The sequence below is a fragment of the Rana temporaria genome, chromosome 7 (genome assembly GCF_905171775.1).
Source record: "Rana temporaria chromosome 7, aRanTem1.1, whole genome shotgun sequence".
Lineage (NCBI taxonomy): Eukaryota > Metazoa > Chordata > Amphibia > Anura > Ranidae > Rana > Rana temporaria.
The window spans coordinates 43933986-44006074 of NC_053495.1; positions in this window are offsets into that span (position 1 = coordinate 43933986).

The window sequence follows — 72089 nt, forward strand, 5'->3', positions numbered from 1 at the left end:
GATATACAAGCCTCCTGCATGTATCCTAAAGCCCTGTACACACGATCAGTCCATCTGATGAGATCGCACCTTCGGACCGTTCTCATCGGTTAACCGATGAAGCTGAATGATGGTCTGATGTGCCTACAGTTAAAAAAACGATCGAGTCCAACGCGGTGACGTAAAACACAACGACCTGCAGAGAAAAATTAAGTTCAATGCTTCCAAGCATGCGTCGACTTGATTCTGAGCATGCACGGGTTTTTAACCGATGCTTTTGCGTACTAACCATCGGTTTTGACCTATCGGTTAGTCCATCAGTTGATTTTTAAAGCAAGTTCTAAATTTGTGAACCGAAGGATAACTGACCGATGGGGCCCACACACGGTCTGTTTGGACAAATGAAACGGACCTTCAGTCCGTTTCCATCGGTTTTGACCGACCGTGTGTACGCGGCCTTACCTGTCAAATGTCTCCCTTCTGTCTGTCATGAGACCCGAAAAACTGCAGATTCTGTGGGTGGGTCTGTTGTCTGGAGCTCCCCTTGTCAACATGCATTTTCTCTTGTGTATTCCTTACACTAAATTCTGCTATGATCACTAACATCCAGTCAAAATCCAGAAAAGTAACCACATGACTTCAGAAAAAGAGTGGGGGTGGGAATTAAAAAATAATGCCTCTCTCCAGGCTAGTGCATGAGATATGTAAATAACCTGATGTTGCAACTGTGATCAAGTGACCTCAGACACTAAGGGCCAGATCCACATATAATTAGATCCGTGCAGCGTATCAGAGATACGCTACGCCACCGTACCTTACCTGGCGTAATTTAGAATCCTCAACGATTTTGCGCGGCGTAGTGTATTTCTGGCGGCGTAATTCAAATCGCCGATTAGGGGGCGGGTTTCATTTAAATAAAACGCGTCCCCGCGCCGAATAAATTGCGCATGCGTCGTCCCGAAATTTCCCGCCGTGCATTGCGCTAAATGACGTTGCTAGGACGTCATTTTTTTAACTTAGACGTGAGTTACGTCCATCCCGATTCACGGACGACTTACGCAAAAAATAAAAAAAATTCAAATTTCGACGCGGGAACGACGGCCATACTTAACATGGAAAGTCTATCTATACGCCGCAAAACACCAGCTTTAACTATACGCCGGAAAAAGCCGACTAGAGACGACGTAACAAAATGCGACGGCCGCGCGTACGTTCGTGGATCGTCGTAAATCGCTAATTTGCATGCCCGACGCGGAAAATGACGCGAACTCCACCCAGCGGACGTTGTATCTTGGTTTGAGGATTCAAACTAAAGATACGACGCGGGTAATTTGAAAATAGATACACCGGCGTACTCGCTTTGTGGATCTACCCCACACACTGCAATTCTGCCCAGCTCTCACTAGATACATCTAACCTAAATCAGATCACTTGTCTGTGTATATTCTGCTTTCTGTTCTGTGTTTTCACTGCAATATACATGCATTTCCTCGTCACACTGAACTGTGGATCACACCACATGATGAGAAACATCCAGTCAAAACACTGTAAATGCAGCCAATCCTGGGAGAGCTGGAAGGGAGAGGAGGGGAGGGGAGAGGGATGTGAATTGTAAACTATTTACACAGGATGTGCCTCTGTCTCAGGCTAGTGCATGAGATATGTAAATAACCTGTCATTCACAGCAAGGGGGCGGAAGGGACCAAGGTTTTTCTCTGTAAGTCCGTTTTATTTCACTGAATAATAAAAGAGGATTGCTCAGAGCTGGATTAACTCTGTGTGGAAAGACTGGGCACAGATGATAGGAAATCTTATACCCTACAATGTGACATAAAAAAAAAATCGGGTTTACATACACTGCAGAGGAACTGCAGTCTGCTCACATAATTTGTAATAAAAACATCTTTGCCATTCTGAAGCTTCCCTCCAACCACTTTGCATATTACTTTATATATACTGTGATTCTGTACCAAATATGCTGCAGAAATCTCCCTCCACTGAGTCTGGCTGCAGCCATTTTAACTGTGGGCAGCTGAAGCTGCTGCCTGTTCACTTCCTGGATTTACACAGACATACAGAAGCACATCTCGATCTCTGCATCTCTCATTGGCCCTCTTATGAATCATCCCCCCTTCTTTCCTGTCAATCTCTCACGAGCGTGAGAGAGAGCTGTGTATGATGTCATAAGCCTAGGCTTTTTACCAGACAAGAAACAGGAAGTGGGCCATATAAGGCATTAACTGGCAGAAAAAATAAATGTTTTACTATCACAAAATTAAAACAACAAGGGCAGAAGATTTAAAAGATGGAAAGATGAAGTTCCGCTTTAAACCTAAGCTAAAATGAAAATCAGCACAATGGACACACCTTACAGTCGGTAGGATGTGTCCCTTGTACTGATTTTCCCCCCACCCCCGAGAGATATCCATCTCTTCAGACGCTGGTCCTTTAAACGATAATGGTGGTCTGCGCAGCAGATTCACTGCGAGATCACCGTTATCGGCGGCGGCATCGGTGGAGGCGAACGGGTCCTGTCCCTGGCTTGTCAGGGATACGAGTGAGGGCAAGATGGCCCCCACCGTCTCCATAACATAGCAGGGCAGAAGCGGCGTCAAAACATCACTTTCGCCCATATGTCTTAAAGAGACAATTTATTTTTGTCGTTTTTTCAAATGACAAATTATTATTTTTTTTATTGCATTTTAGCCCAAATATGAGATCTGAGGTCTTTTTGACCCCAGATCTCATATTTAAGAGGACCTGTCATGCTTTTTCCTATTATAAGGGATGTTTACATTCCTTGTAATATGAATAAAAGTGATACCATTTTTTTTATTTTTTAAAACTTTACAAAAATAAATAAAATCAAGTAAAATAAATAAGATTTTTTTTTTTAAATGCCCCGTCCTGACGAGCTCGCACGCAGAAGTGAACGCATACATAAGTCCCGCCCACATATGAAACAGTGTTAAAACCACACATGTGAGGTATCGCCGCGATCGGTAGAGCGAGAGCAATAATTATAGCCCTAGAACTCCGCTGTAACTCAAAACATGCAACCTGTAGAATTTTTTAAATGTCACCTTTGCAGATTTTTAAGGGTAAAAGTTTGACGCCATTTCACGAGTGGACGCATTTTGAAGCGTGACAGGTTGGGTATCAATTTACTCGGCGTAACATTATCTTTTACAATATAAAAAGAAATTGGGCTAACTTTACTGTTGTCTTATTTTTTTATTCAAAAGGGTGTTTGTTTGTTTTTTCAAAAAAAGCGCACCTGTAAGACCACTGCGCAAATACGGTGTGACAAAAAGTATTGCAATGACTGCCATTTTATTCTCTAGGGTGCTAGACATTTTTTTTATAATGTTTGGGGGTTCTAAGTAATTTTCTTGCAAAAAAAAATAGGGAAAGATCCACAAACGAATTATGCTGGCGTATCTATTGATCGCGTAATTTCAGAGTTCCCCCGTCGTATCTTTTTTTTGTATACACAAAACAAGATACGACTGAATGAGGGAGCGATCCGACTGGCGTACGTCTTAGTACGCCGTTGGATCGTAGGTGCATATTTACGCTGGCCGCTAGGTGCCGTTTCCGTCGAATTCCGCGTCGAGTATGCAAATTAGCTAGATACGGCGATCCACGAAAGTACGTCCGGCCGGTGCATTTTTTTACGTCGTTTGCGTTCGGCTTTTTCCGGCGTATAGTTACCCCTGCTATATGAGGCGTATTCTATGTTAAGTATAGCCATCGTTCCCGCGTCGAATTTTGAAAATGTTACGTCGTTTGCGTAAGTCGTTCGCGAATAGGGCTTTGCGTAGAATGACGTCACCATCGTAAGCATTGGCTTGTTCTGGTTTAATTTCGAGCATGCGCACTGGGATACCCCCACGGACGACACATGTGCCGTTAAAAAAAACTTCATTTATGTCGGGTCACGACATATTAACATAAAACACGCCCCCATCACATCGATTTGAATTGCGCGCCCTTACGCCACCTAAGTTACACTACGCCGCCGTAACTTACGGCGGAAATTCTTTCAGGATACCAAAAAAAAATGTAAGTTACGGCGGCGTAGCGCATCATGGATACGCTACGCCGGACGGAAGAATGCGCCGCGCTACGAGGATCTGCCCCATAGTTTTTAACGTGTAAACACCAATTCTTAAAAACAGGCAAGGTCCTTAAGTGGTTAAGCTCTGGAGCAACTGCACTTGCAAAGTGGACAGTCTGTTAGTAAATCAACCCCAGTGTATCTACTGGTAGGATAAACAGGTAATAATGCTAATAAGAGACTGCAGCATATGTCATTTTGATTTTGCCAATAGTTTTATTTTTAATGGCTCCAATCCTGAAGCTCTTAGTTAGACCAAGGACATTTTATTCACTGTTAGAACACGGGCCTCAGTGAAACCTTTCTGATCCTTCAAATGAAATGAGAGCGCGCACCAAACAGATGGAATGCAGATCTGTGTTGTGTGTATCTGAGACATTTCATTACCTGGATGACAGCTGGTGTGTACGTGGAAGAGCGTAACACGCAATTAGAACATCATTTTAACAATCAGAATGCAGAGATGACAAGCGGTGTAAATCCAGAGGAGATAACTGGCTCTTGTTTTGCATCTCTCTACAAATTAATCATTTGCATTTCAATAGCATCATCCTCCGTTAATCACAGACCACTGTGTACAAAATACACACATCATATCTGATTGAATCCAAACATTCTGCACTTCCAATTAGAACTTGACTGATGGAAATGACACATTATCAAAACCCTGGCAAAGGAACTATTTAAATGGAAGCTTCATTGTTTCTTAGATTGATTTAAAAGTATTGTTTAAGGTTATAATAAAAAGACGAAAAAAGTTCGTTAAACTGTTTAGCCATTCTTAAAAGTTTTTATGAATTAGGGAACAATGCCTAGCTCATTTTAGTGATCCTGTATGACAAGGCCTGAAACTCCTGTATGCAAGTCAAGAAGACACAGTTAGATCAGGACATGGAACAACTCACTGGACTCCCCTGAAGAAGTCACGAGGTGCGTGACGTAACGCTGTAGGGAGATTGAGGCCACCGCAGACCGGAAGGAGCGGATGGAACAGTAAGAAAGTGCATACATGCTGCAGTTTTACCCTACAGGCTTGCTATTGCTTTATTCATTGTCAGGCCCCGTACACACGAACAGTTTCCTCGGCAGAATTCAGCTTCCGACCGAGTTTCTGGCTGAATTCTGCCGAGAAACCCGGCCGTGTGTACACTTTCGGCCGAGGAAGCCGACGAGGACCTCGGCGAGGAAATAGAGAACATGTTCTCTATTTCCTCGTTGTTCTATGGGAGCTCTCGTCCCGCCGAGCTCCTCGGCGGCTTCAGGGCTGAACTGGCCGAGGAACTCGATGTATTTGGCACGTCGAGTTCCTCGGCCGTGTGTACGAGGCCTAAGAGTCCATTTTTATGTGTGCATATTAAAGTTTTACATAAATTACTACACTTCTCCTTGCTTGTCCCTGGGCACGGGCGGTAGTCCCCCCCCCCCCCCCAAATTGCAAAAACCCTTGGGGGAATTTTCCTTATTGCTTTTGGGGTGTGCACCCTCTTCATGTGTGATTTCTCCATTTAGTTTAGATGGATTAGATATATTAGAGAATAGGCTTAAAATGTTGTTTGATGAAGGTATTTGGCTCCATCTATCTCCATCAAGAAAAGCATCCCCACAACATGATGTTGCCACCACTATGTTTCACAGTGGGGATGGTGTGTTCAGGGTGATGTGCAGTGTTAGTTTTCCACCATACATAGCTTTTCGGACAAAAAGTAGAATTTTTGTCTCATCTGACCAGAGCACCTTCTTCCACATGTTTGCTGTGTCCCCCACATGGCTTCTCGCAAACTGCAGGACTTCTTATGGCTTTCTTTCAACAATGGCTTTCTCCTTGCCACTCTTCCATGAAGGCCAGATGTGTGGCCTTTAATAGTTGTCCTATGTACAGATACTCCCACCTGAGCTGTGAATCGCTGATGCTCCTCCAGAGTTACCATGGGCCTCTTGGCTGCTTCTCTGATTAATGCTCCCCTTGCCCGGCCTGTCAGTTTAGGTGGACGGCCATGTCTTGGTAGGTTTGCAGTTGTGCCATACTCTTTTCATTTTCAGATGATGGATTGAACAGTGCTCCATTAGATATTTACAGCTTATTTTGGTTTCTATGCAGAAGTGAGCCTGATTTTGCACTTTCCAGCTTTAGTAAATAAACCCCATTGTGTACTTAAAATTGAGGTATGCCTGTATCATGTATCACAATACATATGTTTTTTAATTCTCTCTTCAATGCTTTTTTTTATATAACGTACTTTTTTAATAAATATTGTAACTTTTTCAAATATTCTTCATTGTTTACTGTGCCTATAAAGTCCGACCTTGGGTTACGCAGTTTGGTACCCCCTCTTTTCTTGACGTATATACCCTGCAACAGAGAATGTGTCTGGATTTGGGTACAGATAGAGCCATAGGCATCTGGCAGGTAAGCATAACAAAAAAAAAGTTGCCGCACTAAGCATTCAAAAAAGAAAAGAATAAACATATGTCCATAAAGTGAAACAGTTCATGCTGTTCTCCATGATAAAAAAGAAACAGGTGGTTGCAAATAAAATCTACTGATAAGTGTCCATTTTAGGTAAACAGATAAACGTAAGTACCGATCACCCAGGAGCATCTCCACCGTAAATCACATAGAATGCCTCTTTACCGGAAACCTAGGCTCCAAATTATAAGAGTCTAGACAAACGTAGTTTGTAAGCACAGCTGATCTGATCAGCTCCCGCTGTTATGCTGAAGGGGATAGTATCATGGCTGATGGTAAGGATCACGCCGTATAAAAGCCCAAAAGAAAGAGATAAAAACGCCCACATAGTGTAAAACTGTATAACAATTTAGTAGAAGACAATGATGCTAAAAACTCACAGAAATCCAAGTAAAATCCAGAATGTAATGATCACAAGTTCCCGGGAACCAGTCTACATGTAAACAAGTTTGGCGTGGGTGTTAACATTACAGACATAGACTCCGCCATAACTGTAATGCCGCGTACACACGATCATTTTTCAGCATGAAAGAAAACGTTGTTTTTCAGCATGTCTAAAAAACGACGTTTTCCCAACTTCATCATTAAAACGACGTTGCCTACACACCATCGTTTTAAAAAGAAGGATCTAGCAAAGCGCGGTGACGTACAACACGTACAACGGCACTTTAAAGGGGAAGTCCATTCGCCTGTGGGCTGCTTTAGTGGATTCCGTGTTAGTAAAAGACGATTCGCGTTTTTTTGTCTGTTACAGCGTGATGAATGTGCTTACTCCATTATGAACGGTAGTTTTACCAGAACGCGCGCTCCCGTCTCATAACTTGCTTCTGAGCATGCACGTTTTTTTTTTCGTCGTTTTAGCCCACACACGATCATTTTTTACAACCCGAAAAACGACATCGTTTAAAACAACGTTAAAAAATGCAGCATGTTCGAAAACCTGAAAAACGATGTGTAGCCCACACACGATCATTTTAAATTATGTTTTTTAAAAACAATGTTTTCTTCATGCTGAAAAATGATCGTGTGTACGCGGCATAACTGTTTAGACCAAACTTTTCTTTGCAGAACTTATCCTGGCTTAAATAAAGCCTTTTTTGTAAAGCTTCTACTGTCATGTTGAGTGGTTGGGTCAAGTTAAGTTCAGATCAACACTGGGAGTGGAAGAAGGACCTAATATCTCAGCAGCTACATAGGAGTCGGTGCTTCGTATGATGGAATCGACCTGGATCTTCTGCCATCTTTACAGAGTGACGACCGCATAATGAAGTATAAGCCAAGCCAGTATAATTGACCCAGTCACTGCTGGGTCCCTCTTGCTAACTCCCCCCCCCCCCCCCCCAGTTCTTATTATGAATTGTAATTTTGGAAAAGTGCATAGTCTTTTATTCAATAGCACAGGCAGTCCCCGGGTTACATACAAGATTCTGTAGGTTTGTTCTTAAAGGGGTTGTAAAGGAAAAAAAAAAATTCCCTAAAAAGCTTCCTTTACCTTAGTGCAGTCCTCCTTCACTTATCTCATCCTTCCATTTTTCTTTTAAATGTCCTTAGTTCTCCTGAGAACTCCTCACTTTCTGTCCTGACACTCCTGCTCGCCGCCCCCCCCCCCCTTAAGAGGCTTACGATGTGTAGTTACAGACAGAAAAACAGGAAGTGAGGATTTCTCAGACGAAATAAGGACATTTAAAAGCAAAATCTAAGAATGAGGTAAGTGAAGGAGGACTGCACTAAGGTAAAGGAAGCTATTTAGGGAAAACATTGTTTTCCTTTGCCTTTTTTGTATGTAAGTTGGAACAGGTACAGCTTTTAAGTGTAATGGAAAAAAGAATGTAGCGCTAATAATTGTATATAAATATGGAAGTGAACCACATCTAGTAAATAATCCAAACTAATTCTATGTATGTAAATGAAGTATCACCACGTGGCTGTGTGCAGTGGGACTTATCTGAATGGATTAACCATAAAATAAGTGAAAAAACACAAACTGTGATTGATAGCACAATAAATGGTGAATCAAAGCAAAAAGTGACTAAAGTCCAAATGAATGGAAAGTTATGAGGATTCCAACACAGGTGCAGCCTTCAGGATGAAACGACACCTTGTCAGAAGCACCACCACCAACAGCAGGAGAAGGCTTACCGGATGCCGATGACTAGGGAAGGCATATACCACCCAAGTCATCAAGAACTTATATAGTCGGTCAATGCGATCAGTGCAGCTGGTCCTGATTATCCAATCGGCTAATCGACAATAATGGTCCGGAACTTCAATACATACCAAACGATGTATATCATGTATTCTTGTGGGGGCAGAGGCCCAGTATCCACATGCCATCGAGATATAATAAAAGGAAACTCACATAGCGTGATACCGTTTACAGAGTGTTGTTTATTAAAAAAGTTGCATTTTTAATTAATTGTATTAATTATATTAATTTTATTTTATTTTTTTAATTATATTTATTATATTTAATTTAATAACTTACGATTAAAGATTAATATTTTTTGTAACTTTATGGATAACCCCCCATTTGGAAGTGACATTGATACTTGTGATATGACCATTCAACAGTGCTTTGCATTTGCACCTAGATAATGGGACCGATGTCAGTTCTGGCCCTGATACTATTTTCATTATAAATGTGGTATTTTACCCCCTCAGCCTTTGCCCTTTATTGTTTTGTTAATTTCTGCTGCGAGTGACTACTTCTGGTCATTTCGTTGCAGGGGTTTCGGCCGTCCCCATTAGAATCACTAGCGTCATGAATCGTCTGCAAGATTGACATTATCCGGCCTCGTTTTCATAACATTGAGAGTCATAGCCATCACAGACATAGCCGTTGGCCTCATGACGCGTGGGCGGAACTGACGTCATTCGGCCCCGTTCACAATGAGGCTTGGTTGTTTTCGGTACTTCCTGGTCTCTGCAGTAACGCTAGCAGTAGTTCTTTGATATATTTGCGGATTACACTGACTGATGGACATGTTCTTCTCTTTACAGAGGGAATCATATAACTTATTTTTTCTATATACAGGTGTATTTTTGACTTAGTTGGCCAGTTCTTTCTGCCGCTATCACTTCCGGTTTTCAAACCGGAAGTGATGCCATTTCATGTCCGGAGTCATGTTTATTCCAGTTTGGAGGTCATCTTATCTTTTAATAGTGATGTGGTAGTGGGGGTCCACACCCCAGATGACGCCTTCTTAGTTGAAACGCGTCGGGTGGACACATCCACAACATCGCTCTTGTACCTGTACTTTATGAAAAGCCTATGATGATCTTCTAAAGAGTTTTTATGCAACTTTTTTTAAAAACAACACTCTGTAAATGGTATCACGCTATGTGAGTTTCCTTTTATTATATCTCGATGGCATGTGGATACTAAGCCTCTGCCCCCACAAGAATATGTGAAACATCGTTTGGTATATATTGAAGTTTCGGACCATTATTGTCGATTATCCGATTGGATTCAGGACCAGCTGCACTGATCGAGTTGACCGACTATATAAGTTCTTGATGACTTGGGTGGTATATGCCTTCCCTAGTCATCGGCATCTGGTAAGCCTTCTCCTGCTATTGGTGGTGGTGCTTCTGACAAGTTGTTGTTTCATCCTGAAGGCTGGCATAGGGAAGGGTTAAAGTGATTGTAAAAGATCACCATTTAGTTAAAAATAGAAATGGAAGGCAAAACATTTGTGTATAGTTATAAAAAAATTATAAATACCTTTTTTCCCCCCCTATTTTTTATAAGTGATCACATTCCCTCTGCTCTCAGCTGCATAAAATCTGGGGGCGGATCATTGAAGGAGAGCAGGCTAAATTCCCAGCCTAGCTAGAGAACTGACCATAGTGTTCTCTTCTGCTTAATGTGGTCAGTTTTTATTAGTAAAGCAGATTGACTGGCGGGATCACCAGGGATTTCACACAAAGGATGTAATACAAAGAGAACAAGATACTTTTTCCTACAAGTACATGGTACAGCAGCCACATATCAGGAACGCTTTAACACCCCTGTAACATTTGTTTTGCTGTCTGCGCCCCTGTTCAGAAGTTTCAGTTCATCTCACTTTCTGTCCCTGTGAGAATTGGAGTTTGAAAATTTTGGGTTGTCCTGGAAACAAGGATTGGTGATAAAGCTTCAGTGGAGAAACTTGTTTCCCATGATAACTCTCAGGCCTCGTACACACGACCGAGTTTCTCGGCATAAAACAGCAAGAAACTTGCTGGGAGATTTTTTTTGTAGAGGAACAGTCGTGTGTACATTTTCGTCGAGGAAACTGTCGAGAAACTCGACGAACCAAAAAGAGAGCAAGTTCTTTATTTCCTCGACGGGAATTGAGAAACTTGCCTTGTCGAGTTCCTCGACAGCCTGATAAGGAACTCGACGAGGAAAACGATGTGTTTCGCCTGTCGAGTTCCTCGGTCTTGTGTACTAGGCTTCACAGGAGTGCATTTGCCTTCCTAGGGGTAGATTTCCTCTCACTTCCTGTTGTCTCCCTCAGTTTGTAAGTAGGAGTCGTTTGTAAGTCGGATGTATGTAACTCAGGGACTGCCTGTAATTGCCACATCTGATGTACTGTACTGATATGTCTACAGGTTTAGTATTAAACCAGTTAGGTTTTACCTCTTAAAACTCCTTGTTTTCCTTACACAATCCCCTCACTGTAGGGATCAAACCCATGAGTGCTTTCTCAGTTCAACTAAAAGGCCCCATACACACGAGAGGATTTATCCGCGAATACGGTCCAGCGGACCGTTTCCGCGGATAAATCCTCTCGAGGATTTCAGCGGATTTCCATGCGATGGAGTGTACTCACCATCGCATTGAAATCCGCGCCGAAATCCTCTGGCGATGACGTGTCGCGCCGTCGCCGCGATTATGACGCGGCGACGTGCGCGACGCTGTCATATAAGGAATTCCACGCATGCGTCGAATCATTACGACGCATGCGGGGGATCCCTTCGGACGGATGGATCCGGTGAGTCTATACAGACCAGCGGATCCATCCGTTGGGATGGATTCCAGCAGATAGATTTGTTTAGCATGTCAGCAAATATTTGATCTGCTGGAATCCATCCCAGGGGATAAATATCCGCGGAAACAGATCCGCTGGAGTGTACACACCATAGGATCTATCCGCTGAATCCCATTCGCTGGGATTTTTCAGCGGATGGATTCTATCGTGTGTATGGGGCCAAAGTGTCTGTTCAGTGAAAATAGGGTTGATCTTTTTAACCCACTGGACAGCTAATGTTTCTGCGTTGTAAGAACTTTCACTGCATGCTCCCAGCAGAAAAACCAGCTGTCGAAGACAGCTCTTCGTTTGGGTTAAAGATCAATATCCAATTGCCAAATACAGAAATGTTTGCCCTTCACGCAAGATCTACAGTAGCCGCAAACAGATTTCAGGTATTTGAACAGTTTCGTAATGTTGTACACATAATATTGCAGTCAAATACAATGGGACAGACATTTTCAACAGTAGTCCAGTGCATAAGAGCATGTGTATTCCCTCATAGCTTTGTAAGTATGTGCACAATATGGCGGTCCTTTAATGTTTTGACCCTATACAATTCTTTTACATTTCTATTATACTTATAGGGCCAGATTCACAAAGAGATACGATGGCGTATCTCCTGATACGCCGTCGTATCTCTGAGATCCGACGGTCGGATCTATGTGACTGATTCATAAGAATCAGTTACGCATAGATCTCCCTTAGATCCGACAGGTGTAAGTGACTTACACCGTCGGATCTTAGGCTGCAATCTCCCGCCGGCCGCTAGGTGTCGCTTCGTTTTTTTACGCGACGAATATGCAAATGAGGAAAACCGCCGATTCAGAAACGAACGCCCGCCCGTCGCTTTTTTTTCACGTCGTTTGCGTTCGGCTTTTTCCGGCGGATAGTTACCCCTGTAGCAGGGGTAACTGCGGCGTATCCTATGTTTAGTATGGCCGTCGTTCCCGCGCCGAGTTTTAAATTTTAAATTTTATTTTGCGTACGTCGATTCAGAATTTGGCCCGATGCTAGTTACGCTCACGCCGAAACCACCGACGTCCTAGCGATGTCATTGTGAGCAATGCACGCCGGGAAAATTAGCCGGCGGCGCATGCGCATTTAAATCGGCGCGGGGACGCGCCTGATTTAAATACTACACTCCCCCTAGCCGCGGAATTTGAATTCCGCCGGGGGAGTTACGATCCGCCGGTGCAAGTTTCGAGGTAAGTGCTTTGTGAATACTGCACTAGCCTCGCAAAATTGCGCCGGCGGATCGTAAATCAGATAGATTACGCGGATCTAAAGATCCGCTAATCTATCTGAATCTGGCCCATATAGTTTTTACCTTATAGATATCAAGTTTGCATCCACCCCATAGGAAGTGAACAGGTGTTCATGAAATGCGTCGGGTCACTAGGATGTATTCTTGTACTTATTTTGGACCTTTATCATGGAAAATCGTATATTACTGCAATTATATGTGTACAACATTATGAATCTGTTCATATACCTGAAATCTGTTTGTGGCCATTGTAGATTTTATGGAACCAATAAATCTGTTGTTTTTTATTTTATCAATACCAGTGTAATGCCTCATTTAGAGTCCCAGGGGCAAACATTTATGTATATGTATGTTCAATAGGGTTGGAGGTGCACCACTGGGTACACTTGGAACTTTATTTGTTCCAAATATCCAATTGCTAATCCTTCCAGCCCCCTGAGCATTAAGAACGATTTAAAGGGATGCCGGGGTGGGCGGTAATGAGTTAAGGTGTAGAAACTGTTTACTTTCTAGGTAAATTATAGCAAATAAAGTGGACCTGTATTCAGTTTGAATAACCAGTCATGTTAGAGGGAAATTAATGTTGGCACTTAACTAGTTGAACACAACTTTATCTTATTTACTAAGTTAAATGAACATTCACTTAAATAAGTTAATAGTCTCTATTCCTTTAGTAAATCAACCCCATTATATGATTTCATGTGTATCTACTCTTATCCTTGCACAGATCAATACCATACTATATATCACATTATATAAAGCTTTCTCTTTTTTGGGTTAGCCTAAACCCTTAGTGAATTATTACCCCATGTAAGTCCATAAAGAGATGATAAGTCACTCTTATCTAAATAAATTACACAAGGCCCACAAAAAGGTCTAATTAGTAAGAAGTTATTACTAAAATCTTATAGCAATAAAGTATAAATTACAAGGCTGGGAATTAATAACCAAATGTGATAATAGGTGAGATCGCAGCCAGTAAATTTAGCATTGCTTTAAACAGTCTTACAAAATAAAACATAATATTTTGAATAGGCCAAAAAGGAATAAGAAGAACGCTAATGAAGTACTTTCAATTAAATCAGATATTATTTCACTGAAATAATATTGTAGCGTAGGAATGAATTAAGTAGTTTTAATTTCAGTCTTTTCTGCACACAGGACGCTCACTTATAATAACAGCTCATAATGAAAACTCTGTGGGGCAGATCCACAAAGATCTGCCTATCTTTAGGCAGGCGTAGCGTATCTAAGATACACTACGCCGCTGTAACTTACTTTTTCTTCTTGTGAATCCTCAAAGAATCCGCACGGTAAGTTACGGCAGCGTAGTGTATCTATTGCGGCGTAAGGGCGCACAATTTCAAATGGGAGTGATGGGGGCGTGTTCTATTCAAATACGTTGTGACCCGACGTAAACAAAGTTTTTTTTAACTGCGCATGCGCCGTCCCTGGGGGTATCCCAGTGCGCATGCTCGAAATTAAACCGGAACCCGACAATGCTTACGACGGTGATGTCATTCTACGCAAATTCCTATTCGCGAACGACTTACGCAAACGACGTAAAAAATTCAAAATTGTACGCGGGAAGGACGGCCATACTTAACATTGAGTACGCCTCAGTATAGCAGCTTTAACTATACGCCAGAATAAGCCGAACGCAAACGACGGAAAAAAAAGCGATGGGCCAGCATACGTTCGTGGATCGCGGTAAATAGCTAATTTGCATACTCGACGCGGATTACGACGGGAACGCCACCTATCGGCTGCCGAAAAATTGCATCTTAGATCCGACGGCGTACGAAGACGTACGCCTGTCGGATCGATCACAGATGCCGTTGTTTCTTGTTTTGAGGATTCAAAACAAAGATACGATGCGGGAAATTTAAAATTACGCCGGCGTATCGGTAGATACGCCGGCGTAATCCTTTTGTGGATCTGCCCCTATGTATCTAAGATTGTACCCCACCCATCTTCACTGGACAATAGCTGCAAGGAAACATCAAATCTGTTAAAGCCTAATGCCTTGTACACACGATCGGAATTTCCGATGAAAAAAGTCAGACGGAATTTTTTCATCAGATATTCTGACTGTGGGCCCCATCTGGCTTTTTTTCAGTCGGAGTTTAGAAATAGAACATGTTTTATTTTTTTCCGATCGTCTGTGTGGAACTCCAACGGAGAAAAAAACATGCATGCTCAGAATCAAGTATATCGGCGTGAAGGGGTCCTTAAGTGGTTAAAGATTACGTTTAAAGGGGTTGTAAAGGAAAAAAAAATCTCTAAATAGCTTCCTTTACCTTAGTGCATTCCTCTTTTCATTTCCTCATTGTTAGTTTTTGCTCTGAAGTTGCTCTATTTCCTCTCTGTTCTATTCACTTCCTGGTTGTTTGTAACTCACCACAGTCAAGGGAGATTTCATGCTGTGGTCAGTGACATGCTCGCCCCCTCCTGGGAACTACATTTGTGTGGCAGGACGCTCTGTATGTCTTACAGCTGGCTTCTGAAACGTGTATGGCTGTGAGGGTGGGTTTAGAAGGCTTGAATATTCATTGTTGGGCGGAATAGTGGGCGGTTTATTCAAAAAGTGCCTGAGAGCTCTCGTGCCCATTTTTGTAAACTGCGCATGCGCGATGCGCAATGCATACTGGGAAGTGTAGTTCTTACAGTACGGCGACGTCGTTCACATGAACGAGCGGCGAAAAGCAGGAAGTGAATCGCAGAACAGAAACTAGAAACCCATAGGTAATATATATTAATGAATTTAATCGTTTTTTTGCAGACAGACATTTTAGTTATATATCTTGTACTGCCCCCTTTGGCAAAAATCACAGCTTGTAAACGCTTTTTGTGGCCAGCCAAGAGTCTTTCAATTCTTGTTTGAGGTATCTTTGCCCATTCTTCCTTACAAAAGTCTTCCAGTTCTTTGAGATCTCTGGGCTGTCTGTCACGCACTGCTCTTTTAAGGTCTATCCATAGATTTTCAATTATGTTGAGGTCAGGAGATTGTGAAGGCCATGGCACAGTAGGGGGAACCGGCACTGCACGCAGTGATTAGGGTGTGACCAGGCACACCCCCTGCGCACGCCTATGTGGGCGCTTCATTAAAAAGGTGGGTTATACATGGGCAGGGCAAAGAGGGTGGGGTCAGGAGTGGAGCCAAGGAGGGGGGCGGCAAAATGAAGTTTCGTCTATTGTGTCAAAAATCATTGCACCAGCCCTGGGAGGATGTCCACGGATCCTGTCTGGTATCACAGAGGAAGGTGACCTGCGGCCAGGGCCTTGTGAGTACAGACTCCCTAAAGGGATCCCTGAGACAGTGGGGGTTATTTACGAAAGGCAAATCCACTTTGCACTACAAGTGCACTGCAAGTGGTTAAATGTTAATACAAAAGTTACACAATATACCTTTCTATCCATTTACTAATTCTAGCAGCATAAGGATTAAAAATAGGTAATGTTAATTTAGAGAGTTTATTTCTGCTTTTAGAAAAGCTGGGAAATGTAATGAGCCAAACATTCAAGCAGGAGATAAGATTTCTGGGGGCGTTCTGCACAGAATACTTCCAAGATGTCATATTGCAAGAAAGACTCATTTAAATTTCACAATAAAAAAAAAAAAAACACATGAGATTACTAAATGACTGGTGTAGCAGTCACACGTTTACATTTTTACTAAAGACGGTGTTTTCCTTTGAAGCATAACTTCAGCTGTCAGTTTCTTTAAAGCTGAACTCCAGGATAAAAAAATATTGTCCAAATACTAGAGACATTTTTATTCTTAACTGAATCTTGGTGTGCTTTGTTTATTTCTTCCAAATCTGTGCAGTAAACAAGCACGAGACATTGCCTTTGTGTGGGAGCTTCCTGTTGTAAAGACTGGTCACTGTTGCCCTCTCTCCTGTGTGCAGAGTGATTGGTCTTGTATCCACCCCCTCCTGTCGTTTTCTGAAGGCAGCCTGTAGTGGGTGGGGTCTGCTGGGTCCCTCCCACAGCTCTGCTCTCTGCAGAGGCTATCCTAACAGTGGGCCGCATTCAAGAAGCAATTGCGCCTGTGTAACCATAGGTTACACAGCGCAATTGCTTACTTGCCCCGGCGTAACGAGTGCTCCTGATTCAGGAACCTCGTTACGCCGACTGCAGCCTAAGATCTGCGCGGCATAAGGCTCTTATGCCCGCATATCTTAGGCTGCATTCTTGCGGTGGACGCTAGGTGGCGTTCACTTTGTGCTCAGTGTATAGTATACAAATTGCATACTAACACCGATTCACAACGTTGCGCGAGCCCTGCGTACGCAATTTACGTCGTTTAGGTACGGCGGTTTTCGCGCAAGGCTGCCCCTGCTATTAGCAGGGGCAGCTCATGTTACGTATACCCGTCATTCCCGCTTCGCGAAATTCGAATTTTACGTAAATGAATCGTGAATGGAGCTGGACGCCATTCACGTTCACTTTGAAGCAAATGACGTCCTTGCGACGTCATTTGCCGCAATGCACGTCTGGAAAGTTTCCCGACTGAGCATGCGCGCTACGATCGGCGCGGGAACGCGCCTAATTTAAATGATTCCCGCCCCCTACGGGATCATTTAAATTGCGTGCTCTAGCGCCGGGCGCCCACGCAATTCACGGAGCTTCTGCTCCGTGAATCAAGGGCAGCAGAGCAAATTTGCAGGGGTGCAGGGCAAAAACGTTGCCCTGCGCCTCCGTAAATAATGGGCAATTCTACCTGAATCCGGCCCAATGAGTTTACTGCTACGTTTGTAGGGAAATAACTGTGTTGCAAAAGCATTTGGTACACACAAATTGGATTTATATCCCTTGTGGCTTTTAAACCTCGGTTTAAGAGTAACTTGGTTTGCGAGCAAGTTTTTTAAAAAAAATTCTGACTCGGTTTGTGAGTGTTGACTCACAAGACTTAATTTGGCCTGAGATACGGGGGCGCAGGAGCCGAGAAAAGCCGAACATTGGCCTGCAGTACCTCATTTGGCCTGCGGTACGGGGGTGCAGGAAAAGAGCTCTCTGGCACCCCCGCTAACCTCTGGCCGCATTTGGTATTGCATCCCATTAGAGTCAATGCGGAACAAATTATTTTCGTTTCCATTGACTTCAATGGGAAAACTCGCTTTCATATGCGAGTACTTTGGTTTATGAGCATACTCCTGGAACGGATTATGCTCATAATCCGAGGTTCAACTGTACAGATTGTTCCCCCTTCTATTTTCTCTCTCCCTCTTTTAACCATTTTTGTAGTTTTCTTTGTAACCCTCTTTTGGGAGTGGGGCCAAAGGAAGATTCACGTTCTTCTATTCGCAAATCTTAAAGCATCAACCCTAGAGATGTGTGATTGAAGACAGAGATGTGTATTTTGGGGAATCTGTTGACATTTTCCATTGGTTAAAGCGGAGGTCTGCCAACATTTTTTATTTATAAGCCAGCAGCTACAAATACTGCAGCTGCTGACTTTTAAAATAAGGACACTTACCTGTCCAGGGTGCCCGCGATGTCAGCACCCGAGGCCGAAGCGTGCCTCGGTCCTCGGATGCTGCTGCCGCCATCTTCGCTAAGGGAAACAGGAAATGAAGCCTTGCAGCTTATCTTCCCGGTTCCCTACTGCGCATGCGCGAGTCGCGCTGCTCAATCGAAATGGTCCCTCCTGTCTTCTATCTTCCGGAAGACAGCAGGGAGGGACAGGAAGTGGCGTAGATTATCTGCAAATTCTGTGAATATCTATGCCCGGACGTGGGTGCAAATACCTGTATTATATTATTATACAGGTATCTGGAGGGTTAGGGTTCCGAAAAGCAGCGGTTCATTTTTTGTGGGAACCTCCGCTTTAATTATTGTTTGTCCCTAGAAGCCACAGTGACATTAGGCAAATGGTTTATATCTCAGGGGAAACTTACTCCATCTACTTCTTTGTCATGGAATGTTAAAGGGTTTGTAAAGGATTTTTTTTTTTATCTTAATAGCTTCCTTTACCTTAATGCAGTGCTGTGTTCATGTCCTCATTGTTTGTTTTTGCTCTCAAGTTGCTTTAATTCTTCTCTAATCTCCACACTTCCTGGTTGTCTGTTTCCTGATGACCACAGTACTGGGAGCTTTCTCTCTGTGGTCACTTACTTCAAGGAGGTGTGATTACTGTGTGTCTAGTTTCTAGTTTCGTTTTCCAAACCATCACTGCTCTATGGCTCTGTATGCTTTGTAAGGCAGAGAGGCAGGAAACAACATGCAAAAACGAAACTAGAAACTGCAGGCACATTATATGATTGTTTTTTTATCTATTTTTAATTGTTTTTAAAAGGAATCAGTTAACTATTATGTCTCTATACCCTGTAAACAGTCATTTCAGCAAAAACAATTTTTTATTTACAACCCCTTTAACCCTAATTTCATGTATCTGTACTCTGTTCTTTTACAGTTTATGGTAACACAAGGAAAAATGCAATAAAACTTTATGGAATAAAATAAATGCAGATTGCACTGCTCTTCTCTACTGTTTGACTGCCCCCTGCAGATACTCTGTTCTGACCAGGGCCAGGGCAAGGGGTGGGCAGGAAGGAAAGTTGCCCATGGCACTGTGGTATCATTTAAGGTATGGGAGGACAAGGAGATTGGGGGGGGTTGTGTTAGAAGGGGGAATTTGGAAGGCTGCAGGGGGCAAGTATTTTCCTAGGAGAGGACATTTGTGGGAGGTGCTAAGAGTTTTGATTTAGGGGGATTTGTGTCGGGAGGGGAAGAAGATCTGTGCTAGGAGGGGGGATTTGAGGCAATTTGTGCTGGGGGGGGCAGATTTAAAGTGGGGGGTTGGGGGTGGGAAGATGTGTACTAGCAGGAGAATTTTTTTTGGGGGGGGGGGGTTTTGGGGGATCTCAACAGGGTGCAGTTTTGTACTGGGAGCAGGGTGGAATGTATGATTAGGGGGTAAGCATGCAGAATAGTGATCAGTGTTTTTGTTGGAGATTTTTGCTGACACACAATGCTCATACATCTTGGGGGGGGGGAGGTGCAGTTTGGCATGTTCGCACTGGGTTTCAAATGACCTTGTCCCAGCACTGGTTCCCACATCTTGCTGCTGGTTCTCTTCTAGGTTGAATGACAGCCAACATCATTCAACTCACTTTGAGTGAGACAAGGCTGTCAAGGACACAGTGGGCACAGTGTCATGCCAGGAGAACTGCAGAGAATGCTGCTATCACTAATTGAGTTCAGTTCTTTGTAGCTTTTAGGACTGCCAGCTCTGATGTAGAAAAAGGAGGACCCCAGGCCATAAGAGAGCTGAAAAAAGGCATACTGTATATGTATATATATATATATATATATATATATATACACACACATATATGTATATATATATATATAAGTGTGGAGAAGGGGCTTGAGGGATAATCTAGAGGCATGTATAAACAATGTAGATTAACCACTTAAGACCCGGACCAAAATGCTGGTAAACGACCCGGCCAGTTTTTGAGATTCGGCACTGACAATTTGCTTTAACTGACAATTGCGCGGTCGTGCGACGTGGCTCCCAAACAAAATTGGCATCCTTTTTTTCCCACAAATAGAGCTTTATTTTGGTGGTATTTGATCACCTCTGCGGTTTTTTATTTTTTGCGCTATAAACAAAAATAGAGCGACAATTTTGAAAAAAATTCAATATTTTTTCCTATTTGCTATAATAAATATCACCCAAAAATATATAAAAAAAAAAAAATGTCCTCTGTTTAGGCCGATACGTATTCTTCTACCTATTTTTGGTAAAAAAAATCGCAATAAGCGTTTATCGATTGGTTTGCGCAAAATTTATAGTGTTTACAAAATAGGGGATAGTTTTATTGCATTTTTATTAATAATTTTTGTTTTACTACTAATGGCGGCGATCAGCGATTTTTTTCGTGACCGCGACATTATGGCCGACACATCAGACAATTTTGACACATTTTTGGGACAATTGTCATTTTCACAGCAAAAAATGCTATAAAAATGCATTGTTTACTGTGAAAATGACAATTGCCGTTTGGAAGTTAACCACTAGGGGGGCGCTGAAGGGGTTAAGTGTGACCTCATATGTGTTTCTAACTGTAGGGGGGTGGGGCTGGGCGTGTGACGTCATTGATCGTGCTTCCCTATATTAGGGAACACACGATCAATGACAGCGCCACAGTGAAGAACGGGGAAGCTGTGTTTACACACAGCTCTTCTCGTTCTTCATCTCCGGGGAACGATCGCGGGACACCGGCGGCGATCGGGTACCGCGGTCACGGAGCTTCGGACCGGGTCGCGGGCGCGCGCCTGCGACCCACGGCTGGGCACTTAAAGAGGACGTACAGGTACGTGCTTGTGCCCAGCCATGCCATTCTGCCGACGTATATGTGCAGGAGGCGGTCCTTAAGTGGTTAAACCTATCATTAATATTAAATTAATATAAAAAAAATTATATATATATATATATAATATATAAATATATTAATACATTCTTTATAGTCAAAAACACTTCTCTACGCTCTCCCCTCCCTCTCCTCATTTACCCTCTTTTTTTTTTTTCTTTGAGGAGGATTCGGAGAAACCACCATATAGGTAGTATCGAGCCACCTTTTAAGTGTCAAGGCATGTTAAGGCTTCATTTCCATGGACGTTTTTACAGCCACTTTCTTTAGCCTTTTTTACAGCTTAAAAACGCCTGTCCATGTTTTTTTTTTTTTTTTTTGAGCTGGAGCTCAAAAACGCAGCGGTAGCGTTTTTGCGCGTTTTTTAACGTCTGGCGTTTTTACAGCTCTACTCTGGAGCTTCAGAACGCACTGGTCCTGTTTTTTTTTTGCAGCTTAAAAACGGCTCAGCCATCTACAGCTCAAAAACGTCATGGTGGGCATGAGGCCATAGACTAACATGGAAAGCTGTTTTTTTTTTTTTTTTCGTTTACAAACGTTTTTATTGATGGATAAGGTCATAGTATAAGCATTTACCAGTGGTAAAAAATGAACAAGTGAGAGAGTCATTTACATTAAAACGCTCAGAAAAGTGGCTGTAAAAACGTCCATGGAAATTAAGCCTTAGGCCCTGTACACACGATCAGACATGTCCGATGAAAACGGTCCGCGGATCGTTTTCATCGGACATGTCTGCTGGGAGCTTTTGGTCTGATGTGTGTACACACCATCAGACCAAAATCCCCGCAGACAGAGAACGCGGTGACGTAGAAGACACCGACGTTCTCTAACACGGAAGTTCAATGCTTCCACGCAATTCGACGCATGCGCGGGATTTCGGGACGCTGGTTATACGTCATAACCAGCGGACATGTCCGATGAGTCGTACTAACCATCGGACATGTCCGACGGACATGGTTCCAGCGGACAAGTTTCTTAGCATGCTAAGAAACTTTTGTCCGCTGGAAACATGTCCGCTAGGCCGTACACACGGTCGGACATGTCCGCGGAAACTGGTCCGCGGACCAGTTTCAGTGGACGTTCCATCGTGTGTACGAGGCCTTAATGTTATATGTAAAGAAAAATGTAATAAAGAAGAGATTAAGCAAAAAATAAATATCAAAATCTAGAATCATAAATGATCAATTGATAAAACAGCGCTATTATTGGATAAGTGTCCAACCTCAAATAAAAAAATAAATGATGACGTAGCAAAGAGAGTCCTAAAGTGTTAAGTGCTTCTAGGGTTAAAAGGTAGCACACCTTACACCAGCTCCCAGTCTTCACCAACAGTGGCACTCACCCCCTCTGGGGTTCAAACTCACCAGAAGGATGAATAAAAAAATCCTTGAAATTAAATTTCCTTTCATTCAGAACTCCGTCATCACCTCAGAAAGCAGCAGGGGTTAATTTCCAAAGATGGTTCATATGAAACACAAAAACACCAAAAATAGTGTAATAGTTTTAATAAATTTAATTACTACAACGACATAACCAGGAAGTATCTGAGTTAGGAGTGCGTTCCACCGTTCTTAGACCTGTATCCAGGAAGGATTTCTACAGCGCTGTGCAGGCAACACTAGCGCGGCTTCCGGGTATTGGAGAACAGAGGTGATTACACTCTTACCTTATATGTTCATTACCAAGTGATTTAAATGTACGCAGATCAGAAGCGAGGAGTTTTGTACACAGGGTTCATTTAGTAAAGCGGATGACCCTGGCGACAACCAGGGCTTCCCTCTATTTGAGGGAATTTCCTCTCACTTCTTGTTTTGGTTGTAGGATGGGAAGTTAAATCTTCCAAATAAAACATAGGTGACAAAAACAACTGACATATATGTATAACCCTCCCATACTCTATGCAAAAAAGAAGGGAAAAGTGTTGCCATTAGTTCTACTTTAACTTAATTTATCATGTGTATTTTAGCACATTTTTACATGTGTCGATATGCATTTGTGATTGTTTATAATTTCCATTTTTTATTTTAATCCTAATTTATTGATTTTTCAAGGAAAGAAGGTACAGTCCACAATACACTAATTATACAACATTGGGGTATGAGATTTAAGCTTCATAATATATGTCATAAATGTAAGATATAGGGCCAGATTCTCAAAAGAGATACGCCATCGTATCTCTGAGTTGCGCCGTCGTATCTATGCGCCTGATTCTTAGAATCAGTTATGCATTGATTTCCCTTAGATCCGACAGGCGCAAGTCTCTTACGCCATCGGATCGTAACTGCATATTTACGCTGGCCGCTAGGGGCGTGTACGCTGATTTACGCGTCGAAATATGTAAATCAGCTAGATACGGGAATTCACGAACGTACGCCCGGCCGACGCAGTACAGTTACGCCGTTTGCGTTACGCTTTTTCCGGCGTAAAGTTACCCCTGCTTAAGTATGGCCGTCGCTCCCGCGCCGAAATTTGAAAATTGTACGTCGTTTGCGTAACTCGTCCGTGAATGGGGCTGGACGTAATTTACGTTCACGCTGAAACCAATAGGTCCTTGCGGCGTATTAGGAGCAATGCACACTGGGAGATTTACACGGACGGCGCATGCGCCATTCGTGAAAAACGTCAATCACGTCGGGTCACAGAACATTAACATAAAACACGCCCCCCTGTCCCACATTTGAATTAGGCGGGCTTACGCCGGCCAAATTAACGCTACGCCGCCGCAACTTACGGAGCAAGTGCTTTGAGAATACAGCACTTGCCCGTCTAAGTTGCGGAGGCGTAACGAAAATCGGATAAGTTACGCCTGCGCAAAGATACGCGGATGTACGAGAATCTGGCCCATAGTATATTACAGATGTATATTTTGTCATTTTAAGAAAAGCAAATATATTATCAAAACCAGATACTTGTAGGGGTAGATTATAGTCAAGAAAAATGAAATAAAACATCCATTACCCCATCTATAATAATTCTCAATAAATGTTTTAATAGCATGAGGTTTTGTATACAGTGCCTTGAATAAGTATTTATACCCCCTTGAAATGTTCCACATTTTGTCATGTTACAACCAAAAACATAAATGTATTTTATAGGGAATATAGGCCAACACAAAGTGACACATAAATGTGAAGTGGAACGAAAATGATAAGTGGAATCTGTTTTACAAGTAAATATCTGAAAAGTATGGCATGCATTTGTATTCAACCCCCTTTATTCTGACCCCCCTAACTAAAAACGAGTTAAACCTATTTACCTGATTAGTAGATAGAGTCCACCTGTGTGTAATTTAATCTCAGTATAAATACAGCTGTTCTGTGAAGCCTTCAGAGGTTTGTTAAAGAACCTTAGTGAACAAACAGCATCATGAAGGCCAAGGAACATACCAGACAGGTCAGGGATAAAGTTGTGGAGACATTTTACCTCCCTGACGGTTTTCCCGACAAATAAAACAGTGGTTGAGCACAGCATACATCAGTGGGCAGAGGAGCTACACACAAGAGAACCTGTCACTTTACCTTGAATGGTCAAAGGGACCGATTCTCTTTAACGTCTATTTATGTGCATAGTCCAGGGACAGGGAAATGGGCACGTGAACTGGACAACGGAGCAATAAAAGAAGGTGGCATGGTCTGATGAATCACATTTTCTTTTACATCAGGTGGATGACTGGGTACGTGTGCGTTGCTTACCTAGGAAAGAAATGGCACCAGGATACAGTATGGCAAGAAGGCAAGCAGGCAGAAGCAGTGTAATGCTTTGGGCAATGTTCTGCTGCGAAACCTTGGGTCCTGCCGTTCTTGTGGACGTTACTTGACACATACTAACCAACTAAACATTGTTGGTGAACAAGTACACCTCTTCATGGAAATGATATTACTTGATGGTAGTCTCTTTCAGCAGTTTAATGCACCCTTCCACACTGCATCAATAGATCAAAAATTATTTGAGGAACATAACTGTAAATATGGCCTCTAAATTCCCCTGATCTTGATCCAATAGAGCGAGAAACAAGAAAAACGGTGATCAAAGAGTAACCATTGGGCCAAAACAGCCCTGACCCAACGAGGCATGGACACCACTAGACTTCTGAGGGTATGCCTTTGTATCTGGCACCAAGCTGTCCGTAACAGACCTTTTAAGTCCTGTAAGTTGTGAGGTGGGTCCTTCGTGGATTAGGCTTGCTTTTTTCAGCACACCTAAAGATGCTCTATTGGATCATGGAAAAATACAAAAGGAAAGCACTCACATTGCCACATCTGTAAATATTGAAGGGGAAACAAGAAAAACGGTGCTCAAAGAGTCACCATTTGGCCGGACTTTAGAGGCATGAAAAACAATGTGGAAGTTTAGAAAAATAACAATTTATTGAAAAAAGTACATGGTATAATCGAAAATGTTCAAAATTGATAAAAATCTTATAAAATTATACAATTTGTACAGTGAGCCCTTGTGCATCAACAGCTACACTATAAGACAGTGAGACTCGTTCTCTTTCTTTTTGTTACTTCGTTGAACTGAATCCTGAAGAAGCCTAACAGTGAAACGTGTTGATGCACAAGGGCTCACTGTACAAATTGTATCATTGTATATGATTTTTATAAATTTTGAACATTTTCAATTAGGATTTTTTCAATAAATTGTTATTTTTCGAAACATTCACATTGTTTTTCATGCCTCTAAAGTCCGGCCCAATGGTGACTCTTTGAGCACCGTTTTTCTTGTTTTCCCTTCAAAATTTACAGATGTGGCAATGCGAGTGCTTTCCTTTTGTATTTTTTCATGATCCAATATAGCATCTTTAGGTGTGCTGAAAAAAACAAGCCCAATCCACGTAGGACCCACCTCACAACTTAAAGGAATTAAAAGGTCTGTTACTGGCAGCTTGGTGCCAGATACAAAAGCATACCCTCAGAAGTCTAGTGGTGTCCATGCCTCTTTGGGTCAGGGCTGTTTTGGCAGCAAAAGGGGGGCCTACTCAATATAAGGTGGGTGGTCAAACAATGATGGTTGATCTTTGTATATAAATTAAAAGTTCAGCTTTAGGACAACTACAGGAGGAGATGAAAGTTCTCTTTAATCCTGACTACAGAATTGTTCTTGGTTGTCCCATGCAGCCAGGAGAAATTCCATTTTTAGATGAGTGTCTGCAGTGCAGTCATTTGTAATAGCATTAAATTAGAAAATGGATTGCATGTCAATGATAAACATTATATCAATTTTTAACAAAACATTAATTACAGTTTAATTGTGTATACATTTCAGCAAGCTCTGCACAATGCTGCAATCAGATGACGGAACAGCACTTTTGCCCGAGGCATACACCGAGGCGTTTCATCCTCTCAGTTTACTCAAGCTGGCATAAATATTTGTATAAGTGAGAAGTACACTGCAACTGACAAATATTGTCACTATGATCATTAATAATATTTCAGAGCAAAGGGGAGATGCCATTCATTTTGATGTAGGCAGCAAACAAATTAACATTACATTCTTTAATTAGAGGGAATCTTTCCCCCTAGGATATAATCAAACATCCTGCCTCACCTTCACAAACATGTACTTTTCCAATTATCTTTGTTAAAAATACCTTATAGCAGGAGCTGTCAATCTGTCATATGCTCATCTGAGTGCTATGCCTTGTGAGGAGCCAACAGCTATAATGGTTGGAGATGGAACATGTCTAGTAGGAAGGTGCTGGTGATAATTATCACTGGAAAGAAGAAAGTACATAGGGTATTGTGAATAAAATATGGACTATACTTTAGACTTCTTTCCTTGTCACTTTTGAACAGATTTAACCACTTAAGTATTGGAATCCTTGCCTTTTTGTTTTGTTAAAAAGAGGGAATGGAGGAGTATGGGATTATTGCGGTGCCAGAATAGAAGCCAAACAAAAGCGGATATACAAAAATAGAAACGTTTTATTGGTTACATAAAGATAAAAAAGTTTGGTTTGGATATAAGAACAGTGTACACATATTGTGGGAGCAATACATTAAGATACAAGCCAGTGGTCAAGTCTTCCCTACTAGTTTCGCCAATCCTTTGGCTTCATCAGGGGATTTATGACGTGACGATCATAATAAAATGCTCTAGAAAGACAAAAATAATTTATCAATTCATTCAATAATTACATAAGTGTAACATTGTTCACAATTATTAGTATACTTATAGTTTGGCTAGGAAATATGGCGGAGAAGATTGAAGCCCAGGTGCCAAAATACAGACCCCAAAAAGTCCAATAACCCCCGTAGAACCCCACATAGTGCAGGCAAGCACTATGAGCCCTGGATGGTAACATGATGGTAAACCTACCCACAGCTGCCCAGTGAACCAAGTAAGGAACCCAAGTCGCCTGAGAGCAAATACACATCCAGGAGCCCTCTGGTGGTTGCTATCTAGTAATGAAAAGATCAATATTAGGGAAAAGGAGGGGAAGGTATTTTTTCTAACAAAAAAAATATATATATGATTATCCATAACATAGCAAGGTAATTTAGTGAGGGCGTACCTAAAGGGACTTGCAGCTGAGTTTAAAAAATATATATATAGAAGAAAGACGAAACAGCAGGGACGCGGAGCAGACTGCTAATACAGAAGTATCTGTATAAAGATTAAATCAAACAGATGAATAAATTAGTAAAATTGAATAAGGGTAATAAAATTAAAAGAGAAGAAAAAACAAATAATTAAAAATAGCAAAAGAATAACAGAAAATGGCAGAAACTTACAGCTTGCACTCCGTTAAATTAAATAACTGAAGGATGCCTGGGATTAAATTTCAGGCTGGTAATCGCCCAGTTCTAGGAAGGTGAAAAAGTTTGGAAAGAAACAAGATAATGAGATTGCATTTAAATGAAATGAGAAGTAAAAAACGGCCAAAGAGAGTGTTAGTGCAAAGGCTTACCATCAGCAGCAGAGGTTGGTGAAACAGCGTCCCTGCAGAGTGACACTGTGAGCGAGGGGAGGAAGGACTTTAAAAAGCCCCTCAATCAGCTGTTAGATGACGTCCAGCTGTCACAGACGAGCCGCGGACTTCTACCAAGCATGCGCGAGGCGTGCCTACAAGCCCCATAATGCTGTGCGGCCGCGTCAGAGCGTCCTATTGAGGTGGATGCCCCGCTGACACGGAGCGCACAGCTGAGGCACAGCAGGCAACCACCCAAAGAGAGTGGGAGATCACACCTTTGAAAGGCAAATAAGAAATAAAGACAAAAAGACAAAAACGGTAGGAAAAAATAATTTACCAAGGTATAAAAAAACAACAAGGGGGAAAGAAAATAAACAATATGGCATGGGCAATGCGACAGCACCGCACTGAAAAATCAAGAGCGTGTCAGTCGCAGAATCCGTGCTAAAGTAAGCAATACTGCCAAATCAGGGAAAAAGGGGAACACTAGTTGGAACCAGATGGGGAGCAGTACCAGGGAGAGAAGGTGGGAATCCCACGGGGACCGGGGCACAGAGGGGCCAATGAGGCAACCAAGTTAAACCCCATCGAATACCCACTTAAGCGACAGGGTTAGAAACGGGCAATTAATATCCGCCAGATGTCCGAGCCAAAAAAGAACAGAAGGTGATTGATCATAAAAGGCATATACAAAAAAGCATAGAAAACACTAGATAAATTGTACTGTGAATCCAACAAAATAATGAATATTCATATATACATAATGAACGTCAAAATTGGATATACTGTAACCATCTACAACAGCGAATAAACCACCCCTTTATTCGCTGTTGTAGATGGTTACAGTATATCCAATTTTGCCGTTCATTATGTATATATGAATATATGCGGCCGCACAGCATTATGGGGCTTGTAGGCACGCCTCGCGCATGCGTGGTAGACGTCCGCGGCTCGTCTGTGACAGCTGGACGTCATCTAACAGCTGATTGAGGGGCTATTTAAAGCCCTTCCTCCCCTCGCTCACAGTGTCACTCTGCAGGGACGCTGTTTCACCAACCTCTGCTGCTGATGGTAAGCCTTTGCACTAACACTCTCTTTGGCCATTTTTTACTTCTCATTTCATTTAAATGCAATCTCATTATCTTGTTTCTTTCCAAACTTTTTCACCTTCCTAGAACTGGGCGATTACCAGCCTGAAATTTAATCCCAGGCATCCTTCAGTTATTTAATTTAACTGAGTGCAAGCTGTAAGTTTCTGCCATTTTCTTTTGCTATTTTTAATTACCGTATTTATTCGAGTATAACGCGCAAAATTTTATACCCAAAAAAAAGATCAAAGTTTGGGTGCGCGTTATACTCGAGGACTTTGTCCCCCCCGCCGCTACCGCCGCCGCACACGCCGCTGCTACCGCCGCCGCACACGCCACTGCTACCGCCGCCGCCACCGAAGCCACCAACGCCGCTACAACGTTAATCACGCGGCGCGGGGGAACATTAGACAGCTTTCGTTTGAATAGCTGTTTTTCCTGCCGCGCGTAGACACTCCCCCTTGGACGGATCTGTCCAATCGCGAACGAGGGGGAGTGTCTATGCGTGGCAGGGAAAACAGCTGTTCAAACGAACGCTGTCTGTAATGTTCCCGCGCGCCGCGTGATTAAAGGTAAGGGGGCATGGCTGGACATACGGGGGCACGGCTGGACATACAGGGGGCACGGCTGGACATACAGGGGGCACGGCTGGACATACAGGGGGCACGGCTGGACATACAGGGGGCACGGCTGGACATACGGGGGCATGGCTGGACATACAGGGGGCATGGCTGGACATACAGGGGGCATGGCTGGACATACAGGGGGCATGGCTGGACATACAGGGGGCATGGCTGGACATAAATGATTTTTGGCAATTACAATGATTTTATACCGATTTTTAATTGAAAATTAGGGGTGCGCGTTATACACGGGTGCGCGTTATACTCAAATAAATACGGTATTTGTTTTTTCTTCTCTTTTAATTTTATTACCCTTATTCAATTTTACTAATTTATTCATCTGTCTGATTTAATCTTTATACAGATACTTCTGTATTAGCAGTCTGCTCAGCGTCCCTGCTGTTTCGTCTTTCTTCTATATATATTTTTTTTAAACTCAGCTGCAAGTCTCTTCAGGTACGCTCTCACTAAATTACCTTGTTATGTTATGGATAATCATATATATACTTTTTTTGTTAGAAAAAATACCTTCCCCTCCTTTTCCCTAATATTGATCTTTTCATTACTAGATAGCAACCACCAGAGGGCTCCTGGATGTGTATTTGCTCTCAGGTTACTTGGGTTCCCTACTTGGTTCACTGGGCAGCTGTGGGTAGGTTTACCATCATGTTACCCTCCAGGGCTCATAGTGCTTGCCTGCACTATGTGGGGTTCTACGGGGGTTATTGGACTTTTTGGGGTCTGTATTTTGGCACCTGGGCTAATCTTCTCCGCCACATTTCCTAGCCAAACTATAAGTATACTAATAATTGTGAACACTGTTACACTTATGTAATTATTGAATGAATTGATAAATTATTTTTGTCTTTCTAGAGCATTTTATTATGATTGTCACGTCATAAATCCCCTGATGAAGCCAAAGGATTGGTGAAACTAGTAGGGAAGACTTGACCACTGGCATGTATCTTAATGTATTGCTCCCACAATATTTGTACACTGCTCTTATGTCAGAACTAAACTTTTTTATCTTTATGTAACCAATAAATCTTTTCTATTTTTGTATATCCGCTTTTGTTTGGTTTCTATTCTGGCACCGCAATAATCCCATACTCCTCCATTCCCTCTTTTTATTCAATTCAAGGGATGAGGTGCCGTATCTTTATTTGGACTATCGACCACTAACTACCCACTTTTTGTTTCGTTATTTCTTTATTTTTTATGATTTATACAATACAGAATAAGCAGTAGAAAACAATACAAGCAATAGCTGGGATATAGAAAAAAGGGGGAAAAACTGAGCTAAACCAAAAGTGTATGTAAAAGCAGCCAGCACTCAAACAAACAAAGTAAATAAGGAATAAAGAACAATAGTGCGGCGCTAAAATATGTTGTGCACAATGCTTATAGTGACATAAGTTCAAAAACTGACTTTAAATGGAAACGAATCAAATGAAAAAAAGTCCATATAAAGACCATGCACCACAGAAACGCGATGCTAGGATTGATAGAACAATCACACAAAATGGTGCCTAAAGTAATAGTCCACACAAAGAAAAAGTGACTTTCCAGTGATTGACATATGATGAAAAAAATGTGTCTCGTTGCCTGATGAGATCACCAGGGCATCAAACAATGGATGTAAGTATGTTGAGGTACTCTTACCATAGGGTGTGGATTCATCTGTTTTACAACAGTAAGTCTAATGCGCTTAATAGTCCCGACAGACCTGGATTATTGCAACCAAGGGATTCCCGGATGGTGGTGTGTCCTTCAAACACCCAGATGGAATGGATGCCACACTCAGCAGGAACCGGACGGATGGACCTTCCAGTGCAGGATGCAAAATAGAGAAACTCCAACAGGCTCGCAGAGCAACCAAAAGAAAGAAAAAAGAGTGCTCCGAATGGTGCAGGTCAAAAAAAAACGTGACAGGTTGTATTTTAAAAATGGCATATAACAAAATAAACAGATAAAAAGTGATCACATGAAATATATAAAAGAAATATGGGGTGCTGTAAAGCGGAACCCGGCGCATTTCGGCTTAGAGAGCCGTCACCAGGGGCATGCAACTAAGTGGCTGTCACAGGCTCTCATCAAGGAGGACATTTTTGCCCTGCTGTTCCATTCATAGAAGCCGTACTAAAGCTTCTATGAATGAAACAGAATCTTTGAATGGAGGGGGCAGAGCTACCCATCATCCACCTGTTCTCCATTCATAGATCCTGTTTCACTCATATATTTTGATTATAGATTGACTATGTTAGACTTGTCCCTGCTGTACAAACCTGATAAGTGCACTTTGTATACCTGTATATTTTTGTATTCTGTATTCCCTTTATCTTACATACAAAACTTCATAAAAAATAAAATTCCATAATAAAAATCTTGATTATAAAATATCCTGTTCTGGAATTGGTTACACAAAAGGGAAAAATGGGGATATAACTCACCATTAATTCCACAAAAAAACACTAAATATTTTTCACCGGGGATAGGGACACTGTTTGCAAAATTGGATTAAGGAAGAAAATGCACAATTAAAAGATGTAATGGAGAAAGGTAAAATATGTACCTATCAGGATCTATAATATAAAAATTATATATTGGTGATCAATGAATGGCGGTATGCCCAGCTGAAACATTTCATAGAGACATTGCCCCTGCCAGTAAGATCCGCAGAGAACCTACTTCCATTGGAGCAATTATGCACAGCGACTGAAAAAAGAAAGAAGGGAATCTCAAGGATATATAAAATTATGATGATAGGAAGGAGCTGGAAATGCTGTCATTTATTGTAAAATGGGAAGTACAGTACCTGACCACGATATTGCATCAATCTCGCCGCTGTTATCGGCAGCAGGTACTGTAGAACTGGGAAGAAAGCTAAATGAGGTAGAAGGGATGAAAATAATGAAGATGGCACATACGACGGCAGTAGATTATAAGATGATTGAAATACCTCCGACAAGGCACACAAATACCAAAGCAAGATTATGAGTAATGCTGGCGAGGGTGTAAAGAACTAGGAACTATGGCACATATTTGGTGGACCTGCCCACAATTTTTTAAATACTGAAGAGAGGTACGTCAAACAATCAAGGAGATGACTAGTACGAAATACCGGAGGATCTGTGAGTGTGTTTGTTCCACGGAGTAAGTAATATGAGCGTTGTGCACCTCAGTAACTTGTGAGGAATATCCCGTTACACAACAATACAGTTTTCTGCTAACAGTTCGTGCACGTGTTCGTTGGCATGCAGTGGCGCGCTAAGAACAACTTGTAATCCAGTAAGGTAATAGTAAACTGATAAAGTTTCCTGGATAGTCAACCCATAAAAATGGATGTCAGCGATCCGCCCTTCCGCAAAACAAACAGTACTTTCAGGCAAGTGCCTGTCTCACCCAACTGGTTTAGGCACACCGTCCAGTCGATCAACAGACTGCAGTCCTCAGACAGGTCACAGGGTTACTGGGATCTCATCCGATGGCCCCGGTAAAAGTTCCGTCTCAAAGCCGCTCCACCCGGGCGTATGTAGGCCTTAACTGCGGCCTACTGCCCGTGGAGACACTCCTGGGTTGAAGAGGCGGTCCCGAGAGAGCGCGCCAAACACGTCCTCTCCCTTAAATTACCTCTCTCTGCAGGCGGTGCGGAAGACAAAGCATCCTGGGGTTGCACAGCTGCTCTCTGGGTAATGCAGTTCATTACAGGCCAGGGCAAATGGAGTCTCTCCTCCTTCTGAACTCAATCCCCCAACATTCACTGCGGTACTAGAACAGATGTAAACAACAGGTGGCTGTAACCCAACTCAGCCATCGGAGGGAGCTGAGATCCTTCATGATCAACAATAGTAGTCTTTTGTATCACATCAGAAGGGCAATACCCACTACACATATATATATATATATATATATATATATATATATATATATATATTTGTACCGTATATACTCGAGTATAAGCCGAGTTTTTCAGCACAATGCCCCCCTCGGTTTATACTCGAGTCACCTTTTTGTGCCTAATCTCCCGGACTTTGGGGACCTGGCAGGCCGGCACACATATAGCCCCGCTCTTCCTCTACAAGTGTGCAAAGTTTGTTGTCCCGGGGACCTACGGCCGGGGAGCACCGATTTTTCAAAGTCGAGCACCCCTTCCATGTTAAACGGTAATTTCTCCTCCGGTAACTTTGGGGACCCGGTACCGGCCGTCTGTAGGTCCCCTGAAACTTGGCACACTTGTAGTGGCAGTTCTCCTCTACAAGTGTGCAAAGTTTTCTGTCTTGGGAACCTACGGCCAGGGAGCACCGATTTTTCAAAGCCGGGTACCCCTTCTATATACTCTCATGTTAAATGTAAGTCTAGTCATGGACACAGTGAGGCATGGGCACAGTAAGGCATGGACTCAGTGAGGCATGGACACAGTGAGGCATGGGCACAGTGAGGCATGGGCACAGTGAGGCATGGGCACAGTGAGGCATGGGCACAGTGAGGCATGGGCACAGTGAGGCATGGGCACAGTGAGGCATGGACTCAGTGAGGCATGCAGATGGACACAGTGAGGCAAAGTGAGGCATGCAGATGGGCACCCTCGGCTTATACTTGAGTCAATACGTTTTCCCAGTTTTTTGTGGTAAAATTAGGTGCCTCTGCTTATATTCAGGTCGGCTTATACTCAAGTATATACGGTATATTAGTAATAACCTTTTTTCTTGTATAGTTATATGAAAATTTTATAAAGAAATAGAAAATAAATAAAAAAATAAAAGATCCTGTTTCACTTGTAGAACTGTACAGCTAAGTGGAACTAGAGTCGGTGACAGCCCTGCCGCACTGGAAGATTACGGCAGTGGCAATGGAGGAGCAGGAACAAAATAAGATTTCAACTACAAGAAGAGGAATCAGCACAAGGGATATATCTTACTAGCTCTAAGTTATGTCCATTGTGCACATTTTTCAGTTTTTAATTTCAGCTACACTAAAGCCCTGTACACACGATCGGTCCATCTGATGAAAACAGTCTGATGGACCGTTTTCATCGGTTAACCGATGAAGCTGACTGATGGTCAGTCGTACCTACACACCATCGGTTAAAAAAACGATCTTGTCAGAACGCGGTGACGTAAAACACAACGACGTGCTGAAAAAAAGGAAGTTCAATGCTTCCAAGCATGCGTCGACTTGATTCTGAGCATGCGTGGATTTTTAACCGATGGACGTGCCTACAAATGATCGTTTTTTTTCTATCGGTTAGGTATCCATCGGTTAAATTTAAAACAAGATTGCCTTTTTTTTTACCTATGGATAAATAACCGATGGGGCCCACACACGATCGGTTTGGACCGTTCTCATCGGTTTAACCGATCGTTTGTATGCGGCCTTAGGCCTTAAATTAGGATGGACTTGAAGATGCAGCACAGGCCCGCAGAGAATTAAGTTGGGATAGATTTTGGTAGCACTAGAAAAAAGGAAAAAGAAGAAAATCCAACTAATTTCTTCTTAGGCTTTAGAAACAGAAATCTATTTTTGATAACCGCACCATACCTAGCGAAATAAAAATGTGGGTGCTTATTCTCGCTCTTCAAGGCCCCTAAATAAACAGGGCAGCCCATATTCCCCAAAGTTTATTACCTCTGACTGGCTTATGAACTAACAAATATCTTCCTTGAGCAAAAAATGAACTCCTCTGGTTTAATACCTCGCTCTCTCACTAAGACTTTCTGCAATGTACAAAATTCTTCAGATGAAATTCAGTAGATTTTTACCCAACTTTACAATGGCATGGTCTAGAGATCTTGGTGAGATCACCCCAGAGAAATGGCAAACAGTCTTTTTTGTTTACATATAAATATTTTTCAGCCATGCGCAACCCCCAAACACACAAAATTCTAACTAGATGGTATATAGATCCTGTTTCTGTTCACTGAATATTTCCTTCAGTGTAAGACAATTCCTGTAGATGAAAAACTATTGTTAAAGGGTCACTAAAGGAAAAAATTTTTTTAGCTGAAATGACTGTTTACAGGGCATAGAGACATAATAGTTAACTGATTCCTTTTAAAAATGATTAAAAATAGATAAAAAAACAATCATATAATGTGCCTGCAGTGTAGTTTCGTTTTTGCTGTTGTTTGCTGGTTCTCTGATGTACAGAGAGCCACTAGAGGGCAGTCAGCCAATAGAGAGCAGTGATACTTTGTCTAAAACTCCTCAGCACCAATCCAGTTTCGTTTTACACACAGCTCCTTGATTAGTGACCACCGTGAGAAATCTCCCAGTACTGTGGTTATCAGGAAACAGGCAACCAGGAAGTGTCCAGAACAGAGAGGATTTACAGCAACATGAAAGCAAAAACGAACCATGAGCACATGAAACCAGGACTGCAGCAAGGTAAAGGAAGCTATTTAGCTAAAAAAAAAAATTCCTTTAGTGACCCTTTAAGATACTTCATCACTACTGCAAGACAAACAATACCCTCTTTTTGGAAAACCTGTCCATGATATTATGAGATTGGAAGAGTATTTGGCACAAGGAACAAGTTTAATGAATGTTTTGGATCCATTTCTCAAAATTTAAAGCTTTAAAAAGGAAAGTTTGAGGATTCCAGCCCAGGATAGATAGCGAGACTACAGTTCAGGATCCCCCCCCCCCCCTTTTTTCTCTTCCATTTCTTACTCTCCTCTTACTACACGCACAATAATGTAAAATTGATAAGGATCCTAGTGTCTTATGGTTATGTCGTACAAATGTCTTCTTTGAGGGTTGCAAGCCTGACATTATTACGCCTCTGATATCTATGCCAAGGACTTTCCTCATATGCTTTTTCATTGTTTTGGTTATAATTTTTCTATGTTTGATCAAATTGCTTTCTAGGTTGACCTTAGTTTATTTTGCCAACCTGCCTGGCTTTTCATGTCTGCTGTCTGTATTGTCGCTATAAATAAAGAATTGAAAAATGAAAAGAACAGTCTGAAGTTTGAGTTTAATTTCCCGCCTTCACTCCTTCCCCCTGCAGTTGTTATGTTGGATACAGCCGATAAACTAACTAATGATAGTTCAGATGCTCCAACCTCAATTCAAGCTGTTTTTTTTTTCCTTTGCCATCAATTCCAATGTAGAGCCCTTAGCAATGCAATAGACACAGACAGAGGGACACTCCGCTGTCAGAGTGTAGGGTAGTATATGAGAGCACCAACTGCCAGGGGAGCAGAGGACTGTAAAAGAAAAAGTGCCTCTTGGACATAAAGAAGCATTCAACCCTTACAGTGCAGCCCCACTGCAAGAGATCTTTGTTCCTTTCCCCCTGGGGATAGACTTTAAGGCTACTTTTTATGTAATCCTTGAAAATTACAGTCACAGGGCCTGATTCAGAAAGTAGATACGACGGCGTATCTCCGGATACGCCGTTGTATCTCTGAGTGTGCGGGGTCGTAACTATGCGACTGATTCGTAGAATCAGTTACGCATAGATTTCCCTAAGATCCGACCGGCGTAAGTGTCTTACACTGTCGTATCTTAGGCTGCATAATCACGCTGGGCGATAGGTGGCGCTTCCGTATAGTTATGCGAGGAATATGCAAATTAGCTATTTACGCTGATTCAGAAACGTACGTCCCGCCGGCGCATTTTTTTACTTCTTTACGTTAGGCTTTTTTCGGCGTATAGTTACCCCTGCTATATGAGGCGTAGCTAATGTTAAAGGGTCACTAAAGGAATTTTTTTTTTTAGCTAAATAGCTTCCTTTACCTTACTGCAGTCCTGGTTTCATGTGCTCATTGTTCGTTTTTGCTTTCATGTTGCTGTAAATCCTCTCTGTTCTGGACACTTCCTGGTTGCCTGTTTCCTGATAACCACAGTACTGGGAGATTTCTCACGGTGGTCACTAATCAAGGAGCTGTGTGTAAAACGAAACTGGATTGGTGCTGAGGAGTTTTAGACAAAGTATCACTGCTCTCTATTGGCTGACTGCCCTCTAGTGGCTCTCTGTACATCAGAGAACCAGCAAACAACAGCAAAAACGAAACTACACTGCAGGCACATTATATGATTGTTTTTTTATCTATTTTTAATCATTTTTAAAAGGAATCAGTTAACTATTATGTCTCTATGCCCTGTAAACAGTCATTTCAGCTAAAAAATGTTTTTCCTTTAGTGACCCTTTAAGTATGGCCGTCATTGCCGCGCCGAGTTTTGAAATTTTACGTCGTTTGCGTAAGTCGTTCGCGAATAGGGCTGTACGTCATTTATGTTCACGTCGAATCCAATACGTCCTTGTGGCGTACTTTAGAGCAATGCACACTGGGATATTTTATGGACGGCGCATGCGCCGTTCAAAAAAAACCTCAAAAACGCGGGGTCAAGCGAAATTTAAATAAAACACGCTCCCCAACATCCCCATTTGAATTAGGCGGGCTTACGCCGCCACACATACGTTACGCCGTCGTAAGGGCGCAAGTTCTTTCTGAATACAGAACTTGCGCCCAAAGTTACAGCGGCGTAACGTATCAGAGATACGTTACGCCGGAAGAAAGATGCGCTCATCTTTCTGAATCCGGCCCATCGTTTTTTTTTTTTTTGTTTCAAATTGTCTGAATTTTTTTGTTTATAGCGCAAACAATAAAAAATGCAGTGGTGGTCAAATACCACCAAAAGCTCTATTAGTAGGAAAAAAATAATATCATTTTGTTGGGGGTACAGCGTTGCATGACTGCGCAATTGTCACTTAAAGTAACACAGTGCCGTATCGCAAAAAGTGGCTTGGTCACTAAGGGGGGTAAATCTTCTGGAGGTCAAGTGGTTAAATATTTTTGTCTGTTCTGCACCATTCTGCACACCGAGTGTGCACCTTCATTCAAGTTTAATAACCTTCTGCCTATTCTGGCCACTCTACCTTCAGCCTACTATGTACAAACCATGTTCTGACCTTTCTATGCATCTTCTGACCACTTTGTCCTCTTTCTGCCCATTAAACCTGCACCAGTTCAGCCCACATGGGCCAAGTTTTCTCTGTCCCAAGGTACAATGTATTCATGGCTGCCATAAGCCCACCAAGCTGCTTTTGATTTAATCTACCTTAACCGGGAATGGGAAAGACACTGAATGATGTGGGGCCAGAGTGCTTTTGTAGCATGTAAGTGGGGTAAGGCCTCCTTGCTGATTTCCATAATAAGCCCCTGCAATGCCTAGTAATTGGCAGATGCAACCTGCTCCTCTGCCAGGCTGTTGAGAGGAGGGGGAAACTACAAAAAGGACAGAATATGTGATAAAAATGGAGGTATCGCAGTAGAACTGGGCCCCATGTGGTACCCTGGCCTTACCTATTGCAGATTACCCAGTTATGGGCCTTTAAAGCTGTCCAGGGCAACTATGAGAGAATAAATATCTCTTTTGGGAAAAAAAGGGTGAGTTTAATGCTGTTGGGATTGAGTTGTAGCACTGCACTAATCCCCTCCTTATTAGCATGTATGGCACAGATATGACAGTTTTTGGAAATGGAACATGTGGAGTTTAAACCATTTATAGTTTTGCCAATTGTGTGGACTTGTACGTTGCCAATTATATGGCGCATTTTCATTAAAAGGGATTAAAACAATTGCTTCATTAATGTGTCACAGTAGCAAGGTTTTGCACTAGGCCTCAAAGAGTGTGCACAGACTTTACATGGGTGTGTTCCAGCACCCAGCTCAGGTCAGGAGTGGCTGGTAATATAGTGACAGCAGCCATAGCAGTGGAGTGGTCAGGCAAGTTAAATTGGCGCACATGCTAGGATGTCTGTTCCACCAGGTTTGCAGTCATCAGACATGGTGCAGGGTTCACCTATGGACCAGATCTGAAACCACCAGGCCTAATCGCTAAAGATGTGCTGGAACCTGTAGGTGAAATAGAGACAACGGTATGGAGTTCAGCTTTGCTGCTTTATTGAACAAAAAAGACGTTTGTTTTGCACTTCACATTTGATGCACTATATTACATGAACTTTATATATGCATGGTTAGAAGTATTTGTTTTCAATACATGGCCTGATGCACTTTATTATATGAATTAAAATGCATGATTTTAAATATTATTTATATTGTGATATGTTTTTACTATTAACACGTGGATTATATTAGTTTTTGTTATTTATGACTTTGTGGCACTGAAAGTTGGAGCGCTTCACTAATTTGCACTTTATGTTGCTGCAATTTTCAAGTCTTGCCACAGATTCTCAATTGGATTTAGGTCTGGACTTTGACTGGGCCATTCTAACACATGAATATGCTTTTATCTAACCATTTCATTGTAGCTCTGGCTGTATGTTTAGGGTTGTTGTCCTGCTGGAAGGTGAACCTCTACCCCAGTCTCAAGTCTTTTGCAGACTCTAAGGCCCCGTACACACGGTCGGTTTGGTCCGATGAGAATGAACCAAAGTTCATTTTCATCAGACCAAACCGACCGTGTGTATAGGCTATCGGTCTGGTTTCCTTCGGTTAAAAATTTCTAAACATGCTTCAAAACCGAACCGATGGACCGCTTCCCCATCGGACCAAACCGATGGTTAGTACAGAAAAGCATTGGTTCAAAACCCGCGCATGCTCAGAATCAAGTCGACGCATGCTTGGAAGCATTGAACTTCGTTTTATTCAGCACGTCGTGTGTTTGACGTCACCGCGTTCTGACCCGCTTGGATTTTGGACTGACGTTGTGTACACATATCAGGCCGTACGGCCACTTCAGAGGTGAACCGATGAAAACGGTCCGACGGGCCAGTCTCATCGGTTTGGTCCGACCGTGTGTACGGGGCCTAACAGGTTTTCTTCTAAGATTGCCCTGTATTTGGCTCCATCCATCTTCCAATCAACTCTTACCAGCTTCCTTGTCCCTGCTGAAGAATAGCACCCCCACAACATGATGCTGCCACCACCATGTTTCACGGTGGGGATGGTGTGTTCAGTGTGATTTGCAGTGTTAGTTTTCCACCACACATGTTTTGCTTTTAGGCTAAAATGTTCAATTTTGGTCTCATCTGACCAGAGCACCTTCTTCCACATGTTTATGGCTTTCTTTTAACAATGGCTTTCTTCCTGCCACTCTTCCATAAAGGCCAGATTTGTGTAATTATCATGTGGACAGGCTCTCCCACCTGAGCTATGGATCTCTGCAGATCCTCCAGAGTTAGCATGTGCCTCTTGGCTGCTTCTCTGATGAATGATCTCCTTCGCCGGCCTGTTAGTTTAGGTGGATCACCATCTCTTAGTAGGTTTGCAATTGTGCCATACTCTTTCCATTTTCAGATGATGGATTGAACAGTGCTCCGTTAGAAGGTCAAAGCTTGGGATATTTTTTTATAACCTAACCCTGCTTTAAACATCTCCACAGCTTTAATCCGGATCTGTCTGGTGTGTTCCTTGGCCTTCATGATGCGGTTTGTTCACTAAGGTTGTCTAACAAACCTTTGAGAGCTTCACAGAACAGTTGTATTTATACTGAGATTAAATTATGCACAGGTGGACTCTATTTACTAATTATGTGACTTCTGAAGGCAATTGGTTTCACTAGATTTTAGTAAGGCCCCTTTCAAATGTACAGATCCCGTGAGGATCTGTACATGTCTCATGTGCTTGCTCAGCGGGGATCGCTCCGTTCATCCCCGCTCAGCCGGCAGATGACAGGGCGGTCCCTGCACACTGTGCAGGGACCGCCCTGTCCGATCTCTGCTCTCCCCTATGGGGGGATCGGATGAACATAGACAGTCTGTCTGTGTTCACCCGATCCGATCCACAGACGGATGGAAAAATAGGATTTGCTGAATGAATGAATGAATGAATGAAAAACTTATAAAGCGCGGCGCATGCGAACTGAATCGCTTCTGGGCGCTATCCCATAGGGATACGTGTATGTCCGAAAATGGATGGATGAAATACGGACATACGGTCCGCATGTGTGAAAGGGCCCTTGGGGTATCAGAGTAAAGGGGGCTGAATACAAATGCACACCACACTTTTCACATATTTATTTGCAAAAAACATTTATAATTTTCCTTCCACTTCACAATTATGTGCCACTTTGTGTTGGTCTATCACACAAAATCCCAATAAAATACATATATGTTTTTGGTTGTAACATGACAAAATGTGGAAAATGTCAAGGGGTATGAATACTTTTTCAAGACACTGTATGTGATGAACAAATATGACTTCTCCTGGGTACTGAATTAAAACTAACCAATATATAAGCCTGATGTGCATCCAGATTTACCATTACAAAAAAATAAAAAATAAATACTTGTATAGACATTTGCACTCCTTTCAGGCATTCATGTATGTCTAGGCACTGAGGTGAAAACCCAATGCCAGCTTATCTTCTGATTATTTTGGGGCAAAAAACTCATGAAAACAGAAATTACCAATCAATTTTTCCCCCAAGCACCAGTGGTTGGAGCATGTTTTCTAGTTTGAGAGTGGTCACAGACTTGGCAGTCATTATAGGGACTATATCTGGGAAGAGAACCAAACTGTGAATTTAATTGTATAATACAATTGTAACTTATTGTAAGTTAAAGCGGGGGTTAACCCTAGAACATCTATACACCGTTACGTCCAGCATACTGCTTACATCGACAGTATGCTGGATTTTTTTTTTTCCGCTGTACTTACCGTCTTATCGTTGTTTTCACCCGGCGTGGATTACAGATAGTGGTGTTTGTAATATCATCCTTACTTTATTCAATAACACAGATTTTGAACGTTATCATCACTATGCACAACTTGTATATATTTATTTGATTATTGTTTATATTGATTTATATGTGTTTAGTATAGCTGTTAAAGCGGAGGTTCACCCTGAAAAACAACTATATGCCATTACATCCAGCATACTGCTGACATCTGCAGTATGCTGTGTTTTTTTTTTTGCTGTACTTACTGTCTTATAGTTGTTTTCATCTGGCTCTGAGTTCTGACTCCCGCGGGGAATAGGCGTTCCTAAGACGAGGCATAGATGATTGATGTGCGGGTTAAGCGCGTCACGCCTTCCGAAAATATCCGAGCTGGGACTCGACACTTTACGGCGCCTGCGCAGTCAGCTCTACACGGCAGGCGCCGTATAGCGCCGCAAAGAGCCGGGTTCCAGCTCGGATATTTTCGGAAGGCGTGACGCGCTTTACCCGCACGTCAATCATCTATGCCTTGTCTTAGGAACGCCTATTCCCCGCGGGAGTCAGAACTCACAGCCAGATGAAAACAACTATAAGACGGTAAGTACAGCAAAAAAAAAAAACACAGCATACTGCAGATGTCAGCAGTATGCTGGATGTAATGGCATATAGTTGTTTTTCAGGGTGAACCTCCGCTTTAACAGCTATACTAAACACATATAAATCAATATAAACAATAATCAAATAAATATATACAAGTTGTGCATAGTGATGATAACGTTCAAAATCTGTGTTATTGAATAAAGTAAGGATGATATTACAAACACCACTATCTGTAATCCACTATCAGGTAAGATCCAAATTAACCGAATCAGACCTCTATCGCTGGATAGTCAAAATGCACTTTACGTCTTCCTCTACATATGATGGGCTAGATTCAGGTAGCAGTTACGGCGGCGTATCTCCAGATACGCCGCCGTAATTTCAAATCTGCGCCGGCGTATCTTTACGCCGATTCTCCAAGGCAGATACGTCGAAAAAATAGGCTTCCTCCGCCGACGTAACTTGAATGCGGCGGGATATACAGGGCCGTCTTTAATATGGTTTGGGCCCCCCTCCAGCTTATTTTGGACCTGGCTGGTTCACATGTATGTTTTGGCGGTCCTCATTTGTGCAGGTACAGAAGCCCATTGATTTGAATGGGCTGCCATGCCTTTGTTTCCTGCAGACAAAAGGTGCATTCAGCATTTTAAAAATACAGTTGCCTTGAAATCCATTCTGCTTTTGCACCATGCTACTTACCTGCAGTTCTTGCACACACAAACGCACTGTGTTTTTAAAAGCGTGACCTAAACGTCTAAAAATGCAGCAAGTTTGACGGGGACAGTGCGGGAACTGCAGATAAGTCACAGCAGACAGCAGAATGGACAGACAGTGCTGTATTTCAGTGCTTGATGGGCATAGGCGTGCCGTGTGCGCATCCTATTACATGAGGCATGCGCTTTTCTTTGCAGGAAACGCAGGCATGGCGGCCCATTCAAATGAATAGGCTGCTGTGCTTGCGCAAATGTGGGCCACCAAAACACATACATGTGAACCAGCCAGGCCCAAAATAAGCCCATCAAGCAGTTAAATACAGACAGTAATGCCATGTGCTCTGAGGCCTTACTCAGCCTGGACTGCAGGTCTGGTCTGTGATTTAAAGAGTTCCTCTATTTTACACATGACATGGCATGGGGTCACATGGTGCTAAAGCAGAATGGACAGACGGTGCTGTGACCCCCATGCCATGCCATGTGTAAAATAGAGGAACTTATTAAAACACTGACCAGACCTGCAGTGAATCATCAAATATTATAAAGACTTTGGGCACACTCTACAGAAAACTTCTATTTACAATATAGATTAGCAAACAGTGACATACCTTGAGGAGCAGGATATGAAGAAGTCAGCCTTGGGAAGAGCAAACTGGGGATGTTATAAAATCACATTCTAATTCACTTTTATATACAAGCAGCACCCAGTGGCAGGAAGGGAGAAGTGCACGTCTAAAGGGAAGCCAGGGGTGCTGTACATTTTAAAACACTGGGAAGGGAAGCAGTACTGTCACTGGCTGCGTGCCGCTGATGATTTTCAGCCTGATTTGTGGGCAGCACAGGGGCTTAACGGGCGGCAGGGCCGCCATCAGGAATTATAGGGCCACTTACACAGCTTTAGGCATGGGCCTCCTGGAGCAGAGAACCAGGATGGGGGGGTGCTGCCGCCTGAAATTGAGAAGCAGGGGGGGGGGCGGCTGCCACAAATTTAGAAGTGGGGGGCCCTTTACAAAAAAAGAAATAAAGAAAGAAATAAAGAAAAATATATATAAAAAAAGGGGTGTAGCCATCCGGGGCCCTGGGGACCTCTGGGCCCTTTAATAAAAAGAAAAAAAGAAATAAGAAATATATATAAAAAATATATTTTAAAAAGGGGGTTGCCATCTGGGGCCCTGGGGACCTCTGGGCCCTTTAATAAATTTTTTTAATAAAAATAAATTACAAAAAAAAGGGGGTTGCCATCCGGGACCTCTGGGCCCTTTAATAAAAAAAAAAATATATATATATATATAAAAGAAACATTTATAAAAAAAAAAGGGGGGGGGTTGCCATCCAGGGCCCTTTAATAAAAAAAATAAAATATATGAACAAAAATAAAAAAATAAACATTTATAAAAAAAATAAAAAAGGGTGTTTGCCACATGGGGCCCTGGGGACCTCTGGGCCCTTAAATAAAAATATATACATACATATATATATATATATATATATATATATATATATATATATATATAAATAAATAAAAAGAAAAAGAAATAAATAAAATAATATAAAAAAAAATGTTTTTTATAAAAAAAAGGGGGGTTGCCATCTGGGGCCTTTAATAATAATAATAACATTTATATTATATAATATAAATATATATATAAATAAATAAATTACGATAACGATGGAAAGTATAGGTTATGGAACTTTGCACATTGCTCACAGATTCAGTCTAATGAAGCAATGTTGTTAATATCCTCTACTATTAGTTTTGAAAGAGCTTTATAATTACAGACAGTTTTAAGTAGTTGTGCAGCATTAGAACTAGATGTTCTGTTCTGCCACCCAAACATCTAATTTGTTTCTAGGGAATGTGGCCTTAAATTCGATGATAATAAAGCATGATTGTAGTCCAGTGATACAATTATCTCTTTTCTTAGATTGTTTATGAAGCATTGTATTTATAAAAAAAATCATTAACATAATTATTTGGGTAATTATGTTAATACAGAACAGATAGAACGGCACCTGTTGTTATGTCATATGATGAAATGACCATAATTAAGAAGATGTGTGATCAGCTTGTAAATAGAATTTCGCAAAACTAAGCCTATGTTGTATATAGAAGACTTCATGCAAAGATTGGATTAAATAAATAAATAAATAAAAAATGACAATAAATGTTCCATAGACCGTGGGTGCCATCTAGTGTTGGGAATGATATAAAGCATATTTAGCAAGTATTGCAGTTTGGAATACATTGGGATGTAGCTGTGCTATAAACCAGCTGTTCTGGGTGTACATTTGGCCACAAGGGTATCCTAAAGTGAGGAATAAAACCCTTAATTTATGGATCTGTTATGGAAGTGAGACATGGAAATATCTTCTGTTTTAAGAAGGCGCCACTGTGTTTCTAATTCAGTAGAGGGGCTTTTTGGTTCTTTTTAGCCTACCTTACTATAACAAGTCAGGTTGTGCCTTGTCAGTTATCTAAAATTCGATGTTCCTCGCTTTCAGTATGGAAGATTACATTGGCCCAGATTCAGGTAGAATTTGCCCCTTTCTTACGGAGGCACAGGGAAGCGTTTTTGCCCTGCACCCCCGCAAATTTACTGCGCTACCCGCGATTCACGGAGAAGTAGCTCCGTAAATTACGGGGGCGCTGTGTAAACTTGCCCTGCGTAAGGGCGCCTAATGTAAATGATCCCGTAGGGGGCGGGAATCATTTAAATTAGGCGCGCTCCCGCGCCGAGCGTAGAGCGCATGCTCCGTCGGGTAGGGGTGTAACGGATCGTCACCGATCCGTGATCCGAACGGGCCACCCCGTTCGGATCGGCACACCCCGCGATCCGCGGAGCGCTCCAGAGCCTAGGCCTAGGAAAGTCCCCGGCTTCGGCCTAGCTCCGGAGCGATCTTGCTCCACCCAGTCTGCTTGCCAGAGCCCAGCGTGACACGCCTCCCCGCCTCCCCGGGGAGGCGTGTCACGCTGTGCACTGGGCTCTGGCAAGCCGACATGGAGAGGGAATAGTAGCAGAGAAGCACTAGTGTGAGAGGAGGAGGGGGGGGTGGATTAAAGAGGAAGCAGGTGAGGCTGTTTGGGACTTGTTAAAAGTACAATCTTGATGTTTTTACAGCTATATATAATTATATATATATATGTATATATATATGTATATGTATGTATGTATGTATGTATGTATATATATATATATATATATAGCTGTAAAAACATCAAGATTGTACTTTTAACAAGTCCCAAACAGCCTCACCTGCTTCCTCTTTAACCCACCCGTGAAATGTATGTGTGTGTATATATATATATATATATATATATATATATATATATATATATATATATATATATATATATATATTACACACACACATTTTTTTTTTTTTTGCGCTGATCCGAAAATGATCCGATCCGTGACTCCTGATCCGAGGATCGATCCGATCCGTGAGTTTTTTGATCCGTTACACCCCTACCGTCGGGAAACTTTCCCAACGTGCATTGCGGCAAATGACGTCGCAAGGACGTCATTTGCTTCAAAGTGAACGTGAATGGCGTCCAGCGCCATTCACGAATCACTTACGCAAATCACGTAAATTTCAAACGTCGCGACGCGGGAACGACGGGTATCCTATAGCATTGGCTGCGCCTGCTATTAGGATGTGCAACCTTACGCGAAACCCGACATACGCAAACTACGTAATTTGCGTAAGCAGGGCTCGCGCAACGTTGTGAATCGGTGTTAGTATGCAATTTGCATACTATACACTGATCACAATGGGAGCGCCCCCTAGCGGTCATCGCTAGAATGCAGCCTAAGATATGCGTGGCATAAGAGCCTTATGCCACGCAGATTTTAGGCTGCAGTCGGCGTAACGAGCTCTCTGAATCAGGAGAACTCGTTACGCCTGGGCAACTAAGCAATTGCGCAACTATGGTTACGCAGGCACAATTGCTCTCTGAATCTGGGCCATTGTGTTTTTAATTGTTTTTTTTTTATTTTTTATTACGACTTCAGCAAACTGTATCGAGAGACTCATATTTAGTTTTACATTCATTTATTGTCTCGGTTTCACACCATTGTGGTATTTTTCCAAAACTTTATTCATTATTCAGTTTCTTCTGTTATAAAAAGATTCAAAATAAAAATTTAAAATTTGATGCCGCGTACACACGAACATTTTTCATGATGAGAAAAATGAAAAAAATTTAATTGGTCGTTAAAAACGGTCGTGTGTAGGCTCCAGAGCATTTTTCTTGTCGAGAAAAATGGCCATTAAAAATTTAGAACATGCTCTATTTTTTCTTGTTGTTTTTCACGTTGTCGTTTTTCTCGTTGTGAAAAACGGTCGTGTGTACGCTTTAACGACGGGGAAAAAATGAGCATGCTCAGAAGCAAGTTATGAGATGGGAAATTAGCATAATCAGCCCAAAGGGTGGCGCCATTCGAATGGAACTTCCCCTTTATAGTGCTGTCGTACGTGTTGTATGTCACCGCGCTTTGCTCAAGCATTTTTTATCACGATCGTGTGTATGCAAGGCAGGCTTGAGAGGAATCACGTCGAGAAAAACATCGTTTTTTTCCATGACATGAAAAACAGTCGTGTGTACGCGGCATTAGTCAATAATATTACCCTCAATATCTAACTTTCCGAGTTTCAAATCTTTCCCTTCCTGTTTTCCTCCCACCCACTTCTCCCCCTACCACCCTCCGTACCCTACTCCATATGGTTTGTTCTAGACCCTCTTTCTTATTTCCGGTCCTACTCAGACCATGCCACCTTCTGTCATCTTTTCCAAATATTTCCCGATGTTTTACATTTTTTCCATTTTCTCCAAATGCTGTTGTATTTTCCAGGCTGCCCTTTTTCTCTGCTGCATAGGTATTCCATTCTACTGTAATATTCTATTCGCTCAAACCAATCCTTTATGTCTGTTTTTTCTGTGCTTAACCACTTCCATACCAGGCACTTACGCAGCTTCCCGCCCAAGCCAATTTTCAGCTTTCAGCACTGTCGCTCTTTGAATGGCAATTGCGCGGTCATGCTACACTGTACCCAAACACAATTGGCGTCCTTTTTTCCCCACAAATAGAGCTTTCTTTTGGTGGTATTTGATCACCTCTGCGATTTTTTTTTTTTGCGCAACAACTAAAAAAAGGCTGAAAATTTGGAAAAAAAATGACGTTTTTATTTTTTTCTGTTAATTTTTTTGTAAATACGTTTTCTCTTTCAATTACGGCACTGATATGGCGGCACTAATGGGCACCGATGAGATGGCACTGATGGACATCGATGAGGTAGTACTGATGGGCACAGATGAGGTGGCACTGATTGGCGGCGCTGGTATGCGACACTGATGGGCACACATAGGTGGCACTGATGGGCACACATAGGCGGCACTGATGGGCACACATAGGCGGCACTGATGGGCACTCATGGGCGGCACTGATGGGCACTCATGGGCGGCACAGATGGGCACTCATGGGCGGCACTTATGGGTGGCACTCATGGGCGGCACTTATGGGTGGCACAGATGGGCACTGATAGGTGGGCACTGGGCATGGATGGGCACTGTGGGGTGGCACTGATGGACACTGTGGGGTGGCACTGATGGACACTGGGGTGGCACTGATGGACACTGTGGGGCAGCACTGATTTTGCCAGGTTGCCAGTCAGTGCCCATTTGTGGGCACTGATTGGCATCTTTTTTTTTTTTTTTTTTAACGTCTTTTTTTTTTTTGCAGGCTTTTTTTTTTTTTTTTTTGCCCACCCTGGTGGTCCAGGGTGGGCATCCCTGGTGGTCCAGTGTGGCGATCCGAGGGGGGGCTGCGCTGATAAACAATCAGCGCGAACCCCCCCCTGTCAGGAGAGCCGCAGATCGGCTCTCCTCTACTCGCGTCTGTCAGACGCGAGTGAGGAAGAGCCATCAACGGCTCTTCCTGTTTACATCGTGATCAGCCGTCATTGGACACGGCTGATCACGTGGTAAAGAGTCTCCGCCGGAGGCTCTTTACCGAGATCGGAGATGCAGGGTGTCAGACTGACACCCCGCATCACCGATCGCCGCGATGCGCGCCCGCACGGGCGCGCGCGGCATGAAATCCTGCAGGACGTTGTGGAACGTCCTGTCAGGATTTCATAACCACTTCCCGGACGTAAATCGGCTATAGGCTGGGCGGGAAGTGGTTAAATGAGAAGTCCAGCCTGACCTTTTTAGGCTGGGCTTCTCCTAAGGGTCACAGGAGTGCAATTCGTTTTGCACTCCTGCGACCCGTTTTCAGCGGAGATCAGTCTGAAGTCCGCTCTCCACTGACGTCACTGCCATAAGTCGGGGCAGTGCGTCATCACGACTTCCAAGTCTGGATCCGCCAGCTGCTTTGATTGATGTCAATCTCAGCTCCCCGCTGAGACAGCCACTCCCTACCCCTCCACTGCTCAGCGCTCCAATGAGCAATGAGAACTAGAGCAGAAGCCATGCTGACTGACAATCAGCATCGCTCCGTTCGGGGAGGAGTGAGAACTGAGCCATCGGCGGTGTTCGGTGGCTCGGTTCTCAGTGCAAAGACACCGAGGGATAGCTGCAGCATCAGCCTGATGAGCCTGATCAGCATCTACCGAGGTAAGTATAAATATATAAAAAAAACATACTTCTCTTTTAACCACTTCTCTGGTATTAGTCCTTTTGCGGCGATCAACAATATAGGAGTTAAAGCGGAGTTCCACCCAAAAATGGAACTTCCGCTTTTCGGAACCCTCCCCCCCTCTGGTGTCATATTTGGCACCTTTCAGGGGGGAGGGGGTGCAGATACCTGTCTAAGACAAGTATTTGTACCCACTTTCAAGCATAGACTCCCGCGAGTCACGCCACTCCCCCCAGCTGTCTCCTGGGAAACACAGGAGAGAACAGAGACCAGTGAGGGCGCGTCGCGCATGCACAGTAGGGATCCGGGCAGTTAAGCCGCAACGCTTCGCTTCCTGATTCCCTCACCGAGGATGGCGGTGGGGGGAGCCAAGAGACGAGCGAATGCCCGGCCTTGGCTGCCGACATCGCGGGGACACTGGACAGGTAAGTGTCCATTTTTTTAAAAGTCAGCAGCTGCAGTATTTGTAAGGCCCCTTTTACATTGAGGCGTTTTTCACGCGGTCCAGCGCTAAAAATAGCGCTGCTATACCGCCTGAAAAAATCGTGCCCTGCAGGCTTCAATGTGAAAGCCCGAAGGCTTTCACACTGAAGCGGTGCGCTAGCAGGACCGCTTCAAAAGTCCAGTTTATTCCTAATTTTGCTTTACTCCAAAGTTGTGTGGCGGCTTATATTTGTGTTACACACAGCGTTACCTCTCAGCTGCATAAGAGCACGGGGAGGAGAAACAGCAATCCACTGAACTCTCTATTGAATGACTTACAGGGGAGGAGTCTCAGGACAAGCCTGATCATTGGAGGATTGCAGGCTGAGTTCCCAGCAGTTAGAGAACTGATTGCGCTGTGCTCTCATGCTTAGTGTGATCAGTTTTTGATAAGAAAGCAGAGGGGCCAGCAGGATCACCAGAGATTTCACACAAAGGAAGCAATACAAAGAGAACAGGATACTTGGCATTGCCTACTACAGTGATTTCCAACTTCCACAGGGATCAGCCATGCATGGCACAAGCACACTTACATTGGTCAAAATAACTATGCAAAAAAAGCCATACCTAATCTTTATCTTAGTAAAACTGAAGATCAAGAAGATGCATTTATTGGTGGAAATTAGTGGAACTCCAGTTAAAAACAGAGGGCCAGATTCAGAAAGCTTTTACGCTGGCGTATCTACAGATACGCAGCGTAAGTGTATAGATGCGCCGTCGTATCTATGCGTGGTATTCTGAAAACAAGATACGCCTGAATTTTGGCTTAATATGACGGACGTAAGTCTCCTACGCCGTCGTATCTTAGGTGCATATTTACGCTGGCCGCTAGGGGCGCTTCCGTAGATTTACGCTTTGAATATGCAAATTACCTAGATACTGCGCATACCGTATATAATACCAGAAACAATGTAAGCTGCGACTCAAAAATGTTATACAACATACATAGCAAAATAAAAAGAAAAGTGTGCCTAATGAAAAAAACTAAATAAAATTCAACAACAGTGATATATGTGATGGCATAAATATGAGTGCCACCAGCACATACAAAAATAAGATAAGAGTCCAAAGCTGATAAGTGTGACGATAGTAATGCCCAGTGTGAAGATGATCCACAAACGGAACAGCGACGGTGAAAATAAAGCACCTCCACCACAGTAACACACTGACCCTTACCAGATCAATAGATCTCAGCAAGATCAAATACAGCATGACTGATGGGATCATCCGAGCAATCAGCACCTCAAACAGATTTCCCCAGTAGTTGGATCCTCAGGTTATGTCTGTAGAGGTGCCCGGACGAGGTCTTACCGCTCATACACACATAACTTCCACTTGTCCATTTCACCTCACCACTCTATCCCCCCGCCGTACAACACTCCGTCCGTCGTACACACAGCCTGCTGTCAATCATCTGACCTCGGGGCGGAGCTGCTGGTGGATCCAGGAATGGAAAAGGGGCGTGTAGGTTGTGCTGAGTGGGCGGGGACGAGTTATTCTAAGCCGGGGTTCGGGTGTGATTGATGGCTGCCTGTCAGTGGAGGGAGAGGGGGGATTTGTAGCACCTCACATACATTGAAGAATACACCAGCACCAGCAGCAACCTCATATAGCTGGGCGATTTTTTCCCCTAAAAAACACGATTTACGATTCGAGGGCTGGAAAAAAAAAATCGATTTGATTTTAAAATTGAGTTGGTAGGTCAAATCGATTCATTTTTTTTTTAAATCGATTTGTTCAATTTTTTTTCCCCCAGGACTGCCGCTGACACCGCACCGGTACTGAGGAGCTGCAGGAAGGCGTTTTTAGGCGAGGCCGCGGCTTCGGCCTAGGCCGCGGCGTCCAGCCTCACGGACTAGGCCGAAGCTACGGCCTCGCCTAAAAACTCCTGCCCACAGCTCCTCAGGACCGGCGCGGTGTTGGCGCCAGTCCTGGGGGAAAAAAATCTAACAAATCGATTTTTTTAAAATATGAATCGATTTGACCTACCAACTCAATTTTAAAATCAAATCGAATATTTTCCCAGCTCTACAACCTCATGCAATCTTGCAGAGCCAATATAGAAGCCCTCTACAAGGAAAGAGTGTCTGATGGCTTATTGGAGTTCCAGAATCTCAAAAAGCTTTCTATCCCCTTATTGGGATAATAACACCCCTCCAGTGGCGTCACTAGGGTTGGTGTCACCTGGTGCGGTAAAATATGGTGTCACCCCCCCCCCCCCCCCCCAATAAAAAATTTCAAATATTTTTTACCCTACTGTTTGCTCTCTGTTCTCCTTTCTTCCCCTTTTCTCTCTCTCTCCCTATCCATCTTTCTTGTTCGTTCTATCCCTTCTTCTTTCTCTCCATTTTTCTTTGTCCCCTCCCCCCACCTCTCTTTCTCCAGAACCGGAATTCACATCTCAGGAGCCTATAGGCCAGGGGCGTACCTAGAGCATTTGGCACACGGAGCGGATCCAATATCTGGCACCCCCCACACGTTAAAATGTAAAAACACCCCACTGTGCCCCCTGCATACCTCTGCATCCTTCAATATCTTTTTGTTACTACTGTGTACCCCTCTCCACAACTGCACCTCTGGACCACTTTACATTGCACAGTACCCTGCATCACTGGACCCCTTTACATTACACAGCCCCCTGCATCACTGGACCCCTTTACATTACACAGCTCCCTGCATCACTGGACCCCTTTACATTACACAGCTCCCTGCATCACTGGACCCCTTTACATTACACAGCTCCCTGCATCACTGGACCCCTTTACATTACACAGCCCCCTGTATCACTGGACTCCTTTACATTACACAGCCCCCTGCATCACTGGACCCCTTTACATTACACAGCCCCCTGCATCACTGGACCCCTTTACATTACACAGCCCCCTGCATCACTGGACCCCTTTAAAATTACACAGCACCCTGTATCACTGGACCCCTTTACATCTCACAGCCCCCTTCACCTCTGGACCCTTTTACATTACACAGCCCCCTGCATCACTGGACCCCTTTACATTACACAGCCCCCTGCATCACTGGACCCCTTTAAAATTACACAGCAACCTGTATCACTAGACCCCTTTACATCTCACAGCCCCCTTCACCTCTGGACCCTTTTACATTACACAGCCCCCTGCACCACTGGACCCCTTTACATTACACAGCCGCCTGCACCTCTGCACCCCTTTACATCACATAGCCCCCTGCACCTCTGGACCCTTTTACACTACACAGCCCTCTGCACCCCTTTACATTACACAGCACCCTGCACCTCTGGACCATTTTAAATTACACAGCATCCTGCATCACTGCACCCCTTTTACATTACACAGCCGCCTGCACCTCTGCACCCCTTTACATCACATAGCCCCCTGCACCTCTGGACCCTTTCACACTACACAGCCCTCTGCACCCCTTTACATTACACAGCACCCTGCACCTCTGGACCCTTTTACATTACAAAGCCACCTGCACCTCTGGACCCCTTTACATTACACAACACCCTGCATCACTGCACCCCTTTTACATTACACAGCACCCTGCTTCACTGGACCCCTTTACATTACACAGCCCCCTGCATCACTGCACCCCTTTTACATCACACAGCCGCCTGCACCCCTTTACATCACATAGCCCCCTGCACCTCTGGACCCTTTTACACTACACAGCCCTCTGCACCCCTTTACATTACACAGCACCCTGCACCTCTGGACCCTTTTACATTACACAGCCACCTGCACCTCTGGACCCCTTTACATTACACAGCACCCTGCATCACTGCACCCCTTTTACATTACACAGCACCCTGCATCACTGGACCCCTTTACATTACACAGCACCCTGCATCACTGCACCCCTTTTACATTACACAGCCGCCTGCACCTCTGCACCCCTTTACATCACATAGCCCCCTGCACCTCTGGACCCTTTTACACTACACAGCCCTCTGCACCCCTTTACATTACACAGCACCCTGCACCTCTGGACCCCTTTACATTACACAGCACCCTGCATCACTGGCCCCCTTTACATCTCATAGCCCCCTGCACCTCTGGACCCTTTTACAATACACAACACCCTGCATCACTGCACCCCTTTTACATTACACAGCCACCTGCACCTCTGGTCATGTCAGCTAAAAAAAAAAAAAAAAAAAATTTTTTTAAATCGGGATGGTGTCACCCCTCTAGTGGGTGTCACCCGGTGCGGCCCGCACCCCCCTAGCAACGCCACTGCACCCCTCCCACCCTCTTCTAATTGACCACTGGCTTAAAAACCCATCTCAATGTCCTTTTTACTTACCTAAAGCAGCGGTCACATGACACTCCCGTCCCAGAGAGGAGAGTTTTTTTAAATCGGGATGGTGTCACCCCTCTAGTGGGTGTCACCCGGTGCGGCCCGCACCCCCCTAGCAACGCCACTGCACCCCTCCCACCCTCTTCTAATTGACCACTGGCTTAAAAACCCATCTCAATGTCCTTTTTACTTACCTAAAGCAGCGGTCACATGACACTCCCGTCCCAGAGAGGAGAGTTCTCTCTTCTTCGCTTTACATCCGGGGATCCATGCAGGATGAGTTAGGTCTGTTGCACATGAGCGTCTAGCTGCTGTGCTGACATTATTGCACGCCTAGAAGGCACAGATGCTGCGTCCAACCCCATTGCCTGCAGCCTGTCAAAGTCTTGAATAGGCTGAAACATGCTGTGGCTGGACAGGGCTGAATGCTTGTGGAATGAATGTAGACTATGTGAAATTACATGGGAAGTACTGCCGACTGTATTCTACCAGTTTGTGGTGTTATTCTCCAATGATTACACGGGGGCAGAGCAGTATGGAATCTAAAAGTTTGGCGCATGACTTGAAGACATAAAATTAAACAGACTTGTAGAGCCGGTGTCTCTTTTTGTTCAATTTTTCTTGGTTACATTGCTCTCTACAGTGTTGGCAGTAAATTACAACAGAGCAGGAGACTGGAATGCCTCGTACACACGATCGGAATTTCCGATGAAAAAAGTCAGACGCCCCCCCCGGATGCCCGTCATCGGATGCCCCCCCCACATCCGATGACGCTGTGTCATCGGATGTGATTGACAGCAGCGCCAGCCAATGGCTGCGCTGCTATCAATCCGTCCAGCCTAGCCAATCAACAGCCAGGCTGGGAACCGAAGAGGATGACAGGGACGAGCGCGGGACTTTCGAGGGGTGAGGTAAGTAAAACGGGGGTTCGGGGGGGGGGGGGTCCCGTCGGATGTTTTTTCACCTTAAAGGATCACTAAAGGAATTCTTTTTTTTAGCTAAATAGCTTCCTTTACCTTACTGCAGTCCTGGTTTCATGTCCTTATTGTTCGTTTTTGCTTTGAAGTTGCTGTAATTCTGCTGTGATCTCCACACTTCCTGGTTGTCTTTTTCCTTATAACCATCGTACTGGGAGCTTTTCACGGTGGTCTAAGACTTAACAGAACCAATCAGATTCATTTTAAAAACAAAACACTGCCCTGGATTTGTTTGTTTTTGTTCTGTGTGTCTCTCTAGTTCACAGGAACATGAAACCAGTTTAAAAGTGAAACTAACCTACAGGCACATTATATGATTGATTTTTTTATCTATTTGTAATCATTTTTAAAAGGAATCAGTTAACTTTTATGTCTCTATACCCTGTAAACAGTCATTTCAGCAAAAAAAAAAAAATCCTTTAGTGACCCTTTAATGCATAGGATGCATTAAGGTGAAAAAACATTTACCTTTACAACCCCTTTAAACCCCCTGATGCTATTGGTGGGTGCTACCACCTTCCAATAGGGATCCAAGGTGTTAAAGCAGGTGGTAATAAAGCAACATAATGCTGCCTGATTTAACCCCTTGTTTGCTGTACTGCACAATGTTGCAGGGAACTTGCAGAGTGGCCTCATTCATTTGAATGGGTCATGCTTGGCAGGTGCTACATCCAACAACCATGACACGGTATATAACTCCTGCTGCGGCTACAACATGTGCACAACCTTCGTTACCGCAGCTAAAGAGGGTGTGGTTGGGGTGGGGGTGGTAAAAAAACACCACCCCCCCAAAACTCAGCTGCAGTGCATCTGCGACTTTTCCTGGGTTAGCTGCGCTTTGCCATAGACGTCTACTGTATCCTGCGGGTGAGGTGCACTTTCTTAATGTTGCATTTGGGAGTTTTGGTACGCTTTTAGAAACTGCACCAAACCCGCAGGCTAAGCGCACTGCACCCGCGGTGTGAATAAACAGTGCATTAGTGTGAAAGCAGTCTTATACTATTATGTAAAGTGTAGGCTCACCTACATACATTATATAGTGCTGTGTTTCGGAAGTTGGAAAGGGACTTCCCGTCGCACTCCCAGAACAAGAGAGCCAGACTAAGCGCTGCTCAGCAATTCACAGGAAGCTTTGTATTCTATGAATGAATACAAAGCTTTCTCTGATTGGCTGAGGCAGAGGGGTGGGAAGATGATGTCAAGATATCCACCTCAGCCAATCAAATAAAAATCTTTGGGACACGAAACCTTGAGTAACGCTTTAATAAAGAAAAACCACAGTAGATTTACACGGATGCTAGCCTAAGATGCATAGATTTCACTCAATCAGGCTTCTGAGTCAGATAGGTGGGGACTGGACCTCTGCAGAGACTCTGCTGCATTTTTCTGCACACCATCTTACAAGTATGGTGTGAACGGGACACAAAGAAAACAGTTGATAGTGCCTCCTCCCTAAAGACTCACCTAAGCCCCATCTAGATCCAGCGCTGTGCCTGTCTGCAGCAGCATCTTCTTCCCTCTCTGCTGTCTCATAGGCTTGGCTGAGAGCAGCAGGAGACATTACTTCCTGCTGCTGTCAGTGAAAAGATCAGAGCCGGGGGTGGGGCCAAGTTCCGCTGTCTGTGTCAATAGATACTGACATTGAAGCTCGGTGGGTGTTCACGCACAAATTCTCCCATAGGAACTGGATGGAAGAGGCAGGAGTGCGTGCGGGGGACGGCAGGAGAGGAAAAACATTACGCAGAGAAGGTTATTATAACATGTTTGTTATTTTAAAGTGGAACTACACTGCATCTGAGCACCACAAACCAAAAACACTATTTAATTCATTTTTATTATTCAAAGCAATCTCCCCTATCCATCCATCCATGTCTCCATGCTTTATTTAGGTAAGAAATCGCTTTGAAAAATACCCGCTAGCATTTCTGGTCGTGGCCATGCTGAGTAAGGGCACATGATTCATGTAGCATTTACTTCCTGGAATCCCCCCCCCATGCCCCTACATCTGTATTCTTCTGGGGTTAATAGGAGTGTTGACATCAGGGCCAAAACAACTAATCGATTATGAAATTAATCGATTACAATTTTCATAATCGATTAATCGGCCAGTAACATAATGGGGTTAAAAAAAAAAAATTAGCCCTTTATAGTACAAAAAAGAAAATTGCTACTGTAAATATTACTTTCACTGTCCCACAGTAAAACAATTAACCCCTTACAGTAGCGATTATTTGCTCTTTTTTTTTTTTTTTAACCCCATTATGTTACTAAACATCTCAGGCCGGGGTCACACCTCTGTTTTTTGGGGCTTTTTGCAGAAACGCACTACAGTTCATTTACATGTTTTCCTATGGGACACGTTCATATCCATGATTTTTTTTCAGCCGCTGTGTATTTGGAAAGGGCTTTTTTAACGCAAAACGGTGCTATTTTGTTTTTTGGTTCAATATACTTCAATGGAGAAGCTGCAGAAAAGCATGTAATGTGTTTTTGCGGCAATTTGTGTTTTGTAATCTGCCAAACAACAAATTGGCCCAACAAAATTAAAAATGCAAATTTTTTTTAAGGCCATTATACGAAACAATAAATCGGCCAACTAATCGATTATGAAAATAATCGTTAGTTGCAGCCCTAGTTGACATGATATACATATTTCCCAACTTTCTGAGATGGGAATGAGGGACACCTATCAGCAAAAGTATGCATGTATTGGACACACCCCTTGCCACGCCCCCTTAAAGGAGAATTGTACAAAAAAAAAAATTAGATTGGTTAAACCCACAAATGTTTTTTTTACCACTACTATTCCTTTATATTGGCTTTTGGAATTTAAATGCAGCAATTAGAAATCAGATGAAAGGTTTAGCACTGGGAAACACTTTTTGATAGATAAAAAGTGCATTTTATATACATCTATATAGATCAGAACAAAATGAGGGACAAATGAGGAGAAAAGAGGGACAGAGGGACATTTCTCCAAATCAGGGACAATTGGAAGCTATGCTATAGCTTCTATGAATGAAAACCAGAGGAGACTGACCTTTCATACATCCACTCATTGATGGAAGCTATAGTACAGCTTCTATGAGTGGAGGAGGGGGTGGAAAGGGTGGCTATAGTCAACACTATTGAGGAGTGTAAGGTCCCTCAGATTGGAGTAACCCCTGCAGCACTGGACGATTATGGCCGCAGGGAAGGTGCGGCGCCGGTGCATTCATAACATGTTACATCCCGAATATGGGTGTAACATGCAACAGGTTATGAAATGTGAACTTATCCTTTAAGATACTGTACTCTTCAGTCTCTTTAACCACTTCAATACCAGGCACTTACGCACCTTCCTGCCCAAGCCAATTTTCAGCTTTCAGCGTTGTCGCAATCTGAATGACAATTGCGCGGTCATGCAACACTGTACCCAAATGAAATTTGTATCATTTTGTTCACAGAAGTAGAGCTTTCTTTTGGTGGTATTTGATCACCTCTGCGATTTTTATTTTTTGCGCAACAGCTAAAAAAAGACCGAAAATTTGGAAAAAAAATAGTTTTTATTTTTTTCTGTTAATTTTCTTTGTAAATAAGTAAGTTTTCTTCTTCAATTACGGGCACTGATATGGCTGTACTGATGGGCACTGATAAGGCGGCACTGATGGACACCGATGAGGTGGCACTGATGATGGTCTCTGATGGTCAGTGATAGGAGGCACTGATGAGCACTAATATAGAAAACTGATGAGCACTGATAGGCGGCGCTGATATGCGGCACTTATGGGTGGCACTGATGGGCACTTATGGGTGGCACAAGTGGGCACTTATGGGTGGCACAAGTGGGCACTGATAGTGAGCACTGATGGGCACTGAGCGGTAGCACTGAGGGGTGGCACTGATACTGATGGTGGCATTGCTGGGCATCACTTTTTTTATGTTGTGCCCATGTTGCCAGTCAGTGCCCATTTGTGGGCACTGATTGGCATCTATTGCAAAGATTTTTTTAACATGTGGATGGCCATGGGGTACATACCTGTTGCCCCCTTCCCTGGTGGCTTCCCTGGTGGTCCAGTGTGGGCATCCGCAGGGGGGCTACGCTGATAAACAATCAGCGTATACCCCCCTGTCAGGAGAGCCGCCGATCGGCTCTCCTCTACTCGTGTCTGTCAGATGCGAGTGAGGAAGAGCCGATCAACGGCTCTTCCTGTTTACATCGTGATCAGCCGTGATTGGACACGGCTGATCACGTGGTAAAGAGCCTCCGCTGGAGACATGTTATCGTGCTGGATTTCAATAGACGTCCAGTCAGGATAACTGAACCACTTCCCGGACGTCAATTGTCTATTGACCGGGCAGGAAGTGGTTAAAACACTTGGGGGAAAAACTGCACCAATAAGTTACCACCAGTGAGTTAACAAGACCCAATTATGCATCGATCTCCATAGCGGTGTCTAGCTTTTCTGCATGTCCCAAGTCCCCACCATCTATTGCACCGTCTTCAGGTCCCACACCCAGCCATTTCTCAGGTCTCCTTCAGCATGTCCTGTTACTGCAAATCATTACTACTAACTGATTGGTTGCTAGAGGTTACTGATAATTTTCAGTGCTCACTGATGGCTTTCTAGAGATTACAGCAGATCATTACTGTTCAGTGTTAGGCTGCTGAAGGTTACTGCACATCATTACAGCTCACTGGTTGCTAGAGGTTACAGCAAGTGATTACAAGCCACTGATTGGTTGCTTAAAGCGGGGGTTCACCCTGTTAAAAAAAAAAAAAAAAATGTTTTTTTTTATTAGACCATTACATTCGGCATCGTAGCGCGAGCTACAGTATGCCGGTCTTACATTTTTTATCGCCGTACTCACTGTGCTATCGATGATTGAAGAATCCGGGGAATGGGCGTTCCTATGGTGAGAGAAGGTGATTGACGGCCGGCCCTGGCACGTCACGCTTCTCCGGAAATAGCCGAAATAGGCTTGGCTATTCACGGCGCCTGCGCATAGCCTGTGCGCAGGCGCCGTGAATAGCCGAGACCTACTCCGGCTGTCTTCGGGGAGCGTGACGTGCCAGAGCCGGCCGTCAATCATCCTCCCTCTCCATAGGCACGCCCATTCCCCGCGGGAGTCGGATTCTTCAATCATCGATAGCACAGTGAGTACGGGGTTTAAAAATTTAAGACCGGCATACCGTAGCTCGCGCTACGATGCCGAATGTAATGGTCTAATGACGTGAAGGAGGGTGAACTACCGCTTTAAGGTTATAGCACATCATCTCACTGCCTGCAAACCACAGAATGCGGAGATGAGGAGACGCACCAATAGACAAAAAATTCTAGAACTAAATATTAGTAATGAGGGTTGTGCTGTGTATGGAGTGCAAGGTTGAGGGGTGCGCTGTCTATGGAGTTCAGGCTTGAGGGGGTGCGCTGTGTACGGAGTGCAGGCTTAAGGGGACGCGCTTTGTACGGAGTGCAGGCTTGAGGGGGTGCGCTGTGTACGAAGTGCAAGCTTGAGGCGTTACATCTGTGTACGGAGAGCAGGCTTGAGGGGGTGCGCTGTGTACGAAGTGCAAGCTTGAGGCGTTACATCTGTGTACGGAGAGCAGGCTTGAGGGGGTGCGCTGTGTACGGAGTGCAGGCTTGAGGGGGTGCGCTGTGTACGGAGTGCAGGCTTGAGGGGGTGCGCTGTGTACGGAGTGCAGGCTTGAGGGGGACGCGCTGTGTACGGAGTGCAGGCTTGAGGGGGACGCGCTGTGTACGGAGTGCAGGCTTGAGGGGGTGCTCTGTGTACAGAGTGCAGGCTTGAGGGGGTGCGCTGTGTACAGAATGCAGGCTTGAAGGGGGTGCGCTGTGTACAGAGTGCAGGCTTGAGGGGGTGCGCTGTGTACAGAGTGCAGGCTTGAGGGGGTGTGCTGTGTACAGAGTGCAGGCTTGAGGGGGTGCACTGACTACGGAGTGCAGGCTTGAGGGGGTGCGCTGCGTATGGAGTGCAGGCTTGAGGGGGTGCGCTGTGTATGGAGTGCAGGCTTGAGGGGATGCGCTGTGTACGGAGTGCAGGCTTGAGGGGATGCGCTGTGTACAGAGTGCAGGCTTGAGGGGGTGCGCTGTGTACGGAGTGCAAGCTTGAGGGGGTGCGCTGTGTACGGAGTGCAAGCTTGAGGGGGTGCGCTGTGTACGAAGTGCAAGCTTTAGGGGTTACATCTGTGTACGGAGTGCAGGCTTGAGGGGGCGCGCTGTGTACGGAGTGCAGGCTTGAGGGGGTGCGCTGTGTACACAGTGCAAGCTTGAGGGGGTGCGCTGTGTACGGAGTGCAGGCTTGAGGGGGTGCGCTGTGTACGGAGTGCAGGCTTGAGGGGGTGCGCTGTGTACGGAGTGAAGGCTTGAGGGGGTGCGCTGTGTACGGAGTGCAGGCTTGAGGGGGTGCGCTGTGTACGGAGTGCAGGCTTGAGGGGGTGCGCTGTGTACGGAGTGAAGGCTTGAGGGGGTGCGCTGTGTACGGAGTGCAGGCTTGAGGGGGTGCGCTGTGTACGGAGTGAAGGCTTGAGGGGGTGCGCTGTGTACGGAGTGAAGGCTTGAGGGGGTGCGCTGTGTACGGAGTGCAGGCTTGAGGGGACGCGCTGTGTACGGAGTGCAAGCTTGAGGGGGTGCGCTGTGTACGGAGTGCAAGCTTGAGGGGGTGCGCTGTGTACGGAGTGCAGGCTTGAGGGGGTGCGCTGTGTACGGAGTGCAGGCTTGAGGGGGTGCGCTGTGTACGGAGTGCAGGCTTGAGGGGTTACATCTGTATACATCTCCCCATCTGTGTACTTACAGTGTCCATGCAGGCTGCCGGTGAGGAGGGGCTTCTGCCTGTGTGGATGCCACTTCCTCCTGGCCCAGGTTTCCTCCAGTCCTGGAGTGGTGCAGTGTCAGAGTGTCAGGGTTTACTTTAGTGCTCTCACCGCTGGAGTTTAAGCCTGGACTGGCAACAAAGGCTCTTTCTTTCACTATCCTAGACTGCACAGCGCAGGAGATGAAACTGCACCCCTCTAAGACCCCTTTCGCACTGAAGCGTTTTTACAGCGTTTTAGCGTTAAAAATATGGCTATTAAATCGCTCATAAAACGCTCTCCATGCATCTCAATGGACCTTTTCACACTGAGTCCTGCAAGCAGCATCTTTTGAGCAGCTTTTGGGCGCTGAAAAAAACGCTCCAAAAACGCCCCTCCATTGAAATGAATTGAAAGCGCTGTAAAAACGCCTTACCCTTTCACTACTGCAAAAATGCCCTAAGGGCCCTTTCACACGGGAGGACGAACGGACCGTTTATTACAAGTCCGTTTACGGACTTGTAATGTATCCCTATGGGATTGCAGACGTTAGCGGATGATGCATCCGCTAACATCCGTAACGATCCGCGGCCGCAAAGTTCCGCTTTTTCAGACGGAAGAAAACCCTATTTTTCTTCCGTCTGGCGGAACGGATCGGATGAATACGGACACACGGTCCATTAGGGGGAGAGCAGAGCAAAGACAGGGCGGTCTCTGCACAGTGTGCGGCGACCGCCCTGTCCGCCGACAGCTCAGCGGGGATTTACGGATGATCCCCGCTGAGCCGACGGACACACACGGGGCGGATCAATATGGATCCGCTCCGTGTGAAAGGGCTCTAAAACATTCGGGTATTAGTGGTGCTTTACCAGCACATTGGGATTGTAGATGAGACTTCGCTCGAAAAACGATCCAGTGTGAAAGGGGCCTAAATGTTGCTCCTGGGGCCAGCTCCAGGAATGTGTGCACAGGATACACAGGAGAACCTCAGGAAGACCACACTACTGTCCTGGCCTGATGGGTCATGTTGGGCTGACCTGACAGGTTCTGCTGGGCTGACCTGATGGGTTCTGCTGGGCTGGTCTGTTCCTTCTGTCCACAGATTGATATAATTGTCCATGACACCCCTCATGAATTCCCCCTGTCCATATTTTGAGGGTCTGACGTCATTTTCTAGTGATAATAAAGATTTCAAGGCACATTAACCCCTTCCCGACCGCCGCATGTACATATACGTCGGCAGAATGGCACGTACAGGCACATTGGCGTACCTGTACGTCCCTGCCTAGACGTGGGTCGGGGGTCCGATCGGGACCCCCCCCCCCCCGCGACTTGCGGCGGTCGGGTCCCCTCGGGGAGCGATCCGGGACGACGGCGCGGCTATTTGTTTCTAGCCGCTCCGTCGCGATCGCTCCCCGGAGCTGAAGAACGGGGAGAGCCGTATGTAAACACGGCTTCCCCGTGCTTCACTATGGCGCTGCATCGATCGAGTGATCCCTTATATAGGGAGACTCGATCGATGACGTCATTCCTACAGCCACACCCCCCTACAGTTGTAAACACACACACAGTGTACACCAAATCCTACAGCGCCACCTGTGGTTAACTCCCAAACTGCAACTGTCATTTTCACAATAAAGAATGCAATTTAAATGCATTTTTTGCTGTGAAAATGCCAAAAATCCCAAAAATGTGTCAAAATTGTCCGAAGTGTCCGCCATAATGTCGCAGTCACGAAAAAAATCGCTGATCGCCGCCATTAGTAGTAAAACAAAAAAAATTTATAAAAATGCAATAAAACTATCCCCTATTTTGTAAACGCTATAAATTTTGCGCAAACCAATCGATAAACGCTTATTGCGATTTTTTTAACCAAAAATAGGTACAAGAATACGTATCGGCCTAAACTGAGGAAAAAAAAAATTTTTATATATGTTTTTGGGGGATATTTATTAGGGGTGCGCATCTTCAGTGGCCTCACGATTCGATTCGATTACGATTATCATGTCAGCGATTCGATTCGATTCGATTCCGCGATGCATCACGATGCATCACGATTAGAAAGATGGAGGAGTCTGGAGATAGGGAAGAATGAATTCAAGAATAGGAAAAGAAGGATGGAGTAGTCCGGAGTTGGGAACTAAAGGATGGAAGAGTCCAGGGATAGAACTGAAGGATTGAGGGGTCAAGGGATAAGAACTGAAAGATGGTGAAATACATGGAGATAGAATGCAAGAATCCGGTGATAGGGAAATAGGAATCCATGAATAAGGAAAAAAGGATGGAAGAATCAGAGGATAGGAATGGAAGGCTGGAAGAGTCCAAGAATATTATTAGATGAAAGAGTCTGGGGGGGGGGGGGGGGGTGATAGGAACTGAAGGATGGAGGGGTAGGTCCAGAGATCATTTTGTTATTATAGAATTATTGTTTAGGGTGTGGGTTGGAGCCTGTGAATGGAGGTGAGTTGGGTGAGGGCTATGCGGTGGCCATTGGTTTGAATAGGGAGGTGGAGGAGGAATGGGCTGGGAGCCATATCCGTCTGATGTGTAGTTTGAGTGATCAGGAGTAGTTTGTGACATATATAAAAGGTGGGGGGGGGAAGTTGGGTGAAAGATAGTGGGACCTGCGGGGGGAGGAAGGGGCTGTGAAGGACATAAGGCAGTTTGGCAGCCAGCTAGGGAACATGCTGTCATATCTGCATTAAAGACAAAATAAAGTTGCCGCTGTATGATTAGTTGGCAGCTAGCACAAGGTAGTGAATATACAACTTTAAATAGACCATAAAACAAAAAAAGTGTGCAGTGCTTTGCGGTGATAAATGTACAAAAGAGTCTTATTAAGTAGTGAACAAATATAGTCCTGAAATATATTTATATATAAATCTGATCTGATTGAAAGAAATCTTCTGTGTATTCAAAGTAATTCCAGTGCTGAGTGTGCTCTGCTGTGTTTAAATCATTCCTGATTTCTGGTGAATGATTTAAACACAGCAGAGCACACTCAGCACTGGATTTACTTTGAATACACAGAAGATTTCTTTCAATCAGATCAGATTTATATATAAATATATTTCAGGACTATATTTGTTCACTACTTAATAAGACTCTTTTGTACATTTATCACCGCAAAGCACTGCACACTTTTTGTTTGTATTGCCCTATCTACATTATGGATGCAGTCTGCCTCCCCTCTTACCATGTCAGTCCTTTCAGTGTCCTCCTCACGGCCCCCTCACCTGGCTCTACTGCTGTTCTGGCTCTACCACTGTTCTGGCTCTCCTGCAGCTCCGCTTCATCCTCCTCCATCACACCTCCGGCTGGATACGCCGCGACCGGGACCAAAAGCACTGATGGCTCGGCTCGGCTCCACTCTCCTCCTCGGAGCTCCGTGCTCCATAAGCTGGCCGCCGGCACTCTTGTCAGCAGCAGGGACAGCTCCAGCCACAGCACTCCATGTTCCAGCCAACCTGCACACCGCGTGGGCTCCTCACTTCCGCATTACGCTGCCTGGAATCACTTGCTATTGGCTGATGAGAGGAGAGGGAAGAGGATTGATAGAAGGCCTCCTCTCCTCGCAGCACAGGGGGATAACGTCATCGGGAGGCGGGAAAAAACGGCATGTAACCTTCGGCTCCGCAGGGCATGGTGCGGCTGCACGGCGCGAGGATGACGTCATCCTCCATAATCGATTACTTAAAGTGACAGCATCGATGCAGCATCGTGGCCCATCTAATCTCGATGCATCGATGCAACGATTAAATTCAACACCCCTAATATTTATTATAGCAAAAAGTAAAAAATATTGCATTTTTTTCAAAATTGTCGCTCTTCTTTTGTTTATAGCGCAAACAATAAAAACCGCAGAGGTGATCAAATACCACCAAAAGAAAGCTCTATTTGTGGGGAAAAAAGGACGCCAATTTTGTTTGGGAGCCATGTCGCACGACCGCGCAATTGTCTGTTAAAGCGACGCAGTCCCAAACTGTAAAAACACCTTGGGTCTTTGGGCAGCAATATGGTCCGGGGCTTAAGTGGTTAATATATATTATAAAAATAAAACGTTGTCTCTCAGTGTATTACCAGTATACAGACATTACCAGTCTGGGGCACATCAGGGAAACAAAACTAGCAGATAGCATGGTCTGGAAGAGGCGCCGACTCCTCAGACCGGCAGCCAATAGGAAGCCAGGAACGTGTCTCCCCCACTAGTCTTGCAAGGACCAGCTCTAAGCACACACCTCAGCCAGCAAGGCGGGCTCTACAGCAAGGCATTAGGAATCGATCACAGCACAATCGCTCCGTGTTGACTGCGCTCTCCTAGGTCAGTCGCTCGGTCGTCATAGCAACCACCAGCCGCGCGAGGAGGGGGGGGATGTCTTTGTGACGTCAGAGTGTGAAGTAAGTTTAAGAAGCTGCAGCGAGTGTAGCCGTTATTGCGTATCTGGACTTTGTACAGAGAAGGTGTTTATTACATTCGCTCTTCATAATATCGCAAATAGCTTATTATTAGTTTATTCTAACGAGGAAAAACTCAACCTAAGACTAAGAGAAAATATTCTCATTGAAGTTTTATTTTAAAATCTGAACATTTTGCTGACATTCAGAAGAATGGAGAACAGGGAATGCATGGAGTGTGTGAGGGAGGAGAGAGACGACAGAAGGCAGCAATGGAGGGGAGAGAAGGATGCTGCCTACCTCAGACATTTAAAGGAGATGGCAGCGGAGGAGGAGAGGAAAAGAGAAAAGGACAGAAAGGGGAAAGAGGAGAGGAGGAAAGAAGATAATGCTGCCTACATAAATTGTCTAAGGGAGCAGACGGCAGAGCGGGAGAGGGACAGACAGATTCAGGAGCAAAAGAGAAAAGAGGAGAACGCAGCATACCTCATACATTTGAAGGATATGGCTGCAAAGGAGAAGAGGAGAAAAGAGGAGGAGAGACAGATTCAGGAGCAAAGGAGAAGAGAGGAGAACGCAGCATACCTCAAACATTTGAAGGATATGGCTGCAAAGGAGAAGAGGAGAAAAGAGGAGGAGAGACAGATTCAGAGGCAAAGGAGAAAAGAGGAGAAGAGACAGATTCAGGAGCAAAGGAGAAGAGAGGAGAACGCAGCATACCTCAAACATTTGAAGGATATGGCTGCAAAGGAGAAGAGGAGAAACGATGAGGAGAGACAGATTCAGGGGCAAATGAGAAAAGAGGAGAATGCAGCATACCTCAAACCTTTGGAGGATATGACTGCGAAGGAGGAGAGGAGAAGAGATGAGGAGAGACAGGAAAGGGAGCAAAGGAGAAAAGAGGAGAACGCAGCATACCTCAAACATTTAAAGGATGTGGCTGCAAAGGAGAAGAGGAGAAAAGATGAGGAGAGACAGATTCAGGAGCAAAGGAGAAAAGAGGAGGAGAGACAGATTCAGGAGCAAAGGAGAAAAGAGGAGAACGCAGCATACCTCGAACATTTGAAGGATGTGGCTGCAAAGGAGAAGAGGAGAAAATATGAGGAGAGACAGATTCAGGGGCAAATGAGAAAAGAGGAGAATGCAGCATACCTCAAACCTTTGGAGGATATGACTGCGAAGGAGGAGAGGAGAAGAGATGAGGAGAGACAGGAAAGGGAGCAAAGGAGAAAAGAGGAGAACGCAGCATACCTCAAACATTTAAAGGATGTGGCTGCAAAGGAGAAGAGGAGAAAAGATGAGGAGAGACAGATTCAGGAGCAAAGGAGAAAAGAGGAGGAGAGACAGATTCAGGAGCAAAGGAGAAAAGAGGAGAACGCAGCATACCTCGAACATTTGAAGGATGTGGCTGCAAAGGAGAAGAGGAGAAAATATGAGGAGAGACAGATTCAGGGGCAAAGGAGAAAAGAGGAGAATGCAGCATACCTCAAACCTTTGGAGGATATGACTGCGAAGGAGGTGAGGAGAAGAGATGAGGAGAGACAGGAAAGGGAGCAAAGGAGAAAAGAGGAGAACGCAGCATACCTCAAACATTTGAAGGATGTGGCTGCAAAGGAGAATAGGGGAAAAGAGGAGGAGAGACAGATTCAGGAGCAAAGGAGAAAAGAGGAGGATAGACAGATTCAGGAGCAAAGGAGAAAAGAGGAGAACGCAGCATACCTCAAACATTTGAAGGATGTGGCTGCAAAGGAGAAGAGGAGAAAAGATGAGGAGAGACAGATTCAGGGGCAAAGGAGAAAAGAGGAGAATGCGGCATACCTCAAACCTTTGGAGGATATGACTGCGAAGGAGGAGAGGAGAAGAGATGAGGAGAGACAGGAAAGGGAGCAAAGGAGAAAAGAGGAGAACGCAGCATACCTCAAACATTTGAAGGATGTGGCTGCAAAGGAGAAGAGGAGAAAAGATGAGGAGAGACAGATTCAGGAGCAAAGGAGAAAAGAGGAGAGACAGATTCAGGAGCAAAGGAGAAAAGAGGAGAACGCAGCATACCTCAAACATTTGGAGGATATGGCTGTGAAGGAATGGAGGAGAAGAGATGAGGAGAGACAGGAAAGGGAGCAAAGGAGAAAAGAGGAGAACGCAGCATACCTCAAACCTTTGGAGGATATGACTGCAAAGGAGAATAGGGGAAAAGATGAGGAGAGACAGATTCAGGGGCAAAGGAGAAAAGAGGAGAATGCAGCATACCTCAAACCTTTGGAGGATATGACTGCGAAGGAGGGGAGGAGAAGAGATGAGGAGAGACAGGAAAGGGAGCAAAGGAGAAAAGAGGAGAACGCAGCATACCTCAAACATTTGGTGGATATGGCTGCGAAGGAGGGGAGGAGAAGAGATGAGGAGAGACAGGAAAGGGAGCCTGAGGATGGGAAGGAAGAGGAGAGAGGAGAAATGACAACACAATTAAACACAAGGGAAGCAGATTGGGAGAGAAGTGTGGAGAAAGCGGAGGGCGAGCAGAGGGAAGGAAAACGGAAGAACGGATTTCTGGTCAAATTATGTGCATGGACAGCAGATTGCATGAGGAGAAGAAAGCAGAAAGGGAAGGAAGGAGAGGGAAAGAAAGGAGTTCTAGCCAAATTACAGACGATAAAAGAAGATTGGAAGAGCAGAAGAGAGGAGAAAAGGATTGAGAAGGATCAGCGGAAGCGAGAGGACCAGCTAAACGCTTTGATAATTAAAGTAAAAGTGCTGAAACAAGAAAGGGAGAAGGAAAGTGAGGACAATAAGATAGCAGATGAGAGAAAAATGGCGGAGAGGGTTGCGTTTCAACTCAAATTAGATGCACTGAAAGCAAAGTGGGAGAAAAATATGGAAGAAGATAGAAGGATAGAAGAGGAGAGATGGACGGACCAGGAGAAAAACAGAGAGGAGACAAGAGCAATGATAACCAAATTCCAGTCAGATGTGGAGAGCAGAAGACAGGAGGAGGGGGATAGATTGAGGGTAGCAGAGAAAGAGGCAAGCACAAATTGGAGCAGGATTAATGAGAATGTAGGCGTGATCAAGGTACTGGAAGAAGAGAAGGAAAATGAGGACAGTGGGATAGAAGATGAGAGAAAAATGACCGAGAGGAGTGCAATTCAACTAAAATTAGAGGCAACGAGAGCAGAGTGGGAGAGAAATATGGAAGAAGATAGAAGGATAGAAGGGGAGAGATGGAGAGACCAGGAGAAAAACGGAGAGGAGAGGAGAGCATTGATAACCAAACTCCAGTCAGACATGGAGCGCAGAAGACAAAATCAGAGGGATAGATTGAGGGCAGCAGAGGAGGAGGCAAGCAAGAATTGGAGAAGGGTTAAAGAAAATGCAGGCATTATCAAGGCACTGAAAGAATAGAGGGTAGCAGAGGAGGAAGCAAGTGGCTAGTGTATTGGGGTCGGATATGTGCTGGGGGGTGCTTTGAGAGGGCTAGTGCAAGGGGGGTAGGTGGGTTAGATATGTGCTGGGGTGCTTTGAGAGGGCTAGTGCAAGGGGGGGTACAGGGGTTAGATATGTGCTTTGGGAGAGGAGAGGGCTTGTGCTAGAAGGGGTTAAATCAGGGCAGGGTAGTTGAGGGTGCGGTGGGATAAGGGTTGGGGTAGTTGGGATGCAGCTTCTCATGCAGGTGGATCCTCTTGAGCTGGGAGCCTGGGACCAGCTGAGCACTACTGATACATTTGGTCCTGCTCCTTCCTCAGATATGTGCTGGAGGGGGGCACTTTGTGAGGGGAGAGGGCCAGTGCAGGTGGCGCTTAGATATGTGTTGGGGGGGGCTTTGTGAGGAGATGGCTAGTGCAGGGGGGGTGGGGGGTTGTATATCTGCTGGGGGGTTCTTTGAAAGGGGAGAGGGCTAGTGCAAGGGGGGTAGGTGGGTTAGATATGTGCTGGGGTGCTTTGAGAGGGCTAGTGCAAGGGGGGGTACAGGGGTTAGATATGTGCTTTGGGAGAGGAGAGGGCTAGTGCTAGAAGGGGTTAAATCAGGGCAGGGTAGTTGAGGGTGCGGTGGGATAAGGGTTGGGATGCAGCTTCTCATGCAGGTGGATCCTCTTGAGCTGGGAGCCTGGGACCAGCTGAGCACTACTGATACATTTGGTCCTGCTCCTTACTCAGATATGTGCTGGGGGGCACTTTGTGAGGGGAGAGGGCCAGTGCAGGTGGCGCTTGGGGGTTGGATATGTGCTAGGGGGGGCGCTTTGTGAGGAGATGGCTAGTGCAGGGGGGGGTGGGGGTGGGTCGGATATGTGCTGGGGGGTACTTTGAGAGGGGAGGGGAGGGGGGTAGGTGGGTTAGATATGTGCTGGGGGGTTCTTTGAAAGGGGAGAGGGCTAGTGCAAGGGGGGTAGGTGGGTTAGATATGTGTTGGGGGTGCTTTGAGAGGGCTAGTGCAAGGGGGGGTACAGGGGTTAGATATGTGCTTTGGGAGAGGAGAGGGCTTGTGCTAGAAGGGGTTAAATCAGGGCAGGGTAGTTGAGGGTGCGGTGGGATAAGGGTTGGGATGCAGCTTCTCATGCAGGTGGATCCTCTTGAGCTGGGACCAGCTGAGCACTACTGATACATTTGGTCCTGCTCCTTACTCAGATATGTGCTGGGGGGCACTTTGTGAGGGGAGAGGGCCAGTGCAGGTGGCGCTTGGGGGTTGGATATGTGCTAGGGGGGCGCTTTGTGAGGAGATGG